Source organism: Manis pentadactyla, chromosome 1, assembly GCF_030020395.1.
Source record: "Manis pentadactyla isolate mManPen7 chromosome 1, mManPen7.hap1, whole genome shotgun sequence".
NCBI classification, from domain to species: Eukaryota; Metazoa; Chordata; class Mammalia; order Pholidota; family Manidae; genus Manis; species Manis pentadactyla.
The window spans coordinates 50,378,846-50,450,405 of record NC_080019.1 but is presented as its reverse complement, the minus strand read 5'-3'; positions in this window follow the sequence as shown (position 1 = coordinate 50,450,405).

Here is a 71,560-nt window from a genome sequence, read left to right as displayed (position 1 = left end):
GGCCAGGGCTAGGGAAATTTTTAGGTTTTTGGGAAGCTGTAGAGGGATGGTATTGTTACGTTTAGACTTAGGTTCCTTCTCTTACGTTAGGGCGACTATGCGATTCAGTTCTAGGATTACAGTGACGCAAGGGTGATATCCAAGGTGTTGGTGGAGTTTCAGGCCACAGGTCCGCGCTAGGGTTAGGGTTATGTAATCGCTAAAGGGTATGTGGTTCACGTGGGTACGGCTCGGTTTTGGATCCTACTCTGATGTGAGGGCGAAGGCCAGATTGATCTTGATCATCATGGTGTGACATAGGTGACATCAATGCTGATGCTGAGGGTCCAGGTTATGGGAGCTTGGTTAGATGGGTTTTCTGTTAGGAAATGTCTATACTGAAGATATGGTTATGGACATTATTAGGTTGCAATTTTGATGTCAGGGCGAATATGAGGTCGAGTCACAGGTATGAGGGAGTCTTAGTTGATATCAATGGTGAATTCAAAGTATCTGGTCCACGGGTCGGGTCTAGGGTTAGTTCTAGGGGTTCGATAAGGAGTACATGTGAGATAGGGTTACAGTTAGATTCGGATCCATCTCTTCTGTGAGGGCGAGTGGAAGATTGAGTTTCAGTTTTAAGGTGAGGTGTGGGTGATATTAATGCTTAAAGTGAAGTGTCAGAACCTGGCGTGAGAGCTAGTGCTGGAATTAGTTGTAAGTTAAGGTGTATGCGGCTGATTTTGTGACAGTCAGAGTTCTGATCCGACTCTGATGTGTGGGCAATGGCCAGAATGAGCTTCAGGATTATGGGGAGGAATGACAGATGTCAATGCTCATGGTGGCGGATCGGTTAAAGGGGCCTTGTCTAGTGTTAGGGGTTCATGTAAGGGAAAGTCTATGCACATGATACGGTTACGGAGAGAATTTGTGTTCAATTCTGATGTGAGTGCGAGGGTGAGATTGAGGCTCATGGTAAAGATGTGCCTCCACGTCGGCAGCAATGTTGAAGGCGCAGTAACTAGTCCAGTGCTCGGGACTAGGGTTAGGCTTAGATGTTCAGTAAGATTTAGAGGAACATAGAATTACATTTAGAATTCGCATCTGACCCTGATGTGAGGGCGATGGCCAGATTGAGCTTCTGGTTTACTTTGTGGCCTGACAGATGTTGAAGCTGATGGTGTCGTTTCAGGTAAAGTGGCCACTGCTAGATTTAGGTTATTGTGTTCTCTGAGGTGTACAGGAACGATAGGGTGATGGACAGACTTAGGGCTGGTCTCTGATGTGAGGGCAATTTCGTGATTGAGGTTCAGGATTACGGTGAAGCGTGCTTCATGCCAGTGGTTACGGTGAAGGGACAGCTAAAGAGTCATGTCTAGGGTTTAGATTAGTAGGTCATTCTGTTCAACAGAAAGGATAAGTTAAGGATTAGGGTTAGGGTCCAGCTCTGATGTGAGGGCGATTCTGAAATTGCGTTTCAGTGTTGAGGAGGGCCCTGGGTGATGTCGATGCTGACGTTGTGTGGATAGGCAAAGGATTCAGTGCTAGGGTTAAAATTTTGTGTTCTCTCTGGTTTCCAGAGACATTAGCATTACGGAAAGAGTTAGGTTCTGGGTCTGATGTGACGGGGGTGCAAGATGGTGAATAAGGGTTATGATGTGGCATGGGTGATGTCAATGTTCCAGGTGAGGTGTCAGGACCACTGGACAGGGCCTGGGTTAGGGTTAGGTTTTTCGGAAGCTGTAGAGAGAGGTATTGTTACATTCAGACCTAGGGTCCTTCTCTTACGTTACTGCGAATGTGCGATTCAGTGCCAGGATTACAATGAGGCAAGGGTGATATCCATGGTGATGGTGGAGTTCCAGGCCACAGGTCTGCGCTAAGGTCAGGGTTATGTAATCGTTAAAGTGTATGGGGTGGACAGGGATACGGTTCGCATTGCATCCTAATCTGATGTGAGGGCGAAGGCCAGACTGATCTTCAACATCGTGGTGTGGCATCGGTGACATCAATGCTTACGCTGAGGGTTCAGGTTAATTGACCTAGGTTAGGGATAAGGTTTTCTGTAAGGAAAAGTCTATGCTTTACATATGGTTATGGAAAGAATTAGGGAGCAGTTCTGATGTCAGGGCGAATGTGAGATTGAGTCGCAGGGTCAAGGGAGTCATAGTAGATATCAATGGTGAAGGTGAATTATCTGATCCATGGGTCGGGTCTACGGTTTGATTTAGGTGTTCGATAAGGAATACGGGTGTGATAGGGTTACAGTTAGACTTCAGATCTATCTCTGATGTGAGGGCGAGTGCAAGTTTGAGTTTCAAATTTAAGCTGAAATGTGGGTGACTTCAAACATGAAGGTGAAGGGACATATCCTGGCACCAGGTCTAGGGTTAACTTTAGTTGTAAGGTAAGGAGTATGGGGCAGATTGAATGAAAGTTAGAGTTCTTATCTGACTCTGATGTGAAGGAAATGGCCAGAATGTGCTTCAGGATTATGGGGAGGAATGACAGATGTCGATGCTGATGGTGGCGGTTCAGTTAAATTGGCCAGGACTAGGGTTAGGGTTTCCTGTAAGGGAAAATCTATGCGTATGATATGGTTACGATGAGAATTAGTGTTCTGTTCTGATGTGCGGGCGAGGGTGAGATTGAGGCTCAGGGTTAAGATGTGTCTCCTAGTTGGCATCAATGTTGAAGGCGAAGAATCTAGTCCAGGGCTCGGACCTCGGGTTAGGGTTAGTTGTTCAGTAAGATTTCAGGTTTACAGTGCGGCATGACAGACGTTGAAGCTGATGATGTCGGCTCAGGTAAAGTGGCCAGGGCTAGAGTTAGGGTGTTGTGTTCTGTGAGATGTACAGGAAGGATAGGGGAAAGGACAAACTTAGGGCTTGTCTCTGATGTGAGGGCATCTTCGAGAATGAGGTTCAGGATTACGGTGAAGGGTGGGTGATGCCAATGGTTACGGTGAATGGACAGGTCCAAGAGTCATGGCTAGGGTTAGGATTAGTGGGTCGTTCTGTTCTACAGAAAGGATAAGTTTCAATATTAAGGTTAGGGTCCAGCTCTGATGTGAGTGCGAGTTTGAAATTGCGATTAAGTGTTGAGGAGGGCCCTGGGTGATGTCAATGCTGACGTTGTGTGGATAGGCCCCGGACTCAGTGCTATGTTTAAAATTTTGTGTTCTCTCTGGTTTCTGGAGACATTAGCATTATGGAAAGAGTTAGGTTCTGGGTCTGATGTGACGGGGAGTGCAATATGGTGAATCAGGGTTATTTTGAGGCATGGGTGACGTCAGTGGTCAAGGTGAGGTGTCAGGACCACCGGCCAGGGCTAGGGAAATTTTTAGGTTTTTGGGAAGCTGTAGAGGGATCGTATTGTTACGTTTAGACTTAGGTTCATTCTCTTCCGTTAGGGCGACTATGCGATTCAGTTCTAGGATTACAGTGACGAAAGGGTGATATCCAAGCTGTTGGTGGAGTTTCAGGCCACAGGTCCGCGCTAGGGTTAGGGTTATGTAATCGCTAAAGGGTATGTGGTTCACGTGGGTACGGCTCAGTTTTGGATCCTACTCTGATGTGAGGGCGAAGGCCAGATTGATCTTGATCATCATGGTGTGACATAGGTGACATCAATGCTGATGCTGAGGGTCCAGGTTATGGGAGCTTGGTTAGATGGGTTTTCTGTTAGGAAATGTCTATACTGAAGATATGGTTATGGACATTATTAGGTTGCAATTTTGATGTCAGGGCGAATATGAGGTCGAGTCACAGGGATGAGGGAGTCTTAGTTGATATCAATGGTGAAGGCAAAGTATCTGGTCCACGGGTCGGGTCTAGGGTTAGGTCTAGGGGTTCGATAAGGAGTACATGTGAGATAGGGTTACAGTTAGATTCGGATCCATCTCTTCTGTGAGGGCGAGTGGAAGATTGAGTTTCAGTTTTAAGGTGAGGTGTGGGTGATATTAATGCTTAAAGTGAAGTGTCAGAACCTGGCGTGAGAGCTAGTGCTGGAATTAGTTGTAAGTTAAGGTGTATGCGGCTGATTTTGTGACAGTCAGAGTTCTGATCCGACTCTGATGTGTGGGCAATGGCCAGAATGAGCTTCAGGATTATGGGGAGGAATGGCAGATGTCAATGCTCATGGTGGCGGATCAATTAAAGGGGCCTTGTCTAGTGTTAGGGGTTCATGTAAGGGAAAGTCTATGCACATGATACGGTTACGGAGAAAATTTGTGTTCAATTCTGAAGTGAGTGCGAGGGTGAGATTGAGGCTCATGGTAAAGATGTGCCTCCACGTCGGCAGCAATGTTGAAGGCGCAGTAACTAGTCCAGTGCTCGGGGCTAGGGTTAGGCTTAGATGTTCAGTAAGATTTAGAGGAACATAGAATTACATTTAGAATTCGCATCTGACCCTGATGTGAGGGCGATGGCCAGATTGAGCTTCTGGTTTACTTTGTGGCCTGACAGATGTTGAAGCTGATGGTGTCGTTTCAGGTAAAGTGGCCACTGCTAAATTTAGGTTATTGTGTTCTCTGAGGTGTACAGGAACGATAGGGTGATGGACAGACTTAGGGCTGGTCTCTGATGTGAGGACAATTTCGTGATTGAGGTTCAGGATTACGGTGAAGCGTGCTTCATGCCAGTGGTTACGGTGAAGGGACAGCTAAAGAGTCATGTCTAGGGTTTAGATTAGTAGGTCATTCTGTTCAACAGAAAGGATAAGTTAAGGATTAGGGTTAGGGTCCAGCTCTGATGTGAGGGCGATTCTGAAATTGCGTTTCAGTGTTGAGGAGGGCCCTGGGTGATGTCGATGCTGACGTTGTGTGGATAGGCAAAGGATTCAGTGCTAGGGTTAAAATTTTGTGTTCTCTCTGGTTTCCAGAGACATTAGCATTACGGAAAGAGTTAGGTTCTGGGTCTGATGTGACGGGGGTGCAAGATGGTGAATAAGGGTTATGATGTGGCATGGGTGATGTCAATGTTCCAGGTGAGGTGTCAGGACCACTGGACAGGGCCTGGGTTAGGGTTAGGTTTTTCGGAAGCTGTACAGAGAGGTATTGTTACATTCAGACCTAGGGTCCTTCTCTTACGTTACTGCGAATGTGCGATTCAGTGCCAGGATTACAGTGAGGCAAGGGTGATATCCATGGTGATGGTGGAGTTCCAGGCCACAGGTCTGCGCTAAGGTCAGGGTTATGTAATCGTTAAAGTGTATGGGGTGGACAGGGATACGGTTCGCATTGCATCCTAATCTGATGTGAGGGCGAAGGCCAGACTGATCTTCAACATCATGGTGTGGCATCGGTGACATCAATGCTTACGCTGAGGATTCAGGTTAATTGACCTGGGTTAGGGATAAGGTTTTCTGTAAGGAAAAGTCTATGCTTTACATATGGTTATGGAAAGAATTAGGGAGCAGTTCTGATGTCAGGGCGAATGTGAGATTGAGTCGCAGGGTCAAGGGAGTCATAGTAGATATCAATGGTGAAGGTGAATTATCTGATCCATGGGTCGGGTCTACGGTTTGATTTAGGTGTTCGATAAGGAATACGGGTGTGATAGGGTTACAGTTAGACTTCAGATCTATCTCTGATGTGAGGGCGAGTGCAAGTTTGAGTTTCAAATTTAAGCTGAAATGTGGGTGACTTCAAACATGAAGGTGAAGGGACATATCCTGGCACCAGGTCTAGGGTTAACTTTAGTTGTAAGGTAAGGAGTATGGGGCAGATTGAATGAAAGTTAGAGTTCTGATCTGACTCTGATGTGAAGGAAATGGCCAGAATGTGCTTCAGGACTATGGGGAGGAATGACAGATGTCGATGCTGATGGTGGCGGTTCAGTTAAATTGGCCAGGACTAGTGTTAGGGTTTCCTGTAAAGGAAAATCTATGCATTTGATATGGTTATGGAGAGAATTAGTGTTCTGTTCTGATGTGCGGGCGAGGGTGAGATTGAGGCTCAGGGTTAAGATGTGTCTCCTAGTTGGCATCAATGTTGAGGGCGAAGAATCTAGTCCAGGGCTCGGACCTAGGGTTAGGGTTAGTTGTTCAGTAAGATTTCAGGTTTACAGTGCGGCATGACAGACGTTGAAGCTGATGATGTCGGCTCAGGTAAAGTGGTCAGGGCTAGAGTTAGGGTGTTGTGTTCTGTGAGATGTACAGGAAGGATAGGGGAAAGGACAGACTTAGGGCTTGTCTCTGATGTGAGGGCATCTTCGAGATTGAGGTTCAGGATTACGGTGAAGGGTCGGTGATGCCAATGGTTACGGTGAATGGACAGGTCCAAGAGTCATGGCTAGGGTTAGGATTAGTGGGTCGTTCTGTTCTACAGAAAGGATAAGTTTCAATATTAAGGTTAGGGTCCAGCTCTGATGTGAGTGCGAGTTTGAAATTGCGATTAAGTGTTGAGGAGGGCCCTGGGTGATGTCAATGCTGACGTTGTGTGGATAGGCCCCGGACTCAGTGCTATGTTTAAAATTTTGTGTTCTCTCTGGTTTCTGGAGACATTAGCATTATGGAAAGAGTTAGGTTCTGGGTCTGATGTGACGGGGAGTGCAATATGGTGAATCAGGGTTATTTTGAGGCATGGGTGACGTCAGTGGTCAAGGTGAGGTGTCAGGACCACGGGCCAGGGCTAGGGAAATTTTTAGGTTTTTGGGAAGCTGTAGAGGGATGGTATTGTTACGTTTAGACTTAGGTTCCTTCTCTTACGTTAGGGCGACTATGCGATTCAGTTCTAGGATTACAGTGACGCAAGGGTGATATCCAAGGTGTTGGTGGAGTTTCAGGCCACAGGTCCGCGCTAGGGTTAGGGTTATGTAATCGCTAAAGGGTATGTGTTTCACGTGGGTACGGCTCGGTTTTGGATCCTACTCTGAAGTGAGGGCGAAGGCCAGATTGATCTTGATCATCATGGTGTGACATAGGTGACATCAATGCTGATGCTGAGGGTCCAGGTTATGGGAGCTTGGTTAGATGGGTTTTCTGTTAGGAAATGTCTATACTGAAGATATGGTTATGGACATTATTAGGTTGCAATTTTGATGTCAGGGCGAATATGAGGTCGAGTCACAGGGATGAGGGAGTCTTAGTTGATATCAATGGTGAAGGCAAAGTATCTGGTCCACGGGTCGGGTCTAGTGTTAGGTCTAGGGGTTCGATAAAGAGTACATGTGAGATAGGGTTACAGTTAGATTCGGATCCATCTCTTCTGTGAGGGCGAGTGGAAGATTGAGTTTCAGTTTTAAGGTGAGGTGTGGGTGATATTAATGCTTAAAGTGAAGTGTCAGAACCTGGCGTGAGAGCTAGTGCTGGAATTAGTTGTAAGTTAAGGTGTATGCGGCTGATTTTGTGACAGTCAGAGTTCTGATCCGACTCTGATGTGCGGGCAATGGCCAGAATGAGCTTCAGGATTATGGGGAGGAATGACAGATGTCAATGCTCATGGTGGCGGATCAGTTAAAGGGGCCTTGTCTAGTGTTAGGGGTTCATGTAAGGGAAAGTCTATGCACATGATACGGTTACGGAGAGAATTTGGGTTCAATTCTGATGTGAGTGCGAGGGTGAGATTGAGGCTCATGGTAAAGATGTGCCTCCACGTCGGCAGCAATGTTGAAGGCGCAGTAACTAGTCCAGGGCTCGGGACTAGGGTTAGGCTTAGATGTTCAGTAAGATTTAGAGGAACATAGAATTACATTTAGAATTCGCATCTGACCCTGATGTGTGGGCGATGGCCAGAATGAGCTTCTGGTTTACTTTGTGGCCTGACAGATGTTGAAGCTGATGGTGTCGTTTCAGGTAAAGTGGCCACTGCTAGATTTAGGTTATTGTGTTCTCTGAGGTGTACAGGAACGATAGGGTGATGGACAGACTTAGGGCTGGTCTCTGATGTGAGGGCAATTTCGTGATTGAGGTTCAGGAATACGGTGAAGCGTGCTTCATGCCAGTGGTTACGGTGAAGGGACAGCTAAAGAGTCATGTCTAGGGTTTAGATTAGTAGGTCATTCTGTTCAACAGAAAGGATAAGTTAAGGATTAGGGTTAGGGTCCAGCTCTGATGTGAGGGCGATTCTGAAATTGCGTTTCAGTGTTGAGGAGGGCCCTGGGTGACGTCGATGCTGACGTTGTGTGGATAGGCACAGGATTCAGTGCTAGGGTTAAAATTTTGTGTTCTCTCGGGTTTCCAGAGACATTAGCATTACGGAAAGAGTTAGGTTCTGGGTCTGATGTGACGGGGGTGCAAGATGGTGCATAAGGGTTATGATGTGGCATGGGTGATGTCAATGTTCCAGGTGAGGTGTCAGGACCACTGGACAGGGCCTGGGTTAGGGTTAGGTTTTTCGGAAGCTGTAGAGAGAGGTATAGTTACATTCAGACCTAGGTCCTTCTCTTACGTTAGGGCGAATGTGCCATTCAGTGCCAGGATTACAGTGAGGCAAGGGTGATATCCATGGTGATGGTGGAGTTCCAGGCCACAGGTCTGCGCTAAGGTCAGGGTTATGTAATCGTTAAAGTGTATGGGGTGGACAGGGATACGGTTCGCATTGCATCCTAATCTGATGTGAGGGCGAAGGCCAGACTGATCTTCAACATCGTGGTGTGGCATCGGTGACATCAATGCTTACGCTGAGGGTTCAGGTTAATTGACCTGGGTTAGGGATAAGGTTTTCTGTAAGGAAAAGTCTATGCTTTACATATGGTTATGGAAAGAATTAGGGAGCAGTTCTGATGTCAGGGCGAATGTGAGATTGAGTCGCAGGGTCAAGGGAGTCATAGTAGATATCAATGGTGAAGGTGAATTATCTGATCCATGGGTCAGGTCTACGGATTGATTTAGGTGTTCGATAAGGGATACGGGTGTGATAGGGTTACAGTTAGACTTCAGATCTATCTCTGATGTGAGGGCGAGTGCAAGATTGAGTTTCAAAATTAAGCTGAAATGTGGGTGACTTCAAACATGAAGGTGAAGGGTCAGATCCTGGCACCAGGTCTAGGGTTAACATTAGTTGTAAGGTAAGGAGTATGGGGCAGACTGAATGAAAGTTAGAGTTCTGATCTGACTCTGATGTGAAGGAAATGGCCAGAATGTGCTTCAGGATTATGGGGAGGAATGACAGATGTCGATGCTGATGGTGGCGGTTCAGTTAAAGTGGCCAGGACTAGGGTTAGGGTTTCCTGTAAGGGAAAATCTATGCGTATGATATGGTTACGGAGAGAATTAGTGTTCTGTTCTGATGTGCGGGCGAGGGTGAGATTGAGGCTCAGGGTTAAGATGTGTCTCCTAGTTGGCATCAATGTTGAAGGCGAAGAATCTAGTCCAGGGCTCGGACCTAGGGTTAGGGTTAGTTGTTCAGTAAGATTTCACGTTTACAGTGCGGCATGACAGACATTGAAGCTGATGATGTCGGCTCAGGTAAAGTGGCCAGGGCTAGAGGTAGGGTGTTGTGTTCTGTGAGATATACAGGAAGGATAGGGGAAAGGACAGACTTAGGGCTTGTCTCTGATGTGAGGGCATCTTCGAGATTGAGGTTCAGGATTACGGTGAAGGGTGGGTGATGCCAATGGTTACGGTGAATGGACAGGTCCAAGAGTCATGGCTAGGGTTAGGATTAGTGGGTCGTTCTGTTCTACAGAAAGGATAAGTTTCAATATTAAGGTTAGGGTCCAGCTCTGATGTGAGTGCGAGTTTGAAATTGCGATTAAGTGTTGAGGAGGGCCCTGGGTGATGTCAATGCTGACGTTGTGTGGATAGGCCCCGGACTCAGTGCTATGTTTAAAATTCTGTGTTCTCTCTGGTTTCTGGAGACATTAGCATTATGGAAAGAGTTAGGTTCTGTGTCTGATGTGACGGGGAGTGCAATATGGTGAATCGGGGTTATTTTGAGGCATTGGTGACGTCAGTGGTCAAGGTGAGTTGTCAGGACCACGGGCCAGGGCTAGGGAAATTTTTAGGTTTTTGGGAAGCTATAGAGGGATGGTATTGTTACGTTTAGACTTAGGTTCCTTCTCTTACGTTAGGGCGACTATGCGATTCAGTTCTAGGATTACAGTGACGCAAGGGTGATATCCAAGGTGTTGGTGGAGTTTCAGGCCACAGGTCCGCGCTAGGGTTAGGGTTATGTAATCGCTAAAGGGTATGTGGTTCACGTGGGTACGGCTCGGTTTTGGATCCTACTCTGATGTGAGGGCGAAGGCCAGATTGATCTTGATCATCATGGTGTGACATAGGTGACATCAATGCTGATGCTGAGGGTCCAGGTTATGGGAGCTTGGTTAGATGGGTTTTCTGTTAGGAAATGTCTATACTGAAGATATGGTTATGGACATTATTAGGTTGCAATTTTGATGTCAGGGCGAATATGAGGTCGAGTCACAGGGATGAGGGAGTCTTAGTTGATATCAATGGTGAAGGCAAAGTATCTGGTCCACGGGTCGGGTCTAGTGTTAGGTCTACGGGTTCGATAAGGAGTACATGTGAGATAGGGTTACAGTTAGATTCGGATCCATCTCTTCTGTGAGGGCGAGTGGAAGATTGAGTTTCAGTTTTAAGGTGAGGTGTGGGTGATATTAATGCTTAAAGTGAAGTGTCAGAACCTGGCGTGAGAGCTAGTGCTGGAATTAGTTGTAAGTTAAGGTGTATGCTGCTGATTTTGTGACAGTCAGAGTTCTGATCCGACTCTGATGTGCGGGCAATGGCCAGAATGAGCTTCAGGATTATGGGGAGGAATGACAGATGTCAATGCTCACGGTGGCGGATCAGTTAAAGGGGCCTTGTCTAGGGTTAGGGGTTCATGTAAGGGAAAGTCTATGCACATGATACGGTTATGGAGAGAATTTGGGTTCAATTCTGATGTGAGTGCGAGGGTGAGATTGAGGCTCATGGTAATGATGTGCCTCCACGTCGGCAGCAATGTTGAAGGCGCAGTAACTAGTCCAGGGCTCGGGACTAGGGTTAGGCTTAGATGTTCAGTAAGATTTAGAGGAACATAGAATTACATTTAGAATTCGCATCTGACCCTGATGTGAGGGCGATGGCCAGATTGAGCTTCTTGTTTACTTTGTGGCCTGACAGATGTTGAAGCTGATGGTGTCGTTTCAGGTAAAGTGGCCACTGCTAGATTTAGGTTATTGTGTTCTCTGAGGTGTACAGGAACGATAGGGTGATGGACAGACTTAGGGCTGGTCTCTGATGTGAGGGCAATTTCGTGATTGAGGTTCAGGATTACGGTGAAGCGTGCTTCATGCCAGTGGTTACGGTGAAGGGACAGCTAAAGAGTCATGTCTAGGGTTTAGATTAGTAGGTCATTCTGTTCAACAGAAAGGATAAGTTAAGGATTAGGGTTAGGGTCCAGCTCTGATGTGAGGGCGATTCTGAAATTGCGTTTCAGTGTTGAGGAGGGCCCTGGGTGACGTCGATGCTGACGTTGTGTGGATAGGCACAGGATTCAGTGCTAGGGTTAAAATTTTGTGTTCTCTCTGGTTTCCAGAGACATTAGCATTACGGAAAGAGTTAGGTTCTGGGTCTGATGTGACGGGGGTGCAAGATGGTGAATAAGGGTTATGATGTGGCATGGGTGATGTCAATGTTCCAGGTGAGGTGTCAGGTCCACTGGACAGGGCCTGGGTTAGGGTTAGGTTTTTCGGAAGCTGTAGAGAGAGGTATTGTTACATTCAGACCTAGGGTCCTTCTCTTACGTTAGGGCGAATGTGCGATTCAGTGCCAGGATTACAGTGAGGCAAGGGTGATATCCATGGTGATGGTGGAGTTCCAGGCCACAGGTCTGCGCTAAGGTCAGGGTTATGTAATCGTTAAAGTGTATGGGGTGGACCGGGATACGGTTCGCATTGCATCCTAATCTGATGTGAGGGCGAAGGCCAGACTGATCTTCATCATCGTGGTGTGGCATCGGTGACATCAATGCTTACGCTGAGGGTTCAGGTTAATTGACCTGGGTTAGGGATAAGGTTTTCTGTAAGGAAAAGTCTATGCTTTACATATGGTTATGGAAAGAATTAGGGAGCAGTTCTGATGTCAGGGCGAATGTGAGATTGAGTCGCAGGGTCAAGGGAGTCATAGTAGATATCAATGGTGAAGGTGAATTATCTGATCCATGGGTCGGGTCTACGGTTTGATTTAGGTGTTCGATAAGGTATACGGGTGTGATAGGGTTACAGTTAGACTTCAGATCTATCTCTGATGTGAGGGCATGTGCAAGATTGAGTTTCAAATTTAAGCTGAAATGTGGTTGACATCAAACATGAAGGTGAAGGGTCAGATCCTGGCAACAGATCTAGGGTTAACATTAGTTGTAAGGTAAGGAGTATGAGCCAGATTGAGTCAAAGTTAGAGTCTTATCTGACTCTGATGTGAAGGAAATGGCTAGAATGTGCTTCAGGATTATGGGGAGGAACGACAGATGTCGATGCTGATGGTGGCGGTTCAGTTAAATTGGCCAGGACTAGGGTTAGGTTTTCCTGTAAGGGAAAATCTATGCGTATGATACGGTTACCGTGAGAATTAGTGTTCTGTTCTGATGTGAGGGCGAGGGTGAGATTGAGGCTCAGGGTTAAGTTGTGTCTCCTAGTTGGCATCAATGTTGAAGGCGAAGAATCTATTCCAGGGCTCGGGCCTATTGTTAGGGTTAGTTGTTCAGTAAGATTTCAGGTTTACAGCGCGGCATGACAGACGTTGAAGCTGATGATGTCGGCTCAGGTAAAGTGGCCAGGGCTAGAGTTAGGGTGTTCTGTTCTGTGATATGTACAGGAAGGATAGGGGAAAGGACAGACTTAGGGCTTGTCTCTGATGTGAGGGCATCTTCGAGATTGAGGTTCAGGATTACGGTGAAGGGTGGGTGATGCCAATGGTTACGGTGAATGGACAGGTCCAAGAGTCATGGCTAGGGTTAGGATTAGTGGGTCGTTCTGTTCTACAGAAAGGATAAGTTTCAATATTAAGGTTAGGGTCCAGCTCTGATGTGAGTGCGAGTTTGAAATTGCGATTAAGTGTTGAGGAGGGCCCTGGGTGACGTCGATGCTGACGTTGTGTGGATAGGCACAGGATTCAGTGCTAGGGTTAAAATTTTGTGTTCTCTCTGGTTTCCAGAGACATTAGCATTACGGAAAGAGTTAGGTTCTGGGTCTGATGTGACGCGGGTGCAAGATGGTGCATAAGGGTTATGATGTGGCATGGGTGATGTCAATGTTCCAGGTGAGGTGTCAGGACCACTGGACAGGGCCTGGGTTAGGGTTAGGTTTTTCGGAAGCTGTAGAGAGAGGTATTGTTACATTCAGACCTAGGGTCCTTCTCTTACGTTAGGGCGAATGTGCGATTCAGTGCCAGGATTACAGTGAGGCAAGGGTGATATCCATGGTGATGGTGGAGTTCCAGGCCACAGGTCTGCGCTAAGGTCAGGGTTATGTAATCGTTAAAGTGTATGGGGTGGACAGGGATACGGTTCGCATTGCATCCTAATCTGATGTGAGGGCGAAGGCCAGACTGATCTTCAACATCGTGGTGTGGCATCGGTGACATCAATGCTTACGCTGAGGGTTCAGGTTAATTGACCTGGGTTAGGGATAAGGTTTTCTGTAAGGAAAAGTCTATGCTTTACATATGGTTATGGAAAGAATTAGGGAGCAGTTCTGATGTCAGGGCGAATGTGAGATTGAGTCGCAGGGTCAAGGGAGTCATAGTAGATATCAATGGTGAAGGTGAATTATCTGATCCATGGGTCGGGTCTACGGTTTGATTTAGGTGTTCGATAAGGGATACGGGTGTGATAGGGTTACAGTTAGACTTCAGATCTATCTCTGATGTGAGGGCGAGTGCAAGATTGAGTTTCAAATTTAAGCTGAAATGTGGGTGACTTCAAACATGAAGGTGAAGGGACATATCCTGGCACCAGGTCTAGGGTTAACTTTAGTTGTAAGGTAAGGAGTAGGGGGCAGATTGAATGAAAGTTAGAGTTCTTATCTGACTCTGATGTGAAGGAAATGGCCAGAATGTGCTTCAGGATTATGGGGAGGAATGACAGATGTCGATGCTGATGGTGGCGGTTCAGTTAAATTGGCCAGGACTAGGGTTAGGGTTTCCTGTAAGGGAAAATCTATGCGTATGATATGGTTACGATGAGAATTAGTGTTCTGTTCTGATGTGCGGGCGAGGGTGAGATTGAGGCTCAGGGTTAAGATGTGTCTCCTAGTTGGCATCAATGTTGAAGGCGAAGAATCTAGTCCAGGGCTCGGACCTCGGGTTAGGGTTAGTTGTTCAGTAAGATTTCAGGTTTACAGTGCGGCATGACAGACGTTGAAGCTGATGATGTCGGCTCAGGTAAAGTGGCCAGGGCTAGAGTTAGGGTGTTGTGTTCTGTGAGATGTACAGGAAGGATAGGGGAAAGGACAAACTTAGGGCTTGTCTCTGATGTGAGGGCATCTTCGAGAATGAGGTTCAGGATTACGGTGAAGGGTGGGTGATGCCAATGGTTACGGTGAATGGACAGGTCCAAGAGTCATGGCTAGGGTTAGGATTAGTGGGTCGTTCTGTTCTACAGAAAGGATAAGTTTCAATATTAAGGTTAGGGTCCAGCTCTGATGTGAGTGCGAGTTTGAAATTGCGATTAAGTGTTGAGGAGGGCCCTGGGTGAGGTCAATGCTGACGTTGTGTGGATAGGCCCCGGACTCAGTGCTATGTTTAAAATTTTGTGTTCTCTCTGGTTTCTGGAGACATTAGCATTATGGAAAGAGTTAGGTTCTGGGTCTGATGTGACGGGGAGTGCAATATGGTGAATCAGGGTTATTTTGAGGCATGGGTGACGTCAGTGGTCAAGGTGAGGTGTCAGGACCACGGGACAGGGCTAGGGAAATTTTTAGGTTTTTGGGAAGCTGTAGAGGGATGGTATTGTTACGTTTAGACTTAGGTTCCTTCTCTTACGTTAGGGCGACTATGCGATTCAGTTCTAGGATTACAGTGACGCAAGGGTGATATCCAAGGTGTTGGTGGAGTTTCAGGCCACAGGTCCGCGCTAGGGTTAGGGTTATGTAATCGCTAAAGGGTATGTGGTTCACGTGGGTACGGCTCGGTTTTGGATCCTACTCTGATGTGAGGGCGAAGGCCAGATTGATCTTGATCATCATGGTGTGACATAGGTGACATCAATGCTGATGCTGAGGGTCCAGGTTATGGGAGCTTGGTTAGATGGGTTTTCTGTTAGGAAATGTCTATACTGAAGATATGGTTATGGACATTATTAGGTTGCAATTTTGATGTCAGGGCGATTATGAGGTCGAGTCACAGGGATTAGGGTGTCTTAGTTGATATCAATGGTGAAGGCAAAGTATCTGGTCCACGGGTCGGGTCTAGGGTTAGGTCTAGTGGTTCGATAAGGAGTACATGTGAGATAGGGTTACAGTTAGATTCGGATCCATCTCTTCTGTGAGGGCAGTGGAAGATTGAGTTTCAGTTTTAAGGTGTGGTGTGGGTGATATTAATGCTTAAAGTGAAGTGTCAGAACCTGGCGTGAGAGCTAGTGCTGGAATTAGTTGTAAGTTAAGGTGTATGCGGCTGATTTTGTGACAGTCAGAGTTCTGATCCGACTCTGATGTGTGGGCAATGGCCAGAATGAGCTTCAGGATTATGGGGAGGAATGACAGATGTCAATGCTCATGGTGGCGGATCAGTTAAAGGGGCCTTGTCTAGTGTTAGGGGTTCATGTAAGGGAAAGTCTATGCACATGATACGGTTACGGAGAGAATTTGTGTTCAATTCTGATGTGAGTGCGTGGGTGAGATTGAGGCGCATGGTAAAGATGTGCCTCCACGTCGGCAGCAATGTTGAAGGCGCAGTAACTAGTCCAGGGCTCGGGAATAGGGTTAGGATTAGATGTTCAGTAAGATTTAGAGGAACATAGAATTACATTTAGAATTCGCATCTGACCCTGAAGTGAGGGCGATGGCCAGATTGAGCTTCTGGTTTACTTTGTGGCCTGACAGATGTTGAAGCTGATGGTGTCGTTTCAGGTAAAGTGGCCACTGCTAGATTTAGGTTATTGTGTTCTCTGAGGTGTACAGGAACGATAGGGTGATGGACAGACTTAGGGCTGGTCTCTGATGTGAGGGCAATTTCGTGATTGAGGTTCAGGATTACGGTGAAGCGTGCTTCATGCCAGTGGTTACGGTGAAGGGACAGCTAAAGAGTCATGTCTAGGGTTTAGATTAGTAAGTCATTCTGTTCAACAGAAAGGATAAGTTACTGATTAGGGTTAGGGTCCAGCTCTGATGTGAGGGCGATTCTGAAATTGCGTTTCAGTGTTGAGGAGGGCCCTGGGTGACGTCGATGCTGACGTTGTGTGGATAGGCACAGGATTCAGTGCTAGGGTTAAAATTTTGTGTTCTCTCTGGTTTCCAGAGACATTAGCATTACGGAAAGAGTTAGGTTCTGGGTCTGATGTGACGGGGGTGCAAGATGGTGAATAAGGGTTATGATGTGGCATGGGTGATGTCAATGTTCCAGGTGAGGTGTCAGGACAAGTGGACAGGGCCTGGGTTAGGGTTAGGTTTTTCGGAAGCTGTAGAGAGAGGTATTGTTACATTCAGACCTAGGGTCCTTCTCTTACGTTAGGGCGAATGTGCGATTCAGTGCCAGGATTACAGTGAGGCAAGGGTGATATCCATGTTGATGGTGGATTTAAAGGCCACCGGTCTGCGCTAAGGTCAGGGTTATGTAATCGTTAAAGTGTATGGGGTGGACAGGGATACGGTTCGCATTGCATCCTAATCTGATGTGAGGGCGAAGGCCAGACTGATCTTCAACATCGTGGTGTGGCATCGGTGACATCAATGCTTACGCTGAGGGTTCAGGTTAATTGACCTGGGTTAGGGATAAGGTTTACTGTAAGGAAAAGTCTATGCTTTACATATGGTTATGGAAAGAATTAGGGAGCAGTTCTGATGTCAGGGCGAATGTGAGATTGAGTCGCAGGGTCAAGGGAGTCATAGTAGATATCAATTGTGAAGGTGAATTATCTGATCCATGGGTCGGGTCTACGGTTTGATTTAGGTGTTCGATAAGGGATACGGGTGTGATAGGGTTACAGTTAGGCTTCAGATCTATCTCTGATGTGAGAGCGAGTGCAAGATTGAGTTTCAAAATTAAGCTGAAATGTGGGTGACTTCAAACATGAAGGTGAAGGGTCAGATCCTGGCACCAGGTCTAGGGTTAACATTAGTTGTAAGGTAAGGAGTATGGGGCAGACTGAATGAAAGTTAGAGTTCTGATCTGACTCTGATGTGAAGGAAATGGCCAGAATGTGCTTCAGGATTATGGGGAGGAATGACAGATGTCGATGCTGATGGTGGCGGTTCAGTTAAATTGGCCAGGACTAGGGTTAGGGTCTCCTGTAAGGGAAAATCTATGCGTATGATATGGTTACGGAGAGAATTAGTGTTCTGTTCTGATGTGCGGGCGAGCGTGAGATTGAGGCTCAGGGTTAAGATGTGTATCCTAGTTGGCATCAATGTTGAAGGCGAAGAATCTAGTCCAGGGCTCGGACCTATTGTTAGGGTTAGTTGTTCAGTAAGATTTCACGTTTACAGTGCAGCATGACAGACGTTGAAGCTGATGATGTCGGCACAGGTAAATTGGCCAGGGCTAGAGTTAGGGTGTTGTGTTCTGTGAGATGTACAGGAAGGATAGGGGAAAGGACAGACATAGGGCTTGTCTCTGATGTGAGGGCATCTTCGAGATTGAGGTTCAGGATTACGTTGAAGGGTGGGTGATGCCAATGGTTACGGTGAATGGACAGGTCCAAGAGTCATGGCTAGGTTTAGGATTAGTGGGTCGTTCTGTTCTACAGAAAGGATAAGTTTTAATATTAAGGTTAGGGTACAGCTCTGATGTGAGTGCGAGTTTGAAATTGCGATTAAGTGTTGAGGAGGGCCCTGGGTGATGTCAATGCTGACGTTGTGTGGATAGGCCCCGGACTCAGTGCTATGTTTAAAATTTTGTGTTCTCTCTGGTTTCTGGAGACATTAGCATTATGGAAAGAGTTAGGTTCTGGGTCTGATGTGACGGGGAGTGCAATATGGTGAATCAGGGTTATTTTGAGGCATGGGTGACGTCAGTGGTCAAGGTGAGGTGTCAGGACCACGGGCCAGGGCTAGGGAAATTTTTACGTTTTTGGGAAGCTGTAGAGGGATGGTATTGTTACGTTTAGACTTAGGTTCCTTCTCTTACGTTAGGGCGACTATGCGATTCAGTTCTAGGATTACAGTGACGCAAGGGTGATATCCAAGGTGTTGGTGGAGTTTCAGGCCACAGGTCCGCGCTAGGGTTAGGGTTATGTAATCGCTAAAGGGTATGTGGTTCACGTGGGTACGGCTCAGTTTTGGATCCTACTCTGATGTGAGGGCGAAGGCCAGATTGATCTTGATCATCATGGTGTGACATAGGTGACATCAATGCTGATGCTGAGGGTCCAGGTTATGGGAGCTTGGTTAGATGGGTTTTCTGTTAGGAAATGTCTATACTGAAGATATGGTTATGGACATTATTAGGTTGCAATTTTGATGTCAGGGCAAATATGAGGTCGAGTCACAGGGATGAGGGAGTCTTAGTTGATATCAATGGTGAAGGCAGAGTATCTGGTCCACGGGTCGGGTCTAGGGTTAGGTCTAGGGGTTCGATAAGGAGTACATGTGAGATAGGGTTACAGTTAGATTCGGATCCATCTCTTCTGTGAGGGCGAGTGGAAGATTGAGTTTCAGTTTTAAGGTGAGGTGTGGGTGATATTAATGCTTAAAGTGAAGTGTCAGAACCTGGCGTGAGAGCTAGTGCTGGAATTAGTTGTAAGTTAAGGTTTATGCGGTTGATATTGTGACAGTCAGAGTTCTGATCCGACTCTGATGTGCGGGCAATGGCCAGAATGAGCTTCAGGATTATGGGGAGGAATGACAGATGTCAATGCTCATGGTGGCGGATCAGTTAAAGGGGCCTTGTCTAATGTTAGGGGTTCATGTAAGGGAAAGTCTATGCACATGATACGGTTACGGAGAATTTGGGTTCAATTCTGATGTGAGTGCGAGGGTGAGATTGAGGCTCATGCTAAAGATGTGCCTCCACGTCGGCAGCAATGTTGAAGGCGCAGTAACTAGTCCAGGGCTCGGGACTAGGGTTAGGCTTAGATGTTCAGTAAGATTTAGAGGAACATAGAAATACATTTAGAATTCGCATCTGACCCTGATGTGAGGGCGATGGCCAGATTGAGCTTCTGGTTTACTTTGTGGCCTGACAGATGTTGAAGCTGATGGTGTCGTTTCAGGTAAAGTGGCCACTGCTAGATTTAGGTTATTGTGTTCTCTGAGGTGTACAGGAACGATAGGGTGATGGACAGACTTAGGGCTGGTCTCTGATGTGAGGGCAATTTCGTGATTGAGGTTCAGGATTACGGTGAAGCGTGCTTCATGCCAGTGGTTACGGTGAAGGGACAGCTAAAGAGTCATGTCTAGGGTTTAGATTAGTAGGTCATTCTGTTCAACAGAAAGGATAAGTTAAGGATTAGGGTTAGGGTACAGCTCTGATGTGAGGGCGATTCTGAAATTGCGTTTCAGTGTTGAGGAGGGCCCTGGGTGACGTCGATGCTGACGTTGTGTGGATAGGCACAGGATTCAGTGCTAGGGTTAAAATTTTGTGTTCTCTCTGGTTTCCAGAGACATTAGCATTACGGAAAGAGTTAGGTTCTGGGTCTGATGTGACGTGGGTGCAAGATGGTGCATAATTGTTATGATGTGGCATGGGTGATGTCAATGTCCCAGGTGAGGTGTCAGGACCACTGGACAGGGCCTGGGTTAGTGTTAGGTTTTTCGGAAGCTGTAGAGAGAAGTATTGTTACATTCAGACCTAGGGTCCTTCTCTTACGTTAGGGCGAATGTGCGATTCAGTGCCAGGATTACAGTGAGGCAAGGGTGATATCCATGGTGATGGTGGAGTTCCAGGCCACAGGTCTGCGCTAAGGTCAGGGTTATGTAATCGTTAAAGTGTATGGGGTGGACCGGGATACGGTTCGCATTGCATCCTAATCTGATGTGAGGGCGAAGGCCAGACTGATCTTCATCATCGTGGTGTGGCATCGGTGACATCAATGCTTACGCTGAGGGTTCAGGTTAATTGACCTGGGTTAGGGATAAGGTTTTCTGTAAGGAAAAGTCTATGCTTTACATATGGTTATGGAAAGAATTAGGGAGCAGTTCCGATGTCAGGGCGAATGTGAGATTGAGTCGCAGGGTCAAGGGAGTCATAGTAGATATCAATGGTGAAGGTGAATTATCTGATCCATGGGTCGGGTCTACGGTTGGATTTAGGTGTTCGATAAGGAATACGGGTGTGATAGGGTTACAGTTAGACTTCAGATCTATCTCTGATGTGAGGGCGAGTGCAAGTTTGAGTTTCAAATTTAAGCTGAAATGTGGGTGACTTCAAACATGAAGGTGAAGGGTCAGATAATGGCACCAGGTCTAGGGTTAACATTAGTTGTAAGGTAAGGAGTATGAGGCAGATTGAGTGAAAGTTAGAGTTCTTATCTGACTCTGATGTGAAGGAAATGGCCAGAATGTGCTTCAGGATTATGGGGAGGAATGACAGATGTCGATGCTGATGGTGGCGGTTCAGTTAAATTGGCCAGGACTAGGGTTAGGGTTTCCTGTAAGGGAAAATCTATGTGTATGATACGGTTACGGAGATAATTAGTGTTCTGTTCTGATGTGAGGGCGAGGGTGAGATTGAGGCTCAGGGTTAAGATGTGTCTCCTAGTTGGCATCAATGTTGAAGGCGAAGAATCTAGTCCAGGGCTCGGGCCTAGGGTTAGGGTTAGTTGTTCAGTAAGATTTCAGGTTTACAGTGCGGCATGACAGACGTTGAAGCTGATGATGTCGGCTCAGGTAAAGTGGCCAGGGCTAGAGTTAGGGTGTTGTGTTCTGTGAGATGTACAGGAAGGATAGGGGAAAGGACAGACTTAGGGCTTGTCTCTGATGTGAGGGCATCTTCGAGATTGAGGTTCAGGATTACGGTGAAGGGTGGGTGATGCCAATGGTTACGGTGAATGGACAGGTCCAAGAGTCATGGCTAGGGTTAGGATTAGTGGGTCGTTCTGTTCTACAGATAGGATAAGTTTCAATATTAAGGTTAGTGTCCAGCTCTGATGTGAGTGCGAGTTTGAAATTGCGATTAAGTGTTGAGGAGGGCCCTGGGTGAGGTCAATGCTGACGTTGTGTGGATAGGCCCCGGACTCAGTGCTATGTTTAAAATTTTGTGTTCTCTCTGGTTTCTGGAGACATTAGCATTATGGAAAGAGTTAGGTTCTGGGTCTGATGTGACGGGGAGTGCAATATGGTGAATCAGGGTTATTTTGAGGCATGGGTGACGTCAGTGGTCAAGGTGAGGTGTCGGGACCACGGGCCAGGGCTAGGGAAATTTTTAGATTTTTGGGAAGCTGTAGAGGGATGGTATTGTTACGTTTAGACTTAGGTTCCCTCTCTTACGTTAGGGCTACTATGCGATTCAGTTCTAGGATTACAGAGACGCAAGGGTGATATCCAAGGTGTTGGTGGAGTTTCAGGCCACAGGTCCGCGCTAGGGTTAGGGTTATGTAATCGCTAAAGGGTATGTGGTTCACGTGGGTACGGCTCGGTTTTGGATACTACTCTGATGTGAGGGCGAAAGCCAGATTGATCTTGATCATCATGGTGTGACATAGGTGACATCAATGCTGATGCTGAGGGTCCAGGTTATGGGAGCTTGGTTAGATGGGTTTTCTGTTAGGAAATGCCTATACTGAAGATATGGTTATGGACATTATTAGGTTGCAATTTTGATGTCAGGGCGAATATGAGGTCGAGTCACAGGGATGAGGGAGTCATAGTTGTTATCAATGGTGAAGGCAAAGTATCTGGTCCACAGGTCGGATCTAGGCTTAGGTCTAGGGGTTCGATAAGGAGTACATGTGAGATAGGGTTACAGTAAGATTCGGATCCATCTCTGCTGTGAGGGCGAGTGGAGGTTTGAGTTTCAGTTTTAAGGTGAGGTGTGGGTGATATTACTGCTTAAAGTGAAGTGTCAGAACCTGGCGTGAGAGCTTGGGCTGGAATTAGTTGTAAGTTAAGGTGTATGCGGCTGATTTTGTGACAGTCAGAGTTCTGATCCGACTCTGATGTGCGGGCAATAGCCAGAATGAGCTTCAGGATTATGGGGAGGAATGACAGATGTCAATGCTCATGGTGGCGGATCAGTTAAAGTGGCCTTGTCTAGGGTTAGGGGTTCATGTAAGGGAAAGTCTATGCACATGATAGGGTTACGGAGAGAATTTGTGTTCAATTCTGATGTCAGTGCGAGGGTGAGATTGAGGCTCATGGTAAAGATGTGCCTCCACGTCGGCAGCAATGTTGAAGGCGCAGTAACTAGTCCAGGGCTCGGGACTAGGGTTAGGCTTAGATGTTCAGTAAGATTTAGAGGAACATAGAATTACATTTAGAATTCGCATCTGACCCTGATGTGAGGGCGATGGCCAGATTGAGCTTCTGGTTTACTTTGTGGCCTGACAGATGTTGAAGCTGATGGTGTCGTTTCAGGTAAAGTGGCCACTGCTAGATTTAGGTTATTGTGTTCTCTGAGGTGTACAGGAACGATAGGGTGATGGACAGACTTAGGGCTGGTCTCTGATGTGAGGGCAATTTCGTGATTGAGGTTCAGGATTACGGTGAAGCGTGCTTCATGCCAGTGGTTACGGTGAAGGGACAGCTAAAGAGTCATGTCTAGGGTTTAGATTAGTAGGTCATTCTGTTCAACAGAAAGGATAAGTTAAGGATTAGGGTTAAGGTCCTGCTCTGATGTGAGGGCGATTCTGAAATTGCGTTTCAGTGTTGAGGAGGGCCCTGGGTGACGTCGATGCTGACGTTGTGTGGATAGGCACAGGATTCAGTGCTAGGGTTAAAATTTTGTGTTCTCTCTGGTTTCCAGAGACATTAGCATTACGGAAAGAGTTAGGTTCTGGGTCTGATGTGACGGGGGTGCAAGATGGTGAATAAGGGTTACGATGTGGCATGGGTGATGTCAATGTTCCATGTGAGCTGTCAGGACCACTGGACAGGGCCTGGGTAAGTGTTAGGTTTTTCGGAAGCTGTAGAGAGAGGTATTGTTACATTCAGACCTAGGGTCCTTCTCTTACGTTAGGGCGAATGTGCGATTCAGTGCCAGGATTACAGTGAGGCAAGGGTGATAACCATGGTGATGGTGGAGTTCCAGGCCACAGGTCTGCGCTAAGGTCAGGGTTATGTAATCGTTAAAGTGTATGGGGTGGACCGGGATACGGTTCGCATTGCATCCTAATCTGATGTGAGGGCGAAGGCCAGACTGATCTTCATCATCGTGGTGTGGCATCGGTGACATCAATGCTTACGCTGAGGGTTCAGGTTAATTGACCTGTGTTAGGGATAAGGTTTTCTGTAAGGAAAAGTCTATGCGGTACATATGGTTATGGAAAGAATTAGGGAGCAGTTCTGATGTCAGGGCGAATGTGAGATTGAGTCGCAGGGTCAAGGGAGTCATAGTAGATATCAATGGTGAAGGTGAATTATCTGATTCATGGGTCGGGTCTACGGTTTGATTTAGGTGTTCGATAAGGAATACGGGTGTGATAGGGTTACAGTTAGACTTCAGATCTATCTCTGATGTGAGGGCGAGTGCAAGATTGAGTTTCAAATTTAAGCTGAAATGTGGTTGACATCAGACATGAAGGTGAAGGGTCAGATCCTGGCACCAGGTCTATAGTTAACATTAGTTGTAAGGTAAGGAGTATGAGGCAGATTGAGTGAAAGTTAGAGTTCTTATCTGACTCTGATGTGAAGGAAATGGCCAGAATGTGCTTCAGGATTATGGGGAGGAATGACAGATGTCGATGCTGATGGTGGCGGTTCAGTTAAATTGGCCAGGACTAGGGTTAGGGTTTCCTGTAAGGGAAAATCTATGCGTATGATACGGTTATGGAGAGAATTAGTGTTCTGTTCTGATGTGAGGGCGAGGGTGAGATTGAGGCTCAGGGTTAAGATGTGTCTCCTAGTTGGCATCAATGTTGAAGGCGAAGAATCTAGTCCAGGGCTCGGGCCTAGGGTTAGGGTTAGTTGTTCAGTAAGATTTCAGGTTTACAGTGCGGCATGACAGACGTTGAAGCTGATGATGTCGGCTCAGGTAAAGTGGCCAGGGCTAGAGTTAGGGTGTTGTGTTCTGTGAGATGTACAGGAAGGATAGGGGAAAGGACAGACTTAGGGCTTGTCTCTGATGTGAGGGCATCTTCGAGATTGAGGTTCAGGATTACGGTGAAGGGTGGGTGATGCCAATGGTTACGGTGAATGGACAGGTCCAAGAGTCATGGCTAGGGTTAGGATTAGTGGGTCGTTCTGTTCTACAGAAAGGATAAGTTTCAATATTAAGGTTAGGGTCCAGCTCTGATGTGAGTGCGAGTTTGAAATTGCGATTAAGTGTTGAGGAGGGCCCTGGGTGATGTCAATGCTGACGTTGTGTGGATAGGCCCCGGACTCAGTGCTATGTTTAAAATTTTGTGTTCTCTCTGGTTTCTGGAGACATTAGCATTATGGAAAGAGTTAGGTTCTGGGTCTGATGTGACGGGGAGTGCAATATGGTGAATCAGGGTTATTTTGAGGCATGGGTGACGACAGTGGTCAAGTTGAGGTGTCAGGAACACGGGCCAGGGCTAGGGTTATTTTTAGGTTTTGGGGAAGCTGTGGAGGGCTGGTATTGTTACGTTTAGACTTAGGTTCCTTCTCTTACGTTAGGGCGACTATGCGATTCTGTTCTAGGACTACAGTGACGCAAGGATGGTACCCAAGCTGTTGGTGTTGTTTCAGGACACAGGTCCGCACTTGGGTTAGGGTTATGTAATCGCTAAATGGTATGTGGTACACGTGTGTACGGCTGGATTTTGGATCCTACTCTGATGTGAGGGTGAAGGCCAGATTGATCTTGATCATCATGTTGTGGCATAGGTGACATCAATGCTGATGCTTAGGGTCCAGGTTATGGGAGCATGGTTAGGGGTAGGGTTTTCTGTTAGGAAATGTCTATACAGAAGATATGGTTATGGACATAATTAGGTTGAAATTTTGATGTCAGGGCGAATATGAGTTCGAGTCACAGAGATGAGGGATTCATAGTTGATATCAATGGTGAAGGCAAAGTATCTGGTCCACGTGTCGGGTCTAGGGTTAGGTCTAGGGGTTCGATAAGGAGCACATGTGAGATAGGGTTACAGTTAGATTCGGATCCATCTCTGCTGTGAGGGAGAATGGAAGATTGAGTTTCAGTTTTAAGGTGAGGTGTGGGTGATATTAATGCTTAAGGTGAAGTGTCAGAACCTGGCGTGAGAGCTAGGTCTGGAATTAGTTGTAAGTTAAGGTGTATGCGGCTGATTTTGTGACAGTCAGAGTTCTGATCCGACTCTGATGTGCGGGCAACGGCCAGAATGAGCTTCAGGATTATGGGGAGGAATGACAGATGTCAATGCTCATGGTGGCGGTTCAGTTAACGGGGCCTGGTCTAGTGTTAGGGGTTCATGTAAGGGAAAGTCTATGCACATGATACGGTTACGGAGAGAATTTGTGTTCAATTCTGATGTTAGTGCGAGGGTGAGATTGAGGCTCATGGTAAAGATGTGCCTCCACGTCGGCAGCAATGTTGAAGGCGCAGTAACTAGTCCAGGGCTCGGGACTAGGGTTAGGCTTAGATGTTCAGTAAGATTGAGAGAAACATAGAATTACATTTAGAATTCGCATCTGACCCTGATGTGAGGGCGATGGCCGGATTGAGCTTCTGGTTTACTTTGTGGCCTGACAGATGTTGAAGCTGATGGTGTCGTTTCAGGTAAAGTGCTAAAAGGACATTGCTAGATTTAGGTTATTGTGATCTCTGAGTCGTACAGGAATGATAGGGTAATGGACAGACTTAGGGCTGGTCTCTGATGTGAGGGCAATTTCGTGATTGAGGTTCAGGATTACGGTGAAGCGTGCTTCATGCCAGTGGTTACGGTGAAGGGACAGCTAAAGAGTCATGTCTAGGGTTTAGATTAGTAGGTCATTCTGTTCAACAGAAAGGATAAGTTAAGGATTAAGGTTAGGGTCCAGCTCTGATGTGAGGGCGATTCTGAAATTGCGTTTCAGTGTTGAGGAGGGCCCTGGGTGACGTCGATGCTGACGTTGTGTGGATAGGCACAGGATTCAGTGCTAGGGTTAAAATTTTGTGTTCTCTCTGGTTTCCAGAGACATTAGCATTACGGAAAGTGTTAGGTTCTGGGTCTGATGTGACGGGGGTGCAAGATGGTGAAAAAGGGTTATGATGTGGCATGGGTGATGTCAATATTCCAGGTGAGGTGTCAGGACCACTGGACAGGGCCTGGGTTTGGGTTAGGTTTTTCGGAAGCTGTAGAGAGATTTATTGTTACATTCAGACCTAGGGTCCTTCTCTTACGTTAGGGCGAATGTGCGATTCAGTGCCAGGATTACAGTGAGGCAAGGGTGATATCCATGGTGATGGTGGAGTTCCAGGCCACAGGTCTGCGCTAAGGTCAGGGTTATGTAATCGTTAAAGTGTATGGGGTGGACCGGGATACGGTTCGCATTGCATCCTAATCTGATGTGAGCGCGAAGGCCAGACTGATCTTCATCATCGTGGTGTGGCATCGGTGACATCAATGCTTACGCTGAGGGTTCAGGTTAATTGACCTGGGTTAGGGATAAGGTTTTCTGTAAGGAAAAGTCTATGCTTTACATATGGTTATGGAAAGAATTAGGGAGCAGTTCTGATGTCAGGGCGAATGTGAGATTGAGTCACAGGGTCAAGGGAGTCATAGTAGATATCAATGGTGAAGGTGAATTATCTGATCCATGATTCGGGTCTATGGTTTGATTTTGGTGTTCGATAAGGAATACGGGTGTGATAGGGTTACAGTTAGACTTCATATCTATCTCTGATGTGAGGGCGAGTGCAAGATTGAGTTTCAAATTTAAGCTGAAATGTGGTTGACATCAAACATGAAGGTGAAGGGTCAGATCTTGGCACCAGGTCTAGGGTTAACATTAGTTGTAAGGTAAGGAGTATGAGGCAGATTGAGTGAAAGTTAGAGTTCTTATCTGACTCTGATGTGAAGGAAATGGCCAGAATGTGCTTCAGGATTATGGGGAGGAATGACAGATGTCGATGCTGATGGTGGCGGTTCAGTTAAATTGGCCAGGACTAGGGTTAGGGTTTCCTGTAAGGGAAAATCTATGCGTATGATACGGTTATGAAGAGAATTAGTGTTCTGTTCTGATGTGAGGGCGAGGGTGAGATTGAGGCTCAGGGTTAAGATGTGTCTCCTAGTTGGCATCAATGTTGAAGGCGAAGAATCTAGTCCAGGGCTCGGGCCTAGAGTTAGGGTTAGTTGTTCCGTAAGATTTACAGTAACATAGAGTGACATTTAGAGGTCGCATCTGACCCTGATGTGAGGGCAATGGCCAGACTGAGCTTCAGGTTTACAGTGCGGCATGACAGACGTTGAAGCTGATGATGTCGGCTCAGGTAAAGTGGCCAGGGCTAGAGTTAGGGTGTTGTGTTCTGTGAGATGTACAGGAAGGATAGGGGAAAGGACAGACTTAGGGCTTGTTTCTGATGTTAGGGCATCTTCGAGATTGAGGTTCAGGATTACGGTGAAGGGTGGGTGATGCCAATGGTTACGGTGAATGGACAGGTCCAAGAGTCATGGCTAGGGTTAGGATTAGTGGGTCGTTCTGTTCTACAGAAAGGATAAGTTTCAATATTAAGGTTAGGGTCCAGCTCTGATGTGAGTGTGAGTTTGAAATTGCGATTAAGTGTTGAGGAGGGCCCTGGGTGATGTCAATGCTGACGTTGTGTGGATAGGCCCCGGACTCAGTGCTATGTTTAAAATTTTGTGTTCTCTCTGGTTTCTGGAGACATTAGCATTATGGAAAGAGTTAGGTTCTGGGTCTGATGTGACGGGGAGTGCAATATGGTGAATCAGGGTTATTTTGAGGCATGGGTGACGTCAGTGGTCAAGGTGAGGTGTCAGGACAACGGGCCAGGGCTAGGGAAATTTTTAGGTTTTTGGGAAGCTGTAGAGGGATGGTATTGTTACGTTTAGACTTAGGTTTCTTCCCTTACTTTAGGGCGACTCTGCATTTTAGTTCTAGGATTACAGTGACGCAAGGGTGATATCCAAGGTGTTGGTGGAGTTTCAGGCCACAGGTCCGCGCTAGGGTTAGGGTTATGTAATCGCTAAAGGGTATGTGGTTCACGTGGGTACGGCTCTGTTTTGGATCCTACTCTGAAGTGTGGGTGAAGGCCAGATTGATCTTGATCATCATGGTGTGGCATAGGTGACATCAATGTTGATGTTGAGGGTCTAGGTTATGGGAGCTTGGTTAGGGGTAGGGTTTTCTGTTAGGAAATGTCTATACAGAAGTTATGGTTATGGACATAATTAAGTTGCAATTTTGGTGTCAGGGCGCATATGAGGTCGAGTCACATGTATGAAGGTGTCATAGTTGATATCAATGGTGAAGGCAAAGTATCTGGTCCACGGGTCGGGTCTATGGTTTGGTCTAGGGGTTTGATAAGGAGTACATGTGAGATAGGGTTACAGTTAGATTCGGATCCATCTCTGCTGTGAGGGCGAGTGGAAGATTGAGTTTCAGTTTTAAGGTGAGGTGTGGGTGATATTAATGCTTAAAGTGAAGTGTCAGAACCTGGCGTGAGAGCTAGGGCTGGAATTAGTTGTAAGTTAAGGTGTATGCGGCTGATTTTGTGACAGTCAGAGTTCTGATCCGACTCTGATATGCGGGCAATGGCCAGAATGAGCTTCAGGATTATGGGGAGGAATGACAGATGTCAATGCTCATGGTGGCGGATCAGTTAAAGGGGCCTTGTCTAGGGTTAGGGGTTCATGTAAGGGAAAGTCTATGCACATGATACGGTTACGGAGAGAATTTGGGTTCAATTCTGATGTGAGTGCGAGTGTGAGATTGAGGCTCATGGTAAAGATGTGCCTCCACGTTGGCAGCAATGTTGAAGGCGCAGTAACTAGTCCAGGGCTCGGGACTAGGGTTAGGCTTAGATGTTCAGTAAGATTTAGAGGAACATAGAATTACATTTAGAATTCGCATCTGACCCTGATGTGAGGGCGATGGCCGGATTGAGCTTCTGGTTTACTTTGTGGCCTGACAGATGTTGAAGCTGATGGTGTCGTTTCAGGTAAAGTGGCCATTGCTAGATTTAGGTTATTGTGTTCTCTGATGTGTACAGGAAGGATAGGGTGATGGACAGACTTAGGGCTGGTCTCTGATGTGAGGGCAATTTCGTGATTGAGGTTCAGGATTACGGTGAAGCGTGCTTCATGCCAGCGGTTACGGTGAAGGGACAGCTAAAGAGTCATGTCTAGGGTTCAGATTAGTAGGTCATTCTGTTCAACAGAAAGGATAAGTTAAGGATTAGGGTTAGGGTCCAGCTCTGATGTGAGGGCGATTCTGAAATTGCGTTTCAGTGTTGAGGAGGGCCCTGGGTGACGTCGATGCTGACGTTGTGTGGATAGGCACAGGATTCAGTGCTAGGGTTAAAATTTTGTGTTCTCTCTGGTTTCCAGAGACATTAGCATTACGGAAAGAGTTAGGTTCTGGGTCTGATGTGACGGGGGTGCAAGATGGTGAATAAGGGTTATGATGTGGCATGGGAGATGTCAATGTTCCAGGTGAGGTGTCAGGACCACTGGACAGGGCCTGGGTTAGGGTTAGGTTTTTCAGAAGCTGTAGAGAGAGGTATTGTTACATTCTGACCTAGGGTCCTTCTCTTACGTTAGGGCGAATGTGCGATTCAGTGCCAGGATTACAGTGAGGCAAGGGTTATATCGATGGTGATGGTGGAGTTCCAGGCCACAGGTCTGCGCTAAGGTCAGGGTTATGTAATCGTTAAAGTGTATGGGGTGGACCGGGATACGGTTCGCATTGCATCCTAATCTGATGTGAGGGCGAAGGCCAGACTGATCTTCATCATCGTGGTGTCGCAGCGGTGACATCAATGCTCACGCTGAGGGTTCAGGTTAATTGACCTGGGTTAGGGAAAAGGTTTTCTGTAAGGAAAAGTCTATGCGGTACATATGGTTATGGAAAGAATTAGGGAGCAGTTCTGATGTCAGGGCGAATGTGAGATTGAGTCGCAGGGTCAAGGGAGTCATAGTAGATATCAATGGTGAAGGTGAATTATCTGATCCATGTGTCGGGTCTACGGTTTGATTTAGGTGTTCGATAAGGAATACGGGTGTGATAGGGTTACAGTTAGACTTCAGATCTTTCTCTGATGTGAGGGCACTCTGCAAGATTGAGTTTCAAATTTAAGCTGAAATGTGGTTGACATCAAACATGAAGGTGAAGGGTCAGATCTTGGCACCAGGTCTAGGTTTGACATTAGTTGTAAGGTAAGGAGTATGGGGCAGATTGAGTGAAAGTTAGAGTTCTGATCTGACTCTGATGTGATGGAAATGGCCAGAATGTGCTTCAGGATTATGGGGAGGAAAGACAGATGTCGATGCTGATGGTGGCGTTTCAGTTAAATTGGCAAGGACTAGGGTTAGGGTTTCCTGTAAGGGAAAATCTATGCGTATGATACGGTTACGGAGAGAATTAGTGTTCTGTTCTGATGTGAGGGCGAGGGTGAGATTGACGCTCAGGGTTAAGATGTGTCTCCTAGTTGGCATCAATGTTGAAGGCGAAGAATCTAGTCCAGGGCTCGGGCCTAGGGTTAGGGTTACTTGTTCAGTAAGATTTCAGGTTTACAGTGTGGCATGACAGACGTTGAAGCTGATGATGTCGGCTCAGGTAAAGTGGCCAGGGCTAGAGTTAGGGTGTTGTGTTCTGTGAGATGTACAGGAAGGATAGGGGAAAGGACAGACTTAGGGCTTGTCTCTGATGTGAGAGCATCTTCGAGATTGAGGTTCAGGATTACGGTGAAGGGTGGGTGATGCCAATGGTTACGGTGAATGGACAGGTCCAAGACTCATGGCTAGGGTTAGGATTAGTGGGTCGTTCTGTTCTACAGAAAGGATAAGTTTCAATATTAAGGTTAGGGTCCAGCTCTGATGTGAGTGTGAGTTTAAAATTGCGATTAAGTGTTGAGGAGGGCCCTGGGTGATGTCAATGCTGACGTTGTGTGGATAGGCCCCGGACTCAGTGCTATGTTTAAAATTTTGTGTTCTCTCTGGTTTACGGAGACATTAGCATTATGGAAAGAGTTAGGTTCTGGGTCTGATGTGACGGGGAGTGCAATATGGTGAATCAGGGTTATTTTGAGGCATGGGTGACGTCAGTGGTCAAGGTGAGGTGTCAGGACCACGGGCCAGGGCTAGGGAAATTTTTAGGTTTTTGGGAAGCTGTAGAGGGATGGTATTGTTACGTTTAGACTTAGGTTTCTTCTCTTACGTTATGGCGACTATGCGATTCAGTTCTAGGATTACAGTGACGCAAGGGTGATATCCAAGGTATTGGTGGAGTTTCAGGCCACAGGTCCGACCTAGGGTTAGGGTTATGTAATCGCTAAAAGGTATGTGGTTCACGTGGGTACGGCTCGGTTTTGGATCCTACTCTGATGTGAGGGCGAAGGCCAGATTGATCTTGATCATCATGGTGTGACATAGGTGACATCAATGCTGATGCTGAGGGTCCAGTTAATGGGAGCTTGGTTAGATGGGTTTTCTGTTAGGAAATGTCTATACTGAAGATACGGTTATGGACATTATTAGGTTGCAATTTTGATGTCAGGGCGAATATGAGGTCGAGTCACAGGGATGAGTGAGTCTTAGTTGATATCAATGGTGAAGGCAAAGTATCTGGTCCACGGGTCGGGTCTAGGGTAAGGTCTAGGGGTTCGATAAGGAGTACATGTGAGATAGGGTTACAGTTAGATTCGGATCCATCTCTTCTGTGAGGGCGAGTGGAAGATTGAGTTTCAGTTTTAAGGTGAGGTGTGGGTGATATTAATGCTTAAAGTGAAGTGTCAGAACCTGGCGTGAGAGCTAGTGCTGGAATTAGTTGTAAGTTAAGGTGTATGCGGCTGATTTTGTGACAGTCAGAGTTCTGATCCGACTCTGATGTGTGGGCAATGGCCAGAATGAGCTTCAGGATTATGGGGAGGAATGACAGATGTCAATGCTCATGGTGGCGGATCAGTTAAAGGGGCCTTGTCTAGTGTTAGGAGTTCATGTAAGGGAAAGTCTATGCACATGTTACGGTTACGGAGAGAATTTGGGTTCAATTCTGATGTGAGTGCGAGGGTGAGATTGAGGCTCATGGTAAAGATGTGCCTCCACGTCGGCAGCAATGTTGAAGGCGCAGTAACTAGTCCAGGGCTCGGGACTAGGGTTAGGCTTAGATGTTCAGTAAGATTGAGAGGAACATAGAATTACATTTAGAATTCGCATCTGACCCTGATGTGAGGGCGATGGCCAGATTGAGCTTCTGGTTTACTTTGTGGCCTGACAGATGTTGAAGCTGATGGTGTCGTTTCAGGTAAAGTGGCCATTGCTAGATTTAGGTTATTGTGTTCTCTGATGTGTACAGGAATTATAGGGTGATGGACAGACTTAGGGCTGGTCTCTGATGTGAGGGCAATTTCGTGATTGAGGTTCAGGATTACGGTGAAGCGTGCTTCATGCCAGTGGTTACGGTGAAGGGACAGCTAAAGAGTCATGTCTAGGGTTTAGATTAGTAGGTCATTCTGTTCAACAGAAAGGATAAGTTAAGGATTAGGGTTAGGGTCCAGCTCTGATGTGAGGGCGATTCTGAAATTGCGTTTCAGTGTTGAGGAGGGCCCTGGGTGACGTCGATGCTGACGTTGTGTGGATAGGCACAGGATTCAGTGCTAGGGTTAAAATTTTGTGTTCTCTCTGGTTTCCAGAGACATTAGAATTACGGAAAGAGTTAGGTTCTGGGTCTGATGTGACGGGGGTGCAAGATGGTGAATAAGGGTTATGATGTGGCATGGGTGATGTCAATGTTCCAGGTGAGGTGTCAGGACCACTGGACAGGGCCTGGGTTAGGGTTAGGTTTTTCGGAAGCTGTAGAGAGAGGTATTGTTACATTCAGACCTAGGGTCCTTCTCTTACGTTAGGGCGAATGTGCGATTCAGTGCCAGGATTACAGTGAGGCAAGGGTGATATCCATGGTGATGGTGGAGTTCCAGGCCACAGGTCTGCGCTAAGGTCAGGGTTATGTAATCGTTAAAGTGTATGGGGTGGACCGGGATACGGTTCGCATTGCATCCTAATCTGATGTGAGGGCGAAGGCCAGACTGATCTTCATCATCGTGGTGTCGCAGAGGTGACATCAATGCTCACGCTGAGGGTTCAGGTTAATTGACCTGGGTTAGGGAAAAGGTTTTCTGTAAGGAAAAGTCTATGCGGTACATATGGTTATGGAAAGAATTAGGGAGCAGTTCTGATGTCAGGGCGAATGTGAGATTGAGTCGCAGGGTCAAGGGAGTCATAGTAGATATCAATGGTGAAGGTGAATTATCTGATCCATGTGTCGGGTCTACGGTTTGATTTAGGTGTTCGATAAGGAATACGGGTGTGATAGGGTTACAGTTAGACTTCAGATCTTTCTCTGATGTGAGGGCACTCTGCAAGATTGAGTTTCAAATTTAAGCTGAAATGTGGGTGACATCAAACATGAAGGTGAAGGGTCAGATCTTGGCACCAGGTCTAGGTTTGACATTAGTTGTAAGGTAAGGAGTATGGGGCAGATTGAGTGAAAGTTAGAGTTCTGATCTGACTCTGATGTGATGGAAATGGCCAGAATGTGCTTCAGGATTATGGGGAGGAAAGACAGATGTCGATGCTGATGGTGGCGTTTCAGTTAAATTGGCAAGGACTAGGGTTAGGGTTTCCTGTAAGGGAAAATCTATGCGTATGATACGGTTACGGAGAGAATTAGTGTTCTGTTCTGATGTGAGGGCGAGGGTGAGATTGACGCTCAGGGTTAAGATGTGTCTCCTAGTTGGCATCAATGTTGAAGGCGAAGAATCTAGTCCAGGGCTAGGGCCTAGGGTTAGGGTTACTTGTTCAGTAAGATTTCAGGTTTACAGTGTGGCATGACAGACGTTGAAGCTGATGATGTCGGCTCAGGTAAAGTGGCCAGGGCTAGAGTTAGGGTGTTGTGTTCTGTGAGATGTACAGGAAGGATAGGGGAAAGGACAGACTTAGGGCTTGTCTCTGATGTGAGAGCATCTTCGAGATTGAGGTTCAGGATTACGGTGAAGGGTGGGTGATGCCAATGGTTACGGTGAATGGACAGGTCCAAGACTCATGGCTAGGGTTAGGATTAGTGGGTCGTTCTGTTCTACAGAAAGGATAAGTTTCAATATTAAGGTTAGGGTCCAGCTCTGATGTGAGTGTGAGTTTAAAATTGCGATTAAGTGTTGAGGAGGGCCCTGGGTGATGTCAATGCTGACGTTGTGTGGATAGGCCCCGGACTCAGTGCTATGTTTAAAATTTTGTGTTCTCTCTGGTTTACGGAGACATTAGCATTATGGAAAGAGTTAGGTTCTGGGTCTGATGTGACGGGGAGTGCAATATGGTGAATCAGGGTTATTTTGAGGCATGGGTGACGTCAGTGGTCAAGGTGAGGTGTCAGGACCACGGGCCAGGGCTAGGGAAATTTTTAGGTTTTTGGGAAGCTGTAGAGGGATGGTATTGTTACGTTTAGACTTAGGTTCCTTCTCTTACGTTATGGCGACTATGCGATTCAATTCTAGGATTACAGTGACGCAAGGGTGATATCCAAGGTGTTGGTGGAGTTTCAGGCCACAGGTCCGCGCTAGGGTTAGGGTTATGTAATCGCTAAAAGGTATGTGGTTCACGTGGGTACGGCTCGGTTTTGGATCCTACTCTGATGTGAGGGCGAAGGCCAGATTGATCTTGATCATCATGGTGTGACATAGGTGACATCAATGCTGATGCTGAGGGTCCAGTTAATGGGAGCTTGGTTAGATGGGTTTTCTGTTAGGAAATGTCTATACTGAAGATATGGTTATGGACATTATTAGGTTGCAATTTTGATGTCAGGGCGAATATGAGGTCGAGTCACAGGGATGAGTGAGTCTTAGTTGATATCAATGGTGAAGGCAAAGTATCTGGTCCACGGGTCGGGTCTAGGGTAAGGTCTAGGGGTTCGATAAGGAGTACATGTGAGATAGGGTTACAGTTAGATTCGGATCCATCTCTTCTGTGAGGGCGAGTGGAAGATTGAGTTTCAGTTTTAAGGTGAGGTGTGGGTGATATTAATGCTTAAAGTGAAGTGTCAGAACCTGGCGTGAGAGCTAGTGCTGGAATTAGTTGTAAGTTAAGGTGTATGAGGCTGATTTTGTGACAGTCAGAGTTCTGATCCGACTCTGATGTGCGGGCAATGGCCAGAATGAGCTTCAGGATTATGGGGAGGAATGACAGATGTCAATGCTCATGGTGGCGGATCAGTTAAAGGGGCCTTGTCTAGTGTTAGGGGTTCATGTAAGGGAAAGTCTATGCACATGATACGGTTACGGAGAGACTTTGGGTTCAATTCTGATGTGAGTGCGAGGGTGAGATTGAGGCTCATGGTAAAGATGTGCCTCCACGTCGGCAGCAATGTTGAAGGCGCAGTAACTAGTCCAGGGCTCGGGACTAGGGTTAGGCTTAGATGTTCAGTAAGATTTAGAGGAACATAGAATTACATTTAGAATTCGCATCTGACCCTGATGTGAGGGCGATGGCCAGATTGAGCTTCTGGTTTACTTTGTGGCCTGACAGATGTTGAAGCTGATGGTGTCGTTTCAGGTAAAGTGGCCACTGCTAGATTTAGGTTATTGTGTTCTCTGAGGTGTACAGGAACGATAGGGTGATGGACAGACTTAGGGCTGGTCTCTGATGTGAGGGCAATTTCGTGATTGAGGTTCAGGATTACGGTGAAGCGTGCTTCATGCCAGTGGTTACGGTGAAGGGACAGCTAAAGAGTCATGTCTAGGGTTTAGATTAGTAGGTCATTCTGTTCAACAGAAAGGATAAGTTAAGGATTAGGGTTAGGGTCCAGCTCTGATGTGAGGGCGATTCTGAAATTTTGTTTCAGTGTTGAGGAGGGCCCTGGGTGATGTCGATGCTGACGTTGTGTGGATAGGCACAGGATTCAGTGCTAGGGTTAAAATTTTGTGTTCTCTCTGGTTTCCAGAGACATTAGCATTACGGAAAGAGTTAGGTTCTGGGTCTGATGTGACGGGGGTGCAAGATGGTGAATAAGGGTTATGATGTGGCATGGGTGATGTCAATGTTCCAGGTGAGGTGTCAGGACCACTGGACAGGGCCTGGGTTAGGGTTAGGTTTTTCGGAAGCTGTAGAGAGAGGTATTGTTACATTCAGACCTAGGGTCCTTCTCTTACGTTAGGGCGAATGTGCGATTCAGTGCCAGGATTACAGTGAGGCAAGGGTGATATCCATGGTGATGGTGGAGTTCCAGGCCACAGGTCTTCGCTAAGGTCAGGGTTATGTAATCGTTAAAGTGTATGGGGTGGACAGGGATACGGTTCGCATTGCATCCTAATCTGATGTGAGGGCGAAGGCCAGACTGATCTTCAACATCGTGGTGTGGCATCGGTGACATCAATGCTTACGCTGAGGGTTCAGGTTAATTGACCTGGGTTAGGGATAAGGTTTTCTGTAAGGAAAAGTCTATGCTTTACATATGGTTATGGAAAGAATTAGGGAGCAGTTCTGATGTCAGGGCGAATGTGAGATTGAGTCGCAGGGTCAAGGGAGTCATAGTAGATATCAATGGTGAAGGTGAATTATCTGATCCATGGGTCGGGTCTACGGTTTGATTTAGGTGTTCGATAAGGAATACGGGTGTGATAGGGTTACAGTTAGACTTCAGATCTATCTCTGATGTGAGGGCGAGTGCAAGTTTGAGTTTCAAATTTAAGCTGAAATGTGGGTGACTTCAAACATGAAGGTGAAGGGACAGATCCTGGCACCAGGTCTAGGTTTAACTTTAGTTGTAAGGTAAGGAGTATGGGGCAGATTGAATGAAAGTTAGAGTTCTTATCTGACTCTGATGTGAAGGAAATGGCCAGAATGTGCTTCAGGATTATGGGGAGGAATGACAGATGTCGAAGCTGCTGGTGGCGGTTCAGTTAAATTGGCCAGGACTAGGGTTAGGGTTTCCTGTAAGGGAAAATCTATGCGTATGATATGGTTACGGAGAGAATTAGTGTTCTGTTCTGATGTGCGGGCGAGGGTGAGATTGAGGCTCAGGGTTAAGATGTGTCTCCTAGTTGGCATCAATGTTGAAGGCGAAGAATCTAGTCCAGGGCTCGGACCTAGGGTTAGGGTTAGTTGTTCAGTAAGATTTCAGGTTTACAGTGCGGCATGACAGACGTTGAAGCTGATGATGTCGGCTCAGGTAAAGTGGCCAGGGCTAGAGTTAGGGTGTTGTGTTCTGTGAGATGTACAGGAAGGATAGGGGAAAGGACAGACTTAGGGCTTGTCTCTGATGTGAGGGCATCTTCGAGATTGAGGTTCAGGATTACGGTGAAGGGTGGGTGATGCCAATGGTTACGGTGAATGGACAGGTCCAAGAGTCATGGCTAGGGTTAGGATTAGTGGGTCGTTCTGTTCTACAGAAAGGATAAGTTTCAATATTAAGGTTAGGGTCCAGCTCTGATGTGAGTGCGAGTTTGAAATTGCGATTAAGTGTTGAGGAGGGCCCTGGGTGATGTCAATGCTGACGTTGTGTGGATAGGCCCCGGACTCAGTGCTATGTTTAAAATTTTGTGTTCTCTCTGGTTTCTGGAGACATTAGCATTATGGAAAGAGTTAGGTTCTGGGTCTGATGTGACGGGGAGTGCAATATGGTGAATCAGGGTTATTTTGAGGCATGGGTGACGTCAGTGGTCAAGGTGAGGTGTCAGGACCACGGGCCAGGGCTAGGGAAATTTTTAGGTTTTTGGGAAGCTGTAGAGGGATGGTATTGTTACGTTTAGACTTAGGTTCCTTCTCTTACGTTAGGGCGACTATGCGATTCAGTTCTAGGATTACAGTGACGCAAGGGTGATATCCAAGGTGTTGGTGGAGTTTCAGGCCACAGGTCCGCGCTAGGGTTAGGGTTATGTAATCGCTAAAGGGTATGTGGTTCACGTGGGTACGGCTCGGTTTTGGATCCTACTCTGATGTGAGGGCGAAGGCCAGATTGATCTTGATCATCATGGTGTGACATAGGTGACATCAATGCTGATGCTGAGGGTCCAGGTTATGGGAGCTTGGTTAGATGGGTTTTCTGTTAGGAAATGTCTATACTGAAGATATGGTTATGGACATTATTAGGTTGCAATTTTGATGTCAGGGCGAATATGAGGTCGAGTCACAGGGATGAGGGAGTCTTAGTTGATATCAATGGTGAAGGCAAAGTATCTGGTCCACGGGTCGGGTCTAGGGTTAGGTCTAGGGGTTCGATAAGGAGTACATGTGAGATAGGGTTACAGTTAGATTCGGATCCATCTCTTCTGTGAGGGCGAGTGGAAGATTGAGTTTCAGTTTTAAGGTGAGGTGTGGGTGATATTAATGCTTAAAGTGAAGTGTCAGAACCTGGCGTGAGAGCTAGTGCTGGAATTAGTTGTAAGTTAAGGTGTATGCGGCTGATTTTGTGACAGTCAGAGTTCTGATCCGACTCTGATGTGCGGGCAATGGCCAGAATGAGCTTCAGGATTATGGGGAGGAATGACAGATGTCAATGCTCATGGTGGCGGATCAGTTAAAGGGGCCTTGTCTAGTGTTAGGGGTTCATGTAAGGGAAAGTCTATGCACATGATACGGTTACGGAGAGAATTTGGGTTCAATTCTGATGTGAGTGCGAGGGTGAGATTGAGGCTCATGGTAAAGATGTGCCTCCACTTCGGCAGCAATGTTGAAGGCGCAGTAACTAGTCCAGGGCTCGGGACTAGGGTTAGGCTTAGATGTTCAGTAAGATTTAGAGGAACATAGAATTACATTTAGAATTCGCATCTGACCCTGATGTGAGGGCGATGGCCAGATTGAGCTTCTGGTTTACTTTGTGGCCTGACAGATGTTGAAGCTGATGGTGTCGTTTCAGGTAAAGTGGCCACTGCTAGATTTAGGTTATTGTGTTCTCTGAGGTGTACAGGAACGATAGGGTGATGGACAGACTTAGGGCTGGTCTCTGATGTGAGGGCAATTTCGTGATTGAGGTTCAGGATTACGGTGAAGCGTGCTTCATGCCAGTGGTTACGGTGAAGGGACAGCTAAAGAGTCATGTCTAGGGTTTAGATTAGTAGGTCATTCTGTTCAACAGAAAGGATAAGTTAAGGATTAGGGTTAGGGTCCAGCTCTGATGTGAGGGCGATTCTGAAATTTTGTTTCAGTGTTGAGGAGGGCCCTGGGTGATGTCGATGCTGACGTTGTGTGGATAGGCACAGGATTCAGTGCTAGGGTTAAAATTTTGTGTTCTCTCTGGTTTCCAGAGACATTAGCATTACGGAAAGAGTTAGGTTCTGGGTCTGATGTGACGGGGGTGCAAGATGGTGAATAAGGGTTATGATGTGGCATGGGTGATGTCAATGTTCCAGGTGAGGTGTCAGGACCACTGGACAGGGCCTGGGTTAGGGTTAGGTTTTTCGGAAGCTGTAGAGAGAGGTATTGTTACATTCAGACCTAGGGTCCTTCTCTTACGTTAGGGCGAATGTACGATTCAGTGCCAGGATTACAGTGAGGCAAGGGTGATATCCATGGTGATGGTGGAGTTCCAGGCCACAGGTCTGCGCTAAGGTCAGGGTTATGTAATCGTTAAAGTGTATGGGGTGGATAGGGATATGGTTCGCATTGCATCCTAATCTGATGTGAGGGCGAAGGCCAGACTGATCTTCAACATCGTGGTGTGGCATCGGTGACATCAATGCTTACGCTGAGGGTTCAGTTTAATTGACCTGGGTTAGGGATAAGGTTTTCTGTAAGGAAAAGTCTATGCTTTACATATGGTTATGGAAAGAATTAGGGAGCAGTTCTGATGTCAGGGCGAATGTGAGATTGAGTCGCAGGGTCAAGGGAGTCATAGTAGATATCAATGGTGAAGGTGAATTATCTGATCCATGGGTCGGGTCTACGGTTTGATTTAGGTGTTCGATAAGGAATACGGGTGTGATAGGGTTACAGTTAGACTTCAGATCTATCTCTGATGTGTGGGCGAGTGCAAGTTTGAGTTTCAAATTTAAGCTGAAATGTGGGTGACTTCAAACATGAAGGTGAAGGGACAGATCCTGGCACCAGGTCTAGGTTTGACATTAGTTGTAAGGTAAGGAGTATGGGGCAGATTGAATGAAAGTTAGAGTTCTTATCTGACTCTGATGTGAAGGAAATGGCCAGAATGTGCTTCAGGATTATGGGGAGGAATGACAGATGTCGATGCTGATGGTGGCGGTTCAGTTAAATTGGCCAGGACTAGGGTTAGGGTTTCCTGTAAGGGAAAATCTATGCATATGATATGGTTAAGGAGAGAATTAGTGTTCTGTTCTGATGTGCGGGCGAGGGTGAGATTGAGGCTCAGGGTTAAGATGTGTCTCCTAGTTGGCATCAATGTTGAAGGCGAAGAATCTAGTCCAGGGCTCGGACCTAGGGTTAGGGTTACTTGTTCAGCAAGATTTCAGGTTTACAGTGTGGCATGACAGACGTTGAAGCTGATGCTGTCGGCTCAGGTAAAGTGGCCAGGGCTAGAGTTAGGGTGTTGTGTTCTGTGAGATGTACAGGAAGGATAGGGGAAAGGACAGACATAGGGCTTGTCTCTGATGTGAGGGCATCTTCGAGATTGAGGTTCAGGATTACGGTGAAGGGTGGGTGATGCCAATGGTTACGGTGTATGGACAGGTCCAAGAGTCATGGCTAGGGTTAGGATTAGTGGGTCGTTCTGTTCTACAGAAAGGATAAGTTTCAATATTAAGGTTAGGGTCCAGCTCTGATGTGAGTGCGTGTTTGAAATTGCGATTAAGTGTTGAGGAGGGCCCTGGGTGAGGTCAATGCTGACGTTGTGTGGATAGGCCCCGGACTCAGTGCTATGTTTAAAATTTTGTGTTCTCTCTGGTTTCTGGAGACATTAGCATTATGGAAAGAGTTAGGTTCTGGGTCTGATGTGACGGGGAGTGCAATATGGTGAATCAGGGTTATTTTGAGGCATGGGTGACGTCAGTGGTCAAGGTGAGGTGTCAGGACCACGGGCCAGGGCTAGGGAAATTTTTAGGTTTTTGGGAAGCTGTAGAGGGATGGTATTGTTACGTTTAGACTTAGGTTCCTTCTCTTACGTTAGGGCGACTATGCGATTCAGTTCTAGGATTACAGTGACGCAAGGGTGATATCCAAGGTGTTGGTGGAGTTTCAGGCCACAGGTCCGCGCTAGGGTTAGGGTTATGTAATCGCTAAAGGGTATGTGGTTCACGTGGGTACGGCTCGGTTTTGGATCCTACTCTGATGTGAGGGCGAAGGCCAGATTGATCTTGATCATCATGGTGTGACATAGGTGACATCAATGCTGATGCTGAGGGTCCAGGTTATGGGAGCTTGGTTAGATGGGTTTTCTGTTAGGAAATGTCTATACTGAAGATATGGTTATGGACATTATTAGGTTGCAATTTTGATGTCAGGGCGAATATGAGGTCGAGTCACAGGGATGAGGGAGTCTTAGTTGATATCAATGGTGAAGGCAAAGTATCTGGTCCACGGGTCGGGTCTAGGGTTAGGTCTAGGGGTTCGATAAGGAGTACATGTGAGATAGGGTTACAGTTAGATTCGGATCCATCTCTTCTGTGAGGGCGAGTGGAAGATTGAGTTTCAGTTTTAAGGTGAGGTGTGGGTGATATTAATGCTTAAAGTGAAGTGTCAGAACCTGGCGTGAGAGCTAGTGCTGGAATTAGTTGTAAGTTAAGGTGTATGCGGCTGATTTTGTGACAGTCAGAGTTCTGATCCGACTCTGATGTGCGGGCAATGGCCAGAATGAGCTTCAGGATTATGGGGAGGAATGACAGATGTCAATGCTCATGGTGGCGGATCAGTTAAAGGGGCCTTGTCTAGTGTTAGGGGTTCATGTAAGGGAAAGTCTATGCACATGATACGGTTACGGAGAGACTTTGGGTTCAATTCTGATGTGAGTGCGAGGGTGAGATTGAGGCTCATGGTAAAGATGTGCCTCCACGTCGGCAGCAATGTTGAAGGCGCAGTAACTAGTCCAGGGCTCGGGACTAGGGTTAGGCTTAGATGTTCAGTAAGATTTAGAGGAACATAGAATTACATTTAGAATTCGCATCTGACCCTGATGTGAGGGCGATGGCCAGATTGAGCTTCTGGTTTACTTTGTGGCCTGACAGATGTTGAAGCTGATGGTGTCGTTTCAGGTAAAGTGGCCACTGCTAGATTTAGGTTATTGTGTTCTCTGAGGTGTACAGGAACGATAGGGTGATGGACAGACTTAGGGCTGGTCTCTGATGTGAGGGCAATTTCGTGATTGAGGTTCAGGATTACGGTGAAGCGTGCTTCATGCCAGTGGTTACGGTGAAGGGACAGCTAAAGAGTCATGTCTAGGGTTTAGATTAGTAGGTCATTCTGTTCAACAGAAAGGATAAGTTAAGGATTAGGGTTAGGGTCCAGCTCTGATGTGAGGGCGATTCTGAAATTGCGTTTCAGTGTTGAGGAGGGCCCTGGGTGATGTCGATGCTGACGTTGTGTGGATAGGCACAGGATTCAGTGCTAGGGTTAAAATTTTGTGTTCTCTCTGGTTTCCAGAGACATTAGCATTACGGAAAGAGTTAGGTTCTGGGTCTGATGTGACGGGGGTGCAAGATGGTGAATAAGGGTTATGATGTGGCATGGGTGATGTCAATGTTCCAGGTGAGGTGTCAGGACCACTGGACAGGGCCTGGGTTAGGGTTAGGTTTTTCGGAAGCTGTAGAGAGAGGTATTGTTACATTCAGACCTAGGGTCCTTCTCTTACGTTAGGGCGAATGTACGATTCAGTGCCAGGATTACAGTGAGGCAAGGGTGATATCCATGGTGATGGTGGAGTTCCAGGCCACAGGTCTGCGCTAAGGTCAGGGTTATGTAATCGTTAAAGTGTATGGGGTGGACTGGGATACGGTTCGCATTGCATCCTAATCTGCTGTGAGGGTGAAGGCCAGACTGATCTTCAATATCGTGGTGTGGCATCGGTGACATCAATGCTTACGCTGAGGGTTCAGGTTAATTGACCTGGGTTAGGGATAAGGTTTTCTGTAAGGAAAAGTCTATGCTTTACATATGGTTATGGAAAGAATTAGGGAGCAGTTCTGATGTCAGGGCGAATGTGAGATTGAGTCGCAGGGTAAAGGGAGTCATAGTAGATATCAATAATGAAGGTGAATTATCTGATCCATGGGTCGGGTCTACGGTTTGATTTAGGTGTTCGATAAGGAATACGGGTGTGATAGGGTTACAGTTAGACTTCAGATCTATCTCTGATGTGAGGGCGAGTGCAAGTTTGAGTTTCAAATTTAAGCTGAAATGTGGGTGACTTCAAACATGAAGGTGAAGGGACATATCCTGGCACCAGGTCTAGGGATAACTTTAGTTGTAAGGTAAGGAGTATGGGGCAGATTGAATGAAAGTTAGAGTTCTTATCTGACTCTGATGTGAAGGAAATGGCCAGAATGTGCTTCAGGATTATGGGGAGGAATGACAGATGTCGATGCTGATGGTGGCGGTTCAGTTAAATTGGCCAGGACTAGGGTTAGGGTTTCCTGTAAGGGAAAATCTATGCGTATGATATGGTTACGGAGAGAATTAGTGTTCTGTTCTGATGTGCGGGCGAGGGTGAGATTGAGGCTCAGGGTTAAGATGTGTCTCCTAGTTGGCATCAATGTTGAAGGCGAAGAATCTAGTCCAGGGCTCGGACCTAGGGTTAGGGTTAGTTGTTCAGTAAGATTTCAGGTTTACAGTGCGGCATGACAGACGTTGAAGCTGATGATGTCGGCTCAGGTAAAGTGGCCAGGGCTAGAGTTAGGGTGTTGTGTTCTGTGAGATGTACAGGAAGGATAGGGGAAAGGACAGACTTAGGGCTTGTCTCTGATGTGAGGGCATCTTCGAGATTGAGGTTCAGGATTACGGTGAAGGGTGGGTGATGCCAATGGTTACGGTGAATGGACAGGTCCAAGAGTCATGGCTAGGGTTAGGATTAGTGGGTCATTCTGTTCTACAGAAAGGATAAGTTTCAATATTAAGGTTAGGGTCCAGCTCTGATGTGAGTGCGAGTTTGAAATTGCGATTAAGTGTTGAGGAGGGCCCTGGGTGATGTCAATGCTGACGTTGTGTGGATAGGCCCCGGACTCAGTGCTATGTTTAAAATTTTGTGTTCTCTCTGGTTTCTGGAGACATTAGCATTATGGAAAGAGTTAGGTTCTGGGTCTGATGTGACGGGGAGTGCAATATGGTGAATCAGGGTTATTTTGAGGCATGGGTGACGTCAGTGGTCAAGGTGAGGTGTCAGGACCACGGGCCAGGGCTAGGGAAATTTTTAGGTTTTTGGGAAGCTGTAGAGGGATGGTATTGTTACGTTTAGACTTAGGTTCCTTCTCTTACGTTAGGGCGACTATGCGATTCAGTTCTAGGATTACAGTGACGCAAGGGTGATATCCAAGGTGTTGGTGGAGTTTCAGGCCACAGGTCCGCGCTAGGGTTAGGGTTATGTAATCGCTAAAGGGTATGTGGTTCACGTGGGTACGGCTCGGTTTTGGATCCTACTCTGATGTGAGGGCGAAGGCCAGATTGATCTTGATCATCATGGTGTGACATAGGTGACATCAATGCTGATGCTGAGGGTCCAGGTTATGGGAGCTTGGTTAGATGGGTTTTCTGTTAGGAAATGTCTATACTGAAGATATGGTTATGGACATTATTAGGTTGCAATTTTGATGTCAGGGCGAATATGAGGTCGAGTCACAGGGATGAGGGAGTCTTAGTTGATATCAACGGTGAAGGCAAAGTATCTGGTCCACGGGTCGGGTCTAGGTTTAGGTCTAGGGGTTCGATAAGGAGTACATGTGAGATAGGGTTACAGTTAGATTCGGATCCATCTCTTCTGTGAAGGCGAGTGGAAGATTGAGTTTCAGTTTTAAGGTGAGGTGTGGGTGATATTAATGCTTAAAGTGAAGTGTCAGAACCTGGCGTGAGAGCTAGTGCTGGAATTAGTTGTAAGTTAAGGTGTATGCGGCTGATTTTGTGACAGTCAGAGTTCTGATCCGACTCTGATGTGCGGGCAATGGCCAGAATGAGCTTCAGGATTATGGGGAGGAATGACAGATGTCAATGCTCATGGTGGCGGATCAGTTAAAGGGGCCTTGTCTAGTGTTAGGGGTTCATGTAAGGGAAAGTCTATGCACATGATACGGTTACGGAGAGACTTTGGGTTCAATTCTGATGTGAGTGCGAGGGTGAGATTGAGGCTCATGGTAAAGATGTGCCTCCACGTCGGCAGCAATGTTGAAGGCGCAGTAACTAGTCCAGGGCTCGGGACTAGGGTTAGGCTTAGATGTTCAGTAAGATTTAGAGGAACATAGAATTACATTTAGAATTCGCATCTGACCCTGATGTGAGGGCGATGGCCAGATTGAGCTTCTGGTTTACTTTGTGGCCTGACAGATGTTGAAGCTGATGGTGTCGTTTCAGGTAAAGTGGCCACTGCTAGATTTAGGTTATTGTGTTCTCTGAGGTGTACAGGAACGATAGGGTGATGGACAGACTTAGGGCTGGTCTCTGATGTGAGGGCAATTTCGTGATTGAGGTTCAGGATTACGGTGAAGCGTGCTTCATGCCAGTGGTTACGGTGAAGGGACAGCTAAAGAGTCATGTCTAGGGTTTAGATTAGTAGGTCATTCTGTTCAACAGAAAGGATAAGTTAAGGATTAGGGTTAGGGTCCAGCTCTGATGTGAGGGCGATTCTGAAATTGCGTTTCAGTGTTGAGGAGGGCCCTGGGTGATGTCGATGCTGACGTTGTGTGGATAGGCACAGGATTCAGTGCTAGGGTTAAAATTTTGTGTTCTCTCTGGTTTCCAGAGACATTAGCATTACGGAAAGAGTTATGTTCTGGGTCTGATGTGACGGGGGTGCAAGATGGTGAATAAGGGTTATGATGTGGCATGGGTGATGTCAATGTTCCAGGTGAGGTGTCAGGACCACTGGACAGGGCCTGGGTTAGGGTTAGGTTTTTCGGAAGCTGTAGAGAGAGGTATTGTTACATTCAGACCTAGGGTCCTTCTCTTACGTTAGGGCGAATGTGCGATTCAGTGCCAGGATTACAGTGAGGCAAGGGTGATATCCATGGTGATGGTGGAGTTCCAGGCCACAGGTCTGCGCTAAGGTCAGGGTTATGTAATCGTTAAAGTGTATGGGGTGGATAGGGATATGGTTCGCATTGCATCCTAATCTGATGTGAGGGCGAAGGCCAGACTGATCTTCAACATCGTGGTGTGGCATCGGTGACATCAATGCTTACGCTGAGGGTTCAGTTTAATTGACCTGGGTTAGGGATAAGGTTTTCTGTAAGGAAAAGTCTATGCTTTACATATGGTTATGGAAAGAATTAGGGAGCAGCTCTGATGTCAGGGCGAATGTGAGATTGAGTCGCAGGGTCAAGGGAGTCATAGTAGATATCAATGGTGAAGGTGAATTATCTGATCCATGGGTCGGGTCTACGGTTTGATTTAGGTGTTCGATAAGGAATACGGGTGTGATAGGGTTACAGTTAGACTTCAGATCTATCTCTGATGTGAGGGCGAGTGCAAGTTTGAGTTTCAAATTTAAGCTGAAATGTGGGTGACTTCAAACATGAAGGTGAAGGGACAGATCCTGGCACCAGGTCTAGGGTTAACTTTAGTTGTAAGGTAAGGAGTATGGGGCAGATTGAATGAAAGTTAGAGTTCTTATCTGACTCTGATGTGAAGGAAATGGCCAGAATGTGCTTCAGGATTATGGGGAGGAATGACAGATGTCGATGCTGATGGTGGCGGTTCAGTTAAATTGGCCAGGACTAGGGTTAGGGTTTCCTGTAAGGGAAAATCTATGCATATGATATGGTTACGGAGAGAATTAGTGTACTGTTCTGATGTGCGGGCGAGGGTGAGATTGAGGCTCAGGGTTAAGATGTGTCTCCTAGTTGGCATCAATGTTGAAGGCGAAGAATCTAGTCCAGGGCTCGGACCTAGGGTTAGGGTTAGTTGTTCAGTAAGATTTCAGGTTTACAGTGCGGCATGACAGACGTTGAAGCTGATGATGTCGGCTCAGGTAAAGTGGCCAGGGCTAGAGTTAGGGTGTTGTGTTCTGTGAGATGTACAGGAAGGATAGGGGAAAGGACAGACTTAGGGCTTGTCTCTGATGTGAGGGCATCTTCGAGATTGAGGTTCAGGATTACGGTGAAGGGTGGGTGATGCCAATGGTTACGGTGAATGGACAGGTCCAAGAGTCATGGCTAGGGTTAGGATTAGTGGGTCGTTCTGTTCTACAGAAAGGATAAGTTTCAATATTAAGGTTAGGGTCCAGCTCTGATGTGAGTGCGAGTTTGAAATTGCGATTAAGTGTTGAGGAGGGCCCTGGGTGAGGTCAATGCTGACGTTGTGTGGATAGGCCCCGGACTCAGTGCTATGTTTAAAATTTTGTGTTCTCTCTGGTTTCTGGAGACATTAGCATTATGGAAAGAGTTAGGTTCTGGGTCTGATGTGACGGGGAGTGCAATATGGTGAATCAGGGTTATTTTGAGGCATGGGTGACGTCAGTGGTCAAGGTGAGGTGTCAGGACCACGGGCCAGGGCTAGGGAAATTTTTAGGTTTTTGGGAAGCTGTAGAGGGATGGTATTGTTACGTTTAGTGTTAGGTTCCTTCTCTTACGTTAGGGCGACTATGCGATTCAGTTCTAGGATTACAGTGACGCAAGGGTGATATCCAAGGTGTTGGTGGAGTTTCAGGCCACAGGTCCGCGCTAGGGTTAGGGTTATGTAATCGCTAAAGGGTATGTGGTTCACGTGGGTACGGCTCGGTTTTGGATCCTACTCTGATGTGAGGGCGAAGGCCAGATTGATCTTGATCATCATGGTGTGACATAGGTGACATCAATGCTGATGCTGAGGGTCCAGGTTATGGGAGCTTGGTTAGATGGGTTTTCTGTTAGGAAATGTCTATACTGAAGATATGGTTATGGACATTATTAGGTTGCAATTTTGATGTCAGGGCGAATATGAGGTCGAGTCACAGGGATGAGGGAGTCTTAGTTGATATCAATGGTGAAGGCAAAGTATCTGGTCCACGGGTCGGGTCTAGGGTTAGGTCTAGGGGTTCGATAAGGAGTACATGTGAGATAGGGTTACAGTTAGATTCGGATCCATCTCTTCTGTGAGGGCGAGTGGAAGATTGAGTTTCAGTTTTAAGGTGAGGTGTGGGTGATATTAATGCTTAAAGTGAAGTGTCAGAACCTGGCGTGAGAGCTAGTGCTGGAATTAGTTGTAAGTTAAGGTGTATGCGGCTGATTTTGTGACAGTCAGAGTTCTGATCCGACTCTGATGTGCGGGCAATGGCCAGAATGAGCTTCAGGATTATGGGGAGGAATGACAGATGTCAATGCTCATGGTGGCGGATCAGTTAAAGGGGCCTTGTCTAGTGTTAGGGGTTCATGTAAGGGAAAGTCTATGCACATGATACGGTTACGGAGAGACTTTGGGTTCAATTCTGATGTGAGTGCGAGGGTGAGATTGAGGCTCATGGTAAAGATGTGCCTCCACGTCGGCAGCAATGTTGAAGGCGCAGTAACTAGTCCAGGGCTCGGGACTAGGGTTAGGCTTAGATGTTCAGTAAGATTTAGAGGAACATAGAATTACATTTAGAATTCGCATCTGACCCTGATGTGAGGGCGATGGCCAGATTGAGCTTCTGGTTTACTTTGTGGCCTGACAGATGTTGAAGCTGATGGTGTCGTTTCAGGTAAAGTGGCCACTGCTAGATTTAGGTTATTGTGTTCTCTGAGGTGTACAGGAACGATAGGGTGATGGACAGACTTAGGGCTGGTCTCTGATGTGAGGGCAATTTCGTGATTGAGGTTCAGGATTACGGTGAAGCGTGCTTCATGCCAGTGGTTACGGTGAAGGGACAGCTAAAGAGTCATGTCTAGGGTTTAGATTAGTAGGTCATTCTGTTCAACAGAAAGGATAAGTTAAGGATTAGGTTTAGGGTCCAGCTCTGATGTGAGGGCGATTCTGAAATTGCGTTTCAGTGTTGAGGAGGGCCCTGGGTGATGTCGATGCTGACGTTGTGTGGATAGGCACAGGATTCAGTGCTAGGGTTAAAATTTTGTGTTCTCTCTGGTTTCCAGAGACATTAGCATTACGGAAAGAGTTATGTTCTGGGTCTGATGTGACGGGGGTGCAAGATGGTGAATAAGGGTTATGATGTGGCATGGGTGATGTCAATGTTCCAGGTGAGGTGTCAGGACCACTGGACAGGGCCTGGGTTAGGGTTAGGTTTTTCGGAAGCTGTAGAGAGAGGTATTGTTACATTCAGACCTAGGGTCCTTCTCTTACGTTAGGGCGAATGTGCGATTCAGTGCCAGGATTACAGTGAGGCAAGGGTGATATCCATGGTGATGGTGGAGTTCCAGGCCACAGGTCTGCGCTAAGGTCAGGGTTATGTAATCGTTAAAGTGTATGGGGTGGACAGGGATACGGTTCGCATTGCATCCTAATCTGATGTGAGGGCGAAGGCCAGACTGATCTTCAACATCGTGGTGTGGCATCGGTGACATCAATGCGTATGCTGAGGGTTCAGGTGAATTGACCTGGGTTAGGGATAAGGTTTTCTGTAAGGAAAAGTCTATGCTTTACATATGGTTATGGAAAGAATTAGGGAGCAGTTCTGATGTCAGGGCGAATGTGACATTGAGTCGCAGGGTCAAGGGAGTCATAGTAGATATCAATGGTGAAGGTGAATTATCTGATCCATGGGTCGGGTCTACGGTTTGATTTAGGTGTTCGATAAGGAATACGGGTGTGATAGGGTTACAGTTAGACTTCAGATCTATCTCTGATGTGAGGGCGAGTGCAAGTTTGAGTTTCAAATTTAAGCTGAAATGTGGGTGACTTCAAACATGAAGGTGAAGGGACATATCCTGGCACCAGGTCTAGGGTTAACTTTAGTTGTAAGGTAAGGAGTATGGGGCAGATTGAATGAAAGTTAGAGTTCTTATCTGACTCTGATGTGAAGGAAATGGCCAGAATGTGCTTCAGGATTATGGGGAGGAATGACAGATGTCGATGCTGATGGTGGCGGTTCAGTTAAATTGGCCAGGACTAGGGTTAGGGTTTCCTGTAAGGGAAAATCTATGCGTATGATATGGTTACGGAGAGAATTAGTGTTCTGTTCTGATGTGAGGGCGAGGGTGAGATTGAGGCTCAGGGTTAAGATGTGTCTCCTAGTTGGCATCAATGTTGAAGGCGAAGAATCTAGTCCAGGGCTCGGACCTAGGGTTAAGGTTAGTTGTTCAGTAAGATTTCAGGTTTACAGTGCGGCATGACAGACGTTGAAGCTGATGATGTCGGCTCAGGTAAAGTGGCCAGGGCTAGAGTTAGGGTGTTGTGTTCTGTGAGATGTACAGGAAGGATAGGGGAAAGGACAGACTTAGGGCTTGTCTCTGATGTGAGGGCATCTTCGAGATTGAGGTTCAGGATTATGGTGAAGGGTGGGTGATGCCAATGGTTACGGTGAATGGACAGGTCCAAGAGTCATGGCTAGGGTTAGGATTAGTGGGTCGTTCTGTTCTACAGAAAGGATAAGTTTCAATATTAAGGTTAGGGTCCAGCTCTGATGTGAGTGCGAGTTTGAAATTGCGATTAAGTGTTGAGGAGGGCCCTGGGTGATGTCAATGCTGACGTTGTGTGGATAGGCCCCAGACTCAGTGCTATGTTTAAAATTTTGTGTTCTCTCTGGTTTCTGGAGACATTAGCATTATGGAAAGAGTTAGGTTCTGGGTCTGATGTGACGGGGAGTGCAATATGGTGAATCAGGGTTATTTTGAGGCATGGGTGACGTCAGTGGTCAAGGTGAGGTGTCAGGACCACGGGCCAGGGCTAGGGAAATTTTTAGGTTTTTGGGAAGCTGTAGAGGGATGGTATTGTTACGTTTAGACTTAGGTTCCTTCTCTTACGTTAGGGCGACTATGCGATTCAGTTCTAGGATTACAGTGACGCAAGGGTGATATCCAAGGTGTTGGTGGAGTTTCAGGCCACAGGTCCGCGCTAGGGTTAGGGTTATGTAATCGCTAAAGGGTATGTGGTTCACGTGGGTACGGCTCGGTTTTGGATCCTACTCTGATGTGAGGGCGAAGGCCAGATTGATCTTGATCATCATGGTGTGACATAGGTGACATCAATGCTGATGCTGAGGGTCCAGGTTATGGGAGCTTGGTTAGATGGGTTTTCTGTTAGGAAATGTCTATACTGAAGATATGGTTATGGACATTATTAGGTTGCAATTTTGATGTCAGGGCGAATATGAGGTCGAGTCACAGGGATGAGGGAGTCTTAGTTGATATCAATGGTGAAGGCAAAGTATCTGGTCCACGGGTCGGGTCTAGGGTTAGGTCTAGGGGTTCGATAAGGAGTACATGTGAGATAGGGTTACAGTTAGATTCGGATCCATCTCTTCTGTGAGGGCGAGTGGAAGATTGAGTTTCAGTTTTAAGGTGAGGTGTGGGTGATATTAATGCTTAAAGTGAAGTGTCAGAACCTGGCGTGAGAGCTAGTGCTGGAATTAGTTGTAAGTTAAGGTGTATGCGGCTGATTTTGTGACAGTCAGAGTTCTGATCCGACTCTGATGTGCGGGCAATGGCCAGAATGAGCTTCAGGATTATGGGGAGGAATGACAGATGTCAATGCTCATGGTGGCGGATCAGTTAAAGGGGCCTTGTCTAGTGTTAGCGGTTCATGTAAGGGAAAGTCTATGCACATGATACGGTTACAGAGAGAATTTGTGTTCAATTCTGATGTGAGTGCGAGGGTGAGATTGAGGCTCATGGTAAAGATGTGCCTCCACGTCGGCAGCAATGTTGAAGGCGCAGTAACTAGTCCAGGGCTCGGGACTACGGTTAGGCTTAGATGTTCAGTAAGATTTAGAGGAACATAGAATTACATTTAGAATTCGCCTCTGACCCTGATGTGAGGGCGATGGCCAGATTGAGCTTCTGGTTTACTTTGTGGCCTGACAGATGTTGAAGCTGATGGTGTCGTTTCAGGTAAAGTGGCCACTGCTAGATTTAGGTTATTGTGTTCTCTGAGGTGTACAGGAACGATAGGGTGATGGACAGACTTAGGGCTGGTCTCTGATGTGAGGGCAATTTCGTGATTGAGGTTCAGGATTACGGTGAAGCGTGCTTCATGCCAGTGGTTACGGTGAAGGGACAGCTAAAGAGTCATGTCTAGGGTTTAGATTAGTAGGTCATTCTGTTCAACAGAAAGGATAAGTTAAGGATTAGGGTTAGGGTCCAGCTCTGATGTGAGGGCGATTCTGAAATTGCGTTTCAGTGTTGAGGAGGGCCCTGGGTGATGTCGATGCTGACGTTGTGTGGATAGGCACAGGATTCAGTGCTAGGGTTAAAATTTTGTGTTCTCTCTGGTTTCCAGAGACATTAGCATTACGGAAAGAGTTAGGTTCTGGGTCTGATGTGACGGGGGTGCAAGATGGTGAATAAGGGTTATGATGTGGCATGGGTGATGTCAATGTTCCAGGTGAGGTGTCAGGACCACTGGACAGGGCCTGGGTTAGGGTTAGGTTTTTCGGAAGCTGTAGAGAGAGGTATTGTTACATTCAGACCTAGGGTCCTTCTCTTACGTTAGGGCGAATGTGCGATTCAGTGCCAGGATTACAGTGAGGCAAGGGTGATATCCATGGTGATGGTGGAGTTCCAGGCCACAGGTCTGCGCTAAGGTCAGGGTTATGTAATCGTTAAAGTGTACGGGGTGGACAGGGATACGGTTCGCATTGCATCCTAATCTGATGTGAGGGCGAAGGCCAGACTGATCTTCAACATCGTGGTGTGGCATCGGTGACATCAATGCTTACGCTGAGGGTTCAGGTTAATTGACCTGGGTTAGGGATAAGGTTTTCTGTAAGGAAAAGTCTATGCTTTACATATGGTTATGGAAAGAATTAGGGAGCAGTTCTGATGTCAGGGCGAATGTGAGATTGAGTCGCAGGGTCAAGGGAGTCATAGTAGATATCAATGGTGAAGGTGAATTATCTGATCCATGGGTCGGGTCTACGGTTTGATTTAGGAGTTCGATAAGGAATACGGGTGTGATAGGGTTACAGTTAGACTTCAGATCTATCTCTGATGTGAGGGCGAGTGCAAGTTTGAGTTTCAAATTTAAGCTGAAATGTGGGTGACTTCAAACATGAAGGTGAAGGGACATATCCTGGCACCAGGTCTAGGGTTAACTTTAGTTGTAAGGTAAGGAGTAGGGGGCAGATTGAATGAAAGTTAGAGTTCTTATCTGACTCTGATGTGAAGGAAATGGCCAGAATGTGCTTCAGGATTATGGGGAGGAATGACAGATGTCGATGCTGATGGTGGCGGTTCAGTTAAATTGGCCAGGACTAGGGTTAGGGTTTCCTGTAAGGGAAAATCTATGCGTATGATATGGTTACGGAGAGAATTAGTGTTCTGTTCTGATGTGAGGGCGAGGGTGAGATTGAGGCTCAGGGTTAAGATGTGTCTCCTAGTTGGCATCAATGTTGAAGGCGAAGAATCTAGTCCAGGGCTCGGACCTAGGGTTAGGGTTAGTTGTTCAGTAAGATTTCAGGTTTACAGTGCGGCATGACAGACGTTGAAGCTGATGATGTCGGCTCAGGTAAAGTGGCCAGGGCTAGAGTTAGGGTGTTGTGTTCTGTGAGATGTACAGGAAGGATAGGGGAAAGGACAGACTTAGGGCTTGTCTCTGATGTGAGGGCATCTTCGAGATTGAGGTTCAGGATTACGGTGAAGGGTGGGTGATGCCAATGGTTACGGTGAATGGACAGGTCCAAGAGTCATGGCTAGGGTTAGGATTAGTGGGTCGTTCTGTTCTACAGAAAGGATAAGTTTCAATATTAAGGTTAGGGTCCAGCTCTGATGTGAGTGCGAGTTTGAAATTGCGATTAAGTGTTGAGGAGGGCCCTGGGTGATGTCAATGCTGACGTTGTGTGGATAGGCCCCGGACTCAGTGCTATGTTTAAAATTTTGTGTTCTCTCTGGTTTCTGGAGACATTAGCATTATGGAAAGAGTTAGGTTCTGGGTCTGATGTGACGGGGAGTGCAATATGGTGAATCAGGGTTATTTTGAGGCATGGGTGACGTCAGTGGTCAAGGTGAGGTGTCAGGACCACGGGCCAGGGCTAGGGAAATTTTTAGGTTTTTGGGAAGCTGTAGAGGGATGGTATTGTTACGTTTAGACTTAGGTTCCTTCTCTTACGTTAGGGCGACTATGCGATTCAGTTCTAGGATTACAGTGACGCAAGGGTGATATCCAAGGTGTTGGTGGAGTTTCAGGCCACAGGTCCGCGCTAGGGTTAGGGTTATGTAATCGCTAAAGGGTATGTGGTTCACGTGGGTACGGCTCGGTTTTGGATCCTACTCTGATGTGAGGGCGAAGGCCAGATTGATCTTGATCATCATGGTGTGACATAGGTGACATCAATGCTGATGCTAAGGGTCCAGGTTATGGGAGCTTGATTAGATGGGTTTTCTGTTAGGAAATGTCTATACTGAAGATATGGTTATGGACATTATTAGGTTGCAATTTTGATGTCAGGGCGAATATGAGGTCGAGTCACAGGGATGAGGGAGTCTTAGTTGATATCAATGGTGAAGGCAAAGTATCTGGTCCACGGGTCGGGTCTAGGGTTAGGTCTAGGGGTTCGATAAGGAGTACATGTGAGATAGGGTTACAGTTAGATTCGGATCCATCTCTGCTGTGAGGGCGAGTGGAAGATTGAGTTTCAGTTTTAAGGTGATGTGTGGGTGATATTAATGCTTAAAGTGAAGTGTCAGAACCTGGCGTGAGAGCTAGTGCTGGAATTAGTTGTAAGTTAAGGTGTATGCGGCTGATTTTGTGACAGTCAGAGTTCTGATCCGACTCTGATGTGTGGGCAATGGCCAGAATGAGCTTCAGGATTATGGGGAGGAATGACAGATGTCAATGCTCATGGTGGCGGATCAGTTAAAGGGGCCTTGCTAGTGTTAGGGGTTCATGTAAGGGAAAGTCTATGCACATGATACGGTTACGGAGAGAATTTGGGTTCAATTCTGATGTGAGTGCGAGGGTGAGATTGAGGCTCATGGTAAAGATGTGCCTCCACGTCGGTAGCAATGTTGAAGGCGCAGTAACTAGTCCAGGGCTCGGGACTAGGGTTAGGCTTAGATGTTCAGTAAGATTTAGAGGAACATAGAATTACATTTAGAATTCGCATCTGACCCTGATGTGAGGGCGATGGCCAGATTGAGCTTCTGGTTTACTTTGTGGCCTGACAGATGTTGAAGCTGATGGTGTCGTTTCAGGTAAAGTGGCCACTGCTAGATTTAGGTTATTGTGTTCTCTGAGGTGTACAGGAACGATAGGGTGATGGACAGACTTAGGGCTGGTCTCTGATGTGAGGGCAATTTCGTGATTGAGGTTCAGGATTACGGTGAAGCGTGCTTCATGCCAGTGGTTACGGTGAAGGGACAGCTAAAGAGTCATGTCTAGGGTTTAGATTAGTAGGTCATTCTGTTCAACAGAAAGGATAAGTTAAGGATTAGGGTTAGGGTCCAGCTCTGATGTGAGGGCGATTCTGAAATTGCGTTTCAGTGTTGAGGAGGGCCCTGGGTGATGTCGATGCTGACGTTGTGTGGATAGGCACAGGATTCAGTGCTAGGGTTAAAATTTTGTGTTCTCTATGGTTTCCAGAGACATTAGCATTACGGAAAGAGTTAGGTTCTGGGTCTGATGTGACGGGGGTGCAAGATGGTGAATAAGGGTTATGATGTGGCATGGGTGATGTCAGTGTTCCAGGTGAGGTGTCAGGACCACTGGACAGGGCCTGGGTTAGGGTTAGGTTTTTCGGAAGCTGTAGAGAGAGGTATTGTTACATTCAGACCTAGGGTCCTTCTCTTACGTTAGGGCGAATGTGCGATTCAGTGCCAGGATTACAGTGAGGCAAGGGTGATATCCATGGTGATGGTGGAGTTCCAGGCCACAGGTCTGCGCTAAGGTCAGGGTTATGTAATCGTTAAAGTGTATGGGGTGGACAGGGATACGGTTCGCATTGCATCCTAATCTGATGTGAGGGCGAAGGCCAGACTGATCTTCAACATCGTGGTGTGGCATCGGTGACATCAATGCTTATGCTGAGGGTTCAGGTGAATTGACCTGGGTTAGGGATAAGGTTTTCTGTAAGGAAAAGTCTATGCTTTACATATGGTTATGGAAAGAATTAGGGAGCAGTTCTGATGTCAGGGCGAATGTGAGATTGAGTCGCAGGGTCAAGGGAGTCATAGTAGATATCAATGGTGAAGGTGTATTATCTGATCCATGGGTCGGGTCTACGGTTTGATTTAGGTGTTCGATAATTAATACGGGTGTGATAGGGTTACAGTTAGACTTCAGATCTATCTCTGATGTGAGGGCGAGTGCAAGTTTGAGTTTCAAATTTAAGCTGAAATGTGGGTGACTTCAAACATGAAGGTGAAGGGACATATCCTGGCACCAGGTCTAGGGTTAACTTTAGTTGTAAGGTAAGGAGTATGGGGCAGATTGAATGAAAGTTAGAGTTCTTATCTGACTCTGATGTGAAGGAAATGGCCAGAATGTGCTTCAGGATTATGGGGAGGAATGACAGATGTCGATGCTGATGGTGGCGGTTCAGTTAAATTGGCCAGGACTAGGGTTAGGGTTTCCTGTAAGGGAAAATCAATGCGTATGATATGGTTACGGAGAGAATTAGTGTTCTGTTCTGATGTGAGGGCGAGGGTGAGATTGAGGCTCAGGGTTAAGATGTGTCTCCTAGTTGGCATCAATGTTGAAGGCGAAGAATCTAGTCCAGGGCTCGGACCTAGGGTTAGGGTTAGTTGTTCAGTAAGATTTCAGGTTTACAGTGCGGCATGACAGACGTTGAAGCTGATGATGTCGGCTCAGGTAAAGTGGCCAGGGCTAGAGTTAGGGTGTTGTGTTCTGTGAGATGTACAGGAAGGATAGGGGAAAGGACAGACTTAGGGCTTGTCTCTGATGTGAGGGCATCTTCGAGATTGAGGTTCAGGATTACGGTGAAGGGTGGGTGATGCCAATGGTTACGGTGTATGGACAGGTCCAAGAGTCATGGCTAGGGTTAGGATTAGTGGGTCGTTCTGTTCTACAGAAAGGATAAGTTTCAATATTAAGGTTAGGGTCCAGCTCTGATGTGAGTGCGAGTTTGAAATTGCGATTAAGTGTTGAGGAGGGCCCTGGGTGATGTCAATGCTGACGTTGTGTGGATAGGCCCCGGACTCAGTGCTATGTTTAAAATTTTGTGTTCTCTCTGGTTTCTGGAGACATTAGCATTATGGAAAGAGTTAGGTTCTGGGTCTGATGTGACGGGGAGTGCAATATGGTGAATCAGGGTTATTTTGAGGCATGGGTGACGTCAGTGGTCAAGGTGAGGTGTCAGGACCACGGGCCAGGGCTAGGGAAATTTTTAGGTTTTTGGGAAGCTGTAGAGGGATGGTATTGTTACGTTTAGACTTAGGTTCCTTCTCTTACGTTAGGGCGACTATGCGATTCAGTTCTAGGATTACAGTGACGCAAGGGTGATATCCAAGGTGTTGGTGGAGTTTCAGGCCACAGGTCCGCGCTAGGGTTAGGGTTATGTAATCGCTAAAGGGTATGTGGTTCACGTGGGTACGGCTCGGTTTTGGATCCTACTCTGATGTGAGGGCGAAGGCCAGATTGATCTTGATCATCATGGTGTGACATAGGTGACATCAATGCTGATGCTGAGGGTCCAGGTTATGGGAGCTTGGTTAGATGGGTTTTCTGTTAGGAAATGTCTATACTGAAGATATGGTTATGGACATTATTAGGTTGCAATTTTGATGTCAGGGCGAATATGAGGTCGAGTCACAGGGATGAGGGAGTCTTAGTTGATATCAATGGTGAAGGCAAAGTATCTGGTCCACGGGTCGGGTCTAGGGTTAGGTCTAGGGGTTCGATAAGGAGTACATGTGAGATAGGGTTACAGTTAGATTCGGATCCATCTCTTCTGTGAGGGCGAGTGGAAGATTGAGTTTCAGTTTTAAGGTGAGGTGTGGGTGATATTAATGCTTAAAGTGAAGTGTCAGAACCTGGCGTGAGAGCTAGTGCTGGAATTAGTTGTAAGTTAAGGTGTATGCGGCTGATTTTGTGACAGTCAGAGTTCTGATCCGACTCTGATGTGCGGGCAATGGCCAGAATGAGCTTCAGGATTATGGGGAGGAATGACAGATGTCAATGCTCATGGTGGCGGATCAGTTAAAGGGGCCTTGTCTAGTGTTAGGGGTTCATGTAAGGGAAAGTCTATGCACATGATACGGTTACGGAGAGACTTTGGGTTCAATTCTGATGTGAGTGCGAGGGTGAGATTGAGGCTCATGGTAAAGATGTGCCTCCACGTCGGCAGCAATGTTGAAGGCGCAGTAACTAGTCCAGGGCTCGGGACTAGGGTTAGGCTTAGATGTTCAGTAAGATTTAGAGGAACATAGAATTACATTTAGAATTCGCATCTGACCCTGATGTGAGGGCGATGGCCAGATTGAGCTTCTGGTTTACTTTGTGGCCTGACAGATGTTGAAGCTGATGGTGTCGTTTCAGGTAAAGTGGCCACTGCTAGATTTAGGTTATTGTGTTCTCTGAGGTGTACAGGAACGATAGGGTGATGGACAGACTTAGGGCTGGTCTCTGATGTGAGGGCAATTTCGTGATTGAGGTTCAGGATTACGGTGAAGCGTGCTTCATGCCAGTGGTTACGGTGAAGGGACAGCTAAAGAGTCATGTCTAGGGTTTAGATTAGTAGGTCATTCTGTTCAACAGAAAGGATAAGTTAAGGATTAGGGTTAGGGTCCAGCTCTGATGTGAGGGCGATTCTGAAATTGCGTTTCAGTGTTGAGGAGGGCCCTGGGTGATGTCGATGCTGACGTTGTGTGGATAGGCACAGGATTCAGTGCTAGGGTTAAAATTTTGTGTTCTCTCTGGTTTCCAGAGACATTAGCATTACGGAAAGAGTTAGGTTCTGGGTCTGATGTGACGGGGGTGCAAGATGGTGAATAAGGGTTATGATGTGGCATGGGTGATGTCAATGTTCCAGGTGAGGTGTCAGGACCACTGGACAGGGCCTGGGTTAGGGTTAGGTTTTTCGGAAGCTGTAGAGAGAGGTATTGTTACATTCAGACCTAGGGTCCTTCTCTTACGTTAGGGCGAATGTGCGATTCAGTGCCAGGATTACAGTGAGGCAAGGGTGATATCCATGGTGATGGTGGAGTTCCAGGCCACAGGTCTGCGCTAAGGTCAGGGTTATGTAATCGTTAAAGTGTATGGGGTGGACAGGGATACGGTTCGCATTGCATCCTAATCTGATGTGAGGGCGAAGGCCAGACTGATCTTCAACATCGTGGTGTGGCATCGGTGACATCAATGCTTACGCTGAGGGTTCAGGTTAATTGACCTGGGTTAGGGATAAGGTTTTCTGTAAGGAAAAGTCTATGCTTTACATATGGTTATGGAAAGAATTAGGGAGCAGTTCTGATGTCAGGGCGAATGTGAGATTGAGTCGCAGGGTCAAGGGAGTCATAGTAGATATCAATGGTGAAGGTGAATTATCTGATCCATGGGTCGGGTCTACGGTTTGATTTAGGTGTTCGATAAGGAATACGGGTGTGATAGGGTTACAGTTAGACTTCAGATCTATCTCTGATGTGAGGGCGAGTGCAAGTTTGAGTTTCAAATTTAAGCTGAAATGTGGGTGACTTCAAACATGAAGGTGAAGGGACATATCCTGGCACCAGGTCTAGGGTTAACTTTAGTTGTAAGGTAAGGAGTATGGGGCAGATTGAATGAAAGTTAGAGTTCTTATCTGACTCTGATGTGAAGGAAATGGCCAGAATGTGCTTCAGGATTATGGGGAGGAATGACAGATGTCGATGCTGATGGTGGCGGTTCAGTTAAATTGGCCAGGACTAGGGTTAGGGTTTCCTGTAAGGGAAAATCTATGCGTATGATATGGTTACGGAGAGAATTAGTGTTCTGTTCTGATGTGAGGGCGAGGGTGAGATTGAGGCTCAGGGTTAAGATGTGTCTCCTAGTTGGCATCAATGTTGAAGGCGAAGAATCTAGTCCAGGGCTCGGACCTAGGGTTAAGGTTAGTTGTTCAGTAAGATTTCAGGTTTACAGTGCGGCATGACAGACGTTGAAGCTGATGATGTCGGCTCAGGTAAAGTGGCCAGGGCTAGAGTTAGGGTGTTGTGTTCTGTGAGATGTACAGGAAGGATAGGGGAAAGGACAGACTTAGGGCTTGTCTCTGATGTGAGGGCATCTTCGAGATTGAGGTTCAGGATTATGGTGAAGGGTGGGTGATGCCAATGGTTACGGTGAATGGACAGGTCCAAGAGTCATGGCTAGGGTTAGGATTAGTGGGTCGTTCTGTTCTACAGAAAGGATAAGTTTCAATATTAAGGTTAGGGTCCAGCTCTGATGTGAGTGCGAGTTTGAAATTGCGATTAAGTGTTGAGGAGGGCCCTGGGTGATGTCAATGCTGACGTTGTGTGGATAGGCCCCAGACTCAGTGCTATGTTTAAAATTTTGTGTTCTCTCTGGTTTCTGGAGACATTAGCATTATGGAAAGAGTTAGGTTCTGGGTCTGATGTGACGGGGAGTGCAATATGGTGAATCAGGGTTATTTTGAGGCATGGGTGACGTCAGTGGTCAAGGTGAGGTGTCAGGACCACGGGCCAGGGCTAGGGAAATTTTTAGGTTTTTGGGAAGCTGTAGAGGGATGGTATTGTTACGTTTAGACTTAGGTTCCTTCTCTTACGTTAGGGCGACTATGCGATTCAGTTCTAGGATTACAGTGACGCAAGGGTGATATCCAAGGTGTTGGTGGAATTTCAGGCCACAGGTCCGCGCTAGGGTTAGGGTTATGTAATCGCTAAAGGGTATGTGGTTCACGTGGGTACGGCTCGGTTTTGGATCCTACTCTGATGTGAGGGCGAAGGCCAGATTGATCTTGATCATCATGGTGTGACATAGGTGACATCAATGCTGATGCTGAGGGTCCAGGTTATGGGAGCTTGGTTAGATGGGTTTTCTGTTAGGAAATGTCTATACTGAAGATATGGTTATGGACATTATTAGGTTGCAATTTTGATGTCAGGGCGAATATGAGGTCGAGTCACAGGGATGAGGGAGTCTTAGTTGATATCAATGGTGAAGGCAAAGTATCTGGTCCACGGGTCGGGTCTAGGGTTAGGTCTAGGGGTTCGATAAGGAGTACATGTGAGATAGGGTTACAGTTAGATTCGGATCCATCTCTTCTGTGAGGGCGAGTGGAAGATTGAGTTTCAGTTTTAAGGTGAGGTGTGGGTGATATTAATGCTTAAAGTGAAGTGTCAGAACCTGGCGTGAGAGCTAGTGCTGGAATTAGTTGTAAGTTAAGGTGTATGTGGCTGATTTTGTGACAGTCAGAGTTCTGATCCGACTCTGATGTGCGGGCAATGGCCAGAATGAGCTTCAGGATTATGGGGAGGAATGACAGATGTCAATGCTCATGGTGGCGGATCAGTTAAAGGGGCCTTGTCTAGTGTTAGCGGTTCATGTAAGGGAAAGTCTATGCACATGATACGGTTACAGAGAGAATTTGGGTTCAATTCTGATGTGAGTGCGAGGGTGAGATTGAGGCTCATGGTAAAGATGTGCCTCCACGTCGGCAGCAATGTTGAAGGCGCAGTAACTAGTCCAGGGCTCGGGACTAGGGTTAGGCTTAGATGTTCAGTAAGATTTAGAGGAACATAGAATTACATTTAGAATTCACCTCTGACCCTGATGTGAGGGCGATGGCCAGATTGAGCTTCTGGTTTACTTTGTGGCCTGACAGATGTTGAAGCTGATGGTGTCGTTTCAGGTAAAGTGGCCACTGCTAGATTTAGGTTATTGTGTTCTCTGAGGTGTACAGGAACGATAGGGTGATGGACAGACTTAGGGCTGGTCTCTGATGTGAGGGCAATTTCGTGATTGAGGTTCAGGATTACGGTGAAGCGTGCTTCATGCCAGTGGTTACGGTGAAGGGACAGCTAAAGAGTCATGTCTAGGGTTTAGATTAGTAGGTCATTCTGTTCAACAGAAAGGATAAGTTAAGGATTAGGGTTAGGGTCCAGCTCTGATGTGAGGGCGATTCTGAAATTGCGTTTCAGTGTTGAGGAGGGCCCTGGGTGATGTCGATGCTGACGTTGTGTGGATAGGCACAGGATTCAGTGCTAGGGTTAAAATTTTGTGTTCTCTCTGGTTTCCAGAGACATTAGCATTACGGAAAGAGTTAGGTTCTGGGTCTGATGTGACGGGGGTGCAAGATGGTGAATAAGGGTTATGATGTGGCATGGGTGATGTCAATGTTCCAGGTGAGGTGTCAGGACCACTGGACAGGGCCTGGGTTAGGGTTAGGTTTTTCGGAAGCTGTAGAGAGAGGTATTGTTACATTCAGACCTAGGGTCCTTCTCTTACGTTAGGGCGAATGTGCGATTCAGTGCCAGGATTACAGTGAGGCAAGGGTGATATCCATGGTGATGGTGGAGTTCCAGGCCACAGGTCTGCGCTAAGGTCAGGGTTATGTAATCGTTAAAGTGTATGGGGAGGACAGGGATACGGTTCGCATTGCATCCTAATCTGATGTGAGGGCGAAGGCCAGACTGATCTTCAACATCGTGGTGTGGCATCGGTGACATCAATGCTTACGCTGAGGGTTCAGGTTAATTGACCTGGGTTAGGGATAAGGTTTTCTGTAAGGAAAAGTCTATGCTTTACATATGGTTATGGAAAGAATTAGGGAGCAGTTCTGATGTCAGGGCGAATGTGAGATTGAGTCGCAGGGTCAAGGGAGTCATAGTAGATATCAATGGTGAAGGTGAATTATCTGATCCATGGGTCGGGTCTACGGTTTGATTTAGGAGTTCGATAAGGAATACGGGTGTGATAGGGTTACAGTTAGACTTCAGATCTATCTCTGATGTGAGGGCGAGTGCAAGTTTGAGTTTCAAATTTAAGCTGAAATGTGGGTGACTTCAAACATGAAGGTGAAGGGACATATCCTGGCACCAGGTCTAGGGTTAACTTTAGTTGTAAGGTAAGGAGTAGGGGGCAGATTGAATGAAAGTTAGAGTTCTTATCTGACTCTGATGTGAAGGAAATGGCCAGAATGTGCTTCAGGATTATGGGGAGGAATGACAGATGTCGATGCTGATGGTGGCGGTTCAGTTAAATTGGCCAGGACTAGGGTTAGGGTTTCCTGTAAGGGAAAATCTATGCGTATGATATGGTTACGGAGAGAATTAGTGTTCTATTCTGATGTGAGGGCGAGGGTGAGATTGAGGCTCAGGGTTAAGATGTGTCTCCTAGTTGGCATCAATGTTGAAGGCGAAGAATCTAGTCCAGGGCTCGGACCTAGGGTTAGGGTTAGTTGTTCAGTAAGATTTCAGGTTTACAGTGTGGCATGACAGACGTTGAAGCTGATGATGTCGGCTCAGGTAAAGTGGCCAGGGCTAGAGTTAGGGTGTTGTGTTCTGTGAGATGTACAGGAAGGATAGGGGAAAGGACAGACTTAGGGCTTGTCTCTGATGTGAGGGCATCTTCGAGATTGAGGTTCAGGATTACGGTGAAGGGTGGGTGATGCCAATGGTTACGGTGAATGGACAGGTCCAAGAGTCATGGCTAGGGTTAGGATTAGTGGGTCGTTCTGTTCTACAGAAAGGATAAGTTTCAATATTAAGGTTAGGGTCCAGCTCTGATGTGAGTGCGAGTTTGAAATTGCGATTAAGTGTTGAGGAGGGCCCTGGGTGATGTCAATGCTGACGTTGTGTGGATAGGCCCCGGACTCAGTGCTATGTTTAAAATTTTGTGTTCTCTCTGGTTTCTGGAGACATTAGCATTATGGAAAGAGTTAGGTTCTGGGTCTGATGTGACGGGGAGTGCAATATGGTGAATCAGGGTTATTTTGAGGCATGGGTGACGTCAGTGGTCAAGGTGAGGTGTCAGGACCACGGGCCAGGGCTAGGGAAATTTTTAGGTTTTTGGGAAGCTGTAGAGGGATGGTATTGTTACGTTTAGACTTAGGTTCCTTCTCTTACGTTAGGGCGACTATGCGATTCAGTTCTAGGATTACAGTGACGCAAGGGTGATATCCAAGGTGTTGGTGGAATTTCAGGCCACAGGTCCGCGCTAGGGTTAGGGTTATGTAATCGCTAAAGGGTATGTGGTTCACGTGGGTACGGCTCGGTTTTGGATCCTACTCTGATGTGAGGGCGAAGGCCAGATTGATCTTGATCATCATGGTGTGACATAGGTGACATCAATGCTGATGCTGAGGGTCCAGGTTATGGGAGCTTGGTTAGATGGGTTTTCTGTTAGGAAATGTCTATACTGAAGATATGGTTATGGACATTATTAGGTTGCAATTTTGATGTCAGGGCGAATATGAGGTCGAGTCACAGGGATGAGGGAGTCTTAGTTGATATCAATGGTGAAGGCAAAGTATCTGGTCCACGGGTCGGGTCTAGGGTTAGGTCTAGGGGTTCGATAAGGAGTACATGTGAGATAGGGTTACAGTTAGATTCGGATCCATCTCTTCTGTGAGGGCGAGTGGAAGATTGAGTTTCAGTTTTAAGGTGAGGTGTGGGTGATATTAATGCTTAAAGTGAAGTGTCAGAACCTGGCGTGAGAGCTAGTGCTGGAATTAGTTGTAAGTTAAGGTGTATGTGGCTGATTTTGTGACAGTCAGAGTTCTGATCCGACTCTGATGTGCGGGCAATGGCCAGAATGAGCTTCAGGATTATGGGGAGGAATGACAGATGTCAATGCTCATGGTGGCGGATCAGTTAAAGGGGCCTTGTCTAGTGTTAGCGGTTCATGTAAGGGAAAGTCTATGCACATGATACGGTTACAGAGAGAATTTGGGTTCAATTCTGATGTGAGTGCGAGGGTGAGATTGAGGCTCATGGTAAAGATGTGCCTCCACGTCGGCAGCAATGTTGAAGGCGCAGTAACTAGTCCAGGGCTCGGGACTAGGGTTAGGCTTAGATGTTCAGTAAGATTTAGAGGAACATAGAATTACATTTAGAATTCGCATCTGACCCTGATGTGAGGGCGATGGCCAGATTGAGCTTCTGGTTTACTTTGTGGCCTGACAGATGTTGAAGCTGATGGTGTCGTTTCAGGTAAAGTGGCCACTGCTAGATTTAGGTTATTGTGTTCTCTGAGGTGTACAGGAACGATAGGGTGATGGACAGACTTAGGGCTGGTCTCTGATGTGAGGGCAATTTCGTGATTGAGGTTCAGGATTACGGTGAAGCGTGCTTCATGCCAGTGGTTACGGTGAAGGGACAGCTAAAGAGTCATGTCTAGGGTTTAGATTAGTAGGTCATTCTGTTCAACAGAAAGGATAAGTTAAGGATTAGGGTTAGGGTCCAGCTCTGATGTGAGGGCGATTCTGAAATTGCGTTTCAGTGTTGAGGAGGGCCCTGGGTGATGTCGATGCTGACGTTGTGTGGATAGGCACAGGATTCAGTGCTAGGGTTAAAATTTTGTGTTCTCTCTGGTTTCCAGAGACATTAGCATTACGGAAAGAGTTAGGTTCTGGGTCTGATGTGACGGGGGTGCAAGATGGTGAATAAGGGTTATGATGTGGCATGGGTGATGTCAATGTTCCAGGTGAGGTGTCAGGACCACTGGACAGGGCCTGGGTTAGGGTTAGGTTTTTCGGAAGCTGTAGAGAGAGGTATTGTTACATTCAGACCTAGGGTCCTTCTCTTACGTTAGGGCGAATGTGCGATTCAGTGCCAGGATTACAGTGAGGCAAGGGTGATATCCATGGTGATGGTGGAGTTCCAGGCCACAGGTCTGCGCTAAGGTCAGGGTTATGTAATCGTTAAAGTGTATGGGGAGGACAGGGATACGGTTCGCATTGCATCCTAATCTGATGTGAGGGCGAAGGCCAGACTGATCTTCAACATCGTGGTGTGGCATCGGTGACATCAATGCTTACGCTGAGGGTTCAGGTTAATTGACCTGGGTTAGGGATAAGGTTTTCTGTAAGGAAAAGTCTATGCTTTACATATGGTTATGGAAAGAATTAGGGAGCAGTTCTGATGTCAGGGCGAATGTGAGATTGAGTCGCAGGGTCAAGGGAGTCATAGTAGATATCAATGGTGAAGGTGAATTATCTGATCCATGGGTCGGGTCTACGGTTTGATTTAGGAGTTCGATAAGGAATACGGGTGTGATAGGGTTACAGTTAGACTTCAGATCTATCTCTGATGTGAGGGCGAGTGCAAGTTTGAGTTTCAAATTTAAGCTGAAATGTGGGTGACTTCAAACATGAAGGTGAAGGGACATATCCTGGCACCAGGTCTAGGGTTAACTTTAGTTGTAAGGTAAGGAGTAGGGGGCAGATTGAATGAAAGTTAGAGTTCTTATCTGACTCTGATGTGAAGGAAATGGCCAGAATGTGCTTCAGGATTATGGGGAGGAATGACAGATGTCGATGCTGATGGTGGCGGTTCAGTTAAATTGGCCAGGACTAGGGTTAGGGTTTCCTGTAAGGGAAAATCTATGCGTATGATATGGTTACGGAGAGAATTAGTGTTCTATTCTGATGTGAGGGCGAGGGTGAGATTGAGGCTCAGGGTTAAGATGTGTCTCCTAGTTGGCATCAATGTTGAAGGCGAAGAATCTAGTCCAGGGCTCGGACCTAGGGTTAGGGTTAGTTGTTCAGTAAGATTTCAGGTTTACAGTGCGGCATGACAGACGTTGAAGCTGATGATGTCGGCTCAGGTAAAGTGGCCAGGGCTAGAGTTAGGGTGTTGTGTTCTGTGAGATGTACAGGAAGGATAGGGGAAAGGACAGACTTAGGGCTTGTCTCTGATGTGAGGGCATCTTCGAGATTGAGGTTCAGGATTACGGTGAAGGGTGGGTGATGCCAATGGTTACGGTGAATGGACAGGTCCAAGAGTCATGGCTAGGGTTAGGATTAGTGGGTCGTTCTGTTCTACAGAAAGGATAAGTTTCAATATTAAGGTTAGGGTCCAGCTCTGATGTGAGTGCGAGTTTGAAATTGCGATTAAGTGTTGAGGAGGGCCCTGGGTGATGTCAATGCTGACGTTGTGTGGATAGGCCCCGGACTCAGTGCTATGTTTAAAATTTTGTGTTCTCTCTGGTTTCTGGAGACATTAGCATTATGGAAAGAGTTAGGTTCTGGGTCTGATGTGACGGGGAGTGCAATATGGTGAATCAGGGTTATTTTGAGGCATGGGTGACGTCAGTGGTCAAGGTGAGGTGTCAGGACCACGGGCCAGGGCTAGGGAAATTTTTAGGTTTTTGGGAAGCTGTAGAGGGATGGTATTGTTACGTTTAGACTTAGGTTCCTTCTCTTACGTTAGGGCGACTATGCGATTCAGTTCTAGGATTACAGTGACGCAAGGGTGATATCCAAGGTGTTGGTGGAATTTCAGGCCACAGGTCCGCGCTAGGGTTAGGGTTATGTAATCGCTAAAGGGTATGTGGTTCACGTGGGTACGGCTCGGTTTTGGATCCTACTCTGATGTGAGGGCGAAGGCCAGATTGATCTTGATCATCATGGTGTGACATAGGTGACATCAATGCTGATGCTGAGGGTCCAGGTTATGGGAGCTTGGTTAGATGGGTTTTCTGTTAGGAAATGTCTATACTGAAGATATGGTTATGGACATTATTAGGTTGCAATTTTGATGTCAGGGCGAATATGAGGTCGAGTCACAGGGATGAGGGAGTCTTAGTTGATATCAATGGTGAAGGCAAAGTATCTGGTCCACGGGTCGGGTCTAGGGTTAGGTCTAGGGGTTCGATAAGGAGTACATGTGAGATAGGGTTACAGTTAGATTCGGATCCATCTCTTCTGTGAGGGCGAGTGGAAGATTGAGTTTCAGTTTTAAGGTGAGGTGTGGGTGATATTAATGCTTAAAGTGAAGTGTCAGAACCTGGCGTGAGAGCTAGTGCTGGAATTAGTTGTAAGTTAAGGTGTATGCGGCTGATTTTGTGACAGTCAGAGTTCTGATCCGACTCTGATGTGCGGGCAATGGCCAGAATGAGCTTCAGGATTATGGGGAGGAATGACAGATGTCAATGCTCATGGTGGCGGATCAGTTAAAGGGGCCTTGTCTAGTGTTAGCGGTTCATGTAAGGGAAAGTCTATGCACATGATACGGTTACAGAGAGAATTTGGGTTCAATTCTGATGTGAGTGCGAGGGTGAGATTGAGGCTCATGGTAAAGATGTGCCTCCACGTCGGCAGCAATGTTGAAGGCGCAGTAACTAGTCCAGGGCTCGGGACTAGGGTTAGGCTTAGATGTTCAGTAAGATTTAGAGGAACATAGAATTACATTTAGAATTCGCATCTGACCCTGATGTGAGGGCGATGGCCAGATTGAGCTTCTGGTTTACTTTGTGGCCTGACAGATGTTGAAGCTGATGGTGTCGTTTCAGGTAAAGTGGCCACTGCTAGATTTAGGTTATTGTGTTCTCTGAGGTGTACAGGAACGATAGGGTGATGGACAGACTTAGGGCTGGTCTCTGATGTGAGGGCAATTTCGTGATTGAGGTTCAGGATTACGGTGAAGCGTGCTTCATGCCAGTGGTTACGGTGAAGGGACAGCTAAAGAGTCATGTCTAGGGTTTAGATTAGTAGGTCATTCTGTTCAACAGAAAGGATAAGTTAAGGATTAGGGTTAGGGTCCAGCTCTGATGTGAGGGCGATTCTGAAATTGCGTTTCAGTGTTGAGGAGGGCCCTGGGTGATGTCGATGCTGACGTTGTGTGGATAGGCACAGGATTCAGTGCTAGGGTTAAAATTTTGTGTTCTCTCTGGTTTCCAGAGACATTAGCATTACGGAAAGAGTTAGGTTCTGGGTCTGATGTGACGGGGGTGCAAGATGGTGAATAAGGGTTATGATGTGGCATGGGTGATGTCAATGTTCCAGGTGAGGTGTCAGGACCACTGGACAGGGCCTGGGTTAGGGTTAGGTTTTTCGGAAGCTGTAGAGAGAGGTATTGTTACATTCAGACCTAGGGTCCTTCTCTTACGTTAGGGCGAATGTGCGATTCAGTGCCAGGATTACAGTGAGGCAAGGGTGATATCCATGGTGATGGTGGAGTTCCAGGCCACAGGTCTGCGCTAAGGTCAGGGTTATGTAATCGTTAAAGTGTATGGGGTGGACAGGGATACGGTTCGCATTGCATCCTAATCTGATGTGAGGGCGAAGGCCAGACTGATCTTCAACATCGTGGTGTGGCATCGGTGACATCAATGCTTACGCTGAGGGTTCAGGTTAATTGACCTGGGTTAGGGATAAGGTTTTCTGTAAGGAAAAGTCTATGCTTTACATATGGTTATGGAAAGAATTAGGGAGCAGTTCTGATGTCAGGGCGAATGTGAGATTGAGTCGCAGGGTCAAGGGAGTCATAGTAGATATCAATGGTGAAGGTGAATTATCTGATCCATGGGTCGGGTCTACGGTTTGATTTAGGTGTTCGATAAGGAATACGGGTGTGATAGGGTTACAGTTAGACTTCAGATCTATCTCTGATGTGAGGGCGAGTGCAAGTTTGAGTTTCAAATTTAAGCTGAAATGTGGGTGACTTCAAACATGAAGGTGAAGGGACATATCCTGGCACCAGGTCTAGGGTTAACTTTAGTTGTAAGGTAAGGAGTATGGGGCAGATTGAATGAAAGTTAGAGTTCTTATCTGACTCTGATGTGAAGGAAATGGCCAGAATGTGCTTCAGGATTATGGGGAGGAATGACAGATGTCGATGCTGATGGTGGCGGTTCAGTTAAATTGGCCAGGACTAGGGTTAGGGTTTCCTGTAAGGGAAAATCTATGCGTATGATATGGTTACGGAGAGAATTAGTGTTCTGTTCTGATGTGAGGGCGAGGGTGAGATTGAGGCTCAGGGTTAAGATGTGTCTCCTAGTTGGCATCAATGTTGAAGGCGAAGAATCTAGTCCAGGGCTCGGACCTAGGGTTAAGGTTAGTTGTTCAGTAAGATTTCAGGTTTACAGTGCGGCATGACAGACGTTGAAGCTGATGATGTCGGCTCAGGTAAAGTGGCCAGGGCTAGAGTTAGGGTGTTGTGTTCTGTGAGATGTACAGGAAGGATAGGGGAAAGGACAGACTTAGGGCTTGTCTCTGATGTGAGGGCATCTTCGAGATTGAGGTTCAGGATTATGGTGAAGGGTGGGTGATGCCAATGGTTACGGTGAATGGACAGGTCCAAGAGTCATGGCTAGGGTTAGGATTAGTGGGTCGTTCTGTTCTACAGAAAGGATAAGTTTCAATATTAAGGTTAGGGTCCAGCTCTGATGTGAGTGCGAGTTTGAAATTGCGATTAAGTGTTGAGGAGGGCCCTGGGTGATGTCAATGCTGACGTTGTGTGGATAGGCCCCAGACTCAGTGCTATGTTTAAAATTTTGTGTTCTCTCTGGTTTCTGGAGACATTAGCATTATGGAAAGAGTTAGGTTCTGGGTCTGATGTGACGGGGAGTGCAATATGGTGAATCAGGGTTATTTTGAGGCATGGGTGACGTCAGTGGTCAAGGTGAGGTGTCAGGACCACGGGCCAGGGCTAGGGAAATTTTTAGGTTTTTGGGAAGCTGTAGAGGGATGGTATTGTTACGTTTAGACTTAGGTTCCTTCTCTTACGTTAGGGCGACTATGCGATTCAGTTCTAGGATTACAGTGACGCAAGGGTGATATCCAAGGTGTTGGTGGAATTTCAGGCCACAGGTCCGCGCTAGGGTTAGGGTTATGTAATCGCTAAAGGGTATGTGGTTCACGTGGGTACGGCTCGGTTTTGGATCCTACTCTGATGTGAGGGCGAAGGCCAGATTGATCTTGATCATCATGGTGTGACATAGGTGACATCAATGCTGATGCTGAGGGTCCAGGTTATGGGAGCTTGGTTAGATGGGTTTTCTGTTAGGAAATGTCTATACTGAAGATATGGTTATGGACATTATTAGGTTGCAATTTTGATGTCAGGGCGAATATGAGGTCGAGTCACAGGGATGAGGGAGTCTTAGTTGATATCAATGGTGAAGGCAAAGTATCTGGTCCACGGGTCGGGTCTAGGGTTAGGTCTAGGGGTTCGATAAGGAGTA